Source organism: Adiantum capillus-veneris, chromosome 5 (genome assembly GCF_014529385.1).
Source record: "Adiantum capillus-veneris isolate H3 chromosome 5, ASM1452938v2, whole genome shotgun sequence".
In the NCBI taxonomy this organism is placed as follows: Eukaryota; Viridiplantae; Streptophyta; class Polypodiopsida; order Polypodiales; family Pteridaceae; genus Adiantum; species Adiantum capillus-veneris.
This window is the reverse complement of record NC_140935.1, coordinates 136628226-136700314: the sequence shown is the minus strand read 5'-3', so window position 1 is coordinate 136700314 and position 72089 is coordinate 136628226. Positions and strand designations below refer to the sequence as shown.

The window sequence follows — 72089 nt, the reverse complement described above, 5'->3', positions numbered from 1 at the left end:
ATCCAAAGCTTGTATCTGTGGTGCATGGGAGCATTGACTTGGATGCAAAGGGCAACAGGGAGGAGGATGACAAGGAGCAAGAGGTAAACTGTATCCTAATTTTCATGTTGCTATTTTATCCTTCATTGTCTTTTTTCTCAACCTTCATCGGTTTATGACAGGATGTTATGGAGGTTGATGATTTTGCTGCAAGGACGGGTGGCAAGTGGACGGGCTTTGGACCTCAAGCTTCCCTTGCGCATTACCTAGGACAACTCTCCCCTGGCGATGTGGCCATTATCCATAATGAATTTACTTCCCAAGCCCATTTTATGACTTGGTCGTTAAAAGCTTTGAGCAAGTTTTTGTGTTTGAGCACCATTGCTCAAACTGCGCATCAAGTGTTCCTAGTGCGTAGATCCCTTGTATGCACAGCGTTTGGCACTAGCTTTCGTGGTAAAGTGCTTGCCCAGATAGGGATACATGCTTCCATTGGCTCAACTGACCCAAATGCCATAGCGCAGTCCCTCTTGACTGGGGAGTTGCCTTACGCGCAAAATAGGTGCCAGGAAATGGTCAAAAAAATTATGAACTCCTCAGATACATGATGTAAAATCACCGTGCTGGAAGGAATAAAAAATATTTGAAATTGTCTCTCTATATTGCAAATTCTTTTGAATCTGATTTGTCAATCTTGAAAATTGTTTCAGTTGGTGATGTGAATTGTTTTTTGATTGGTGACTTTGTTATTTCAAGTTCTGTATGTAATTGCAGTCAATTTCAATATATTTGTGCTTTTTAAGTACCCTAGGGGGTAGATTACCCTATAAGGGGCAAAATAATGCCTGGCCACAAGGGCGCGCAAATGGCCCATCCATCAGTTTTGGATCGGCTATTTGCGCGCCCTTGTGGCCAGGCATTTTTTTACCCCTTATAAGCCAATCTACCCCCTAGGGTACTTAAAAAGCACAAATATACTACAATGGATTGGTTTTGCATCATTCATTTAAATGCACCCTTTTTATGGCAATTCCAGCATATGTTCAGACTCAAGGACACTAGAAAAGCTGAAATCAATTATGAAATGAATTTTCCAGCACACTATCACCTGCTTTAGCTCTACCTAGTACACCCCTCCACCAAAAAGTCCAATTACATTGGACATTTGAAAATTCCAAATTAATGTTGCATAGACACTTGGTTTCACAATATGTTATTTGTTTTGATATCCTATAAGGAATTCAAAGCTTGAAATGACCAAAAAAAGGTGTCCACAAGGATCCATGTAAAATATTGATGCAAAACCAATAGGTTTTAGTAAATTTGGTTATTTTAAGTACCCTTGGGGGTAGATAAGCCTACAAGGGGCAGAGAAAGGCCTGGCCACAAGGGCGCGCAAATGGCCCATCCATCAGTTTTGGATGGGCCATTTGCGCGCCCTTGTGGCCAGGCCTTTTGCTGCCCCTTGTAGGCTTATCTACCCCTAAGGTTACTTAAAATGCACAAATTTACTGAAATTGACTACAATTACATACAGAACTTGAAATTACAAAGATAATAGACAGAGTAGACACAACTGTTGATCATATTGTCATTGGAAAGTCAAATCATTACAAAGATAAGGGTGTGCAATACAAAAAGAGGGGTAACTTCGGCTAATACTCGAAGTCTCGTCGCAATCGTCGTGCAAGCTGCATATCTTTTGGCTGTATTGTCACTCGCTTTGCATGAATGGCACATAGGTTGGTATCTTCCAACACTGAAATGATGTGGGCCTCTGAAGCTTCTTGAATAGCCTCTAGCGCTATTGCTTGCATTCTATACTGATTTCATAGCTTTGAAGCACTTCCTTCACAGTGCGAGCAAAGGGGGCGCGTCGAATCAAGAGCTCCGTCGTCTTCTGGTAGTGGTGGATTTCTGCAAATGCCCTTGCTATTTTTCGGCGCCACTACGGTTGTCTTGGGGGCACTTGCACATTTGCTGGCGGGCGGCATTTAGGCTTCTTGAAAAACTTAGACTTGCGCCTATTTACATGCTTAGGGGCTGGTTCTGCAGCCTCTTCTGATTCTTCTTCTTCCCTTGGTTGCCGATCTTGTCGTGTGGGGAGAGCTCCCTGGCCTTGAGGCAATGTCTTCCCCCCAACAGCCACCCGGTGTGTGCGCGGTATTTTTTCTCGCAGCCATGGTGGCTCACTCTCTGATTCGGTGTCTGTATGGACCACCCGAGTCCTGGATGGTCCTGCTTGTGATTGGGGGCGCGACGGCTGCTCCCTATCGGACTCTGATGTTTGATGGCTCTCTGCTTCTCTCCAGCGTTGGGCACATTGCTTCACTCTCTTTCTAGGTGTTATATCTTGAGGAGGTGGAGATTCAATAGTCCTTGATGACTCTCGTGCCCTACCACCATGCCCACTACCAGAAGAGTTCCTGGAACGGCCAGGTGTTCGTGGCCGTTTTCTTGTGCCTTTAAGCCATGACGGCTTCTCACATCCTTGGAGGGTGTTTTTGTTGGCAGGCGGATGCTCTTTCGCGGTTTGTTTGGTGTGCGCCATTTTGTTGGTAAGAGCTAGCTCACCTGTTCTTAAGAAATGAGTGATTTATGAGAGCATGCAATATTTATAAGGGCCCATTTAAAAAGGGCCCTGTTCACACTAATTTTTTTAAAAGAAGTATTATTTTTTAAATAAACATGTCACTAAGAGTTGGACCCTGCGTTCACGTTTAGTGACTCGCGCAGTATCCACTTTGATCCTTGTCGCACTCTGCATCGCCGCCATGCAGCATGCTTGGTGGGACCTTGCGACATTTGCCACTTGTTGCTATGCTCTTGACGACTCCATTTGCGCACTTCAATAGCAATCTTGGATTGTCGCGCACGCTCCATTGTGAGCTTACGAGCAAATGTTGTGCGAAAAAAACAGTTGAACATCTCCTCCAAATAATTGGATTGCACCATTCCACCACCATGTCGAGCATTTTTGAAGTACACTCCCCTTGCTCGATAATGGGACTTCTCCATGCCTTGAGTGCTAAAAATTTCAAGCGATCCATACTTGTGCATTAAAAATGCACCATGCGCAAACAAGATATGCTGTTCACATGAGTAAACGATCTACATTATTAAATAAAAACAATCCCTTGTAATGAATACACCATGAATGACTTACCATGTACTGTGTGATGTTATTTTCACCCAAAGAAAGGGTGAAGACCTTGGTAAAATCCGCCAAAGCTTCTTGAAATGATTGACGTTGTTCTTCTGTTGTGTTGTTAAGGCCCATAAGCTTGACCATTTATCAAAATGAGCCCAAACTTGCTTGCGCTTGTTTGCAAGCTCGCCATTTGAATCATTGTCAGTAGTAGCTTTGCATAACTCCTTCCAAAGCTCCTAAAGGTTACCTGCCTGTTCGTTGGAGCTATTTTGAGCATCATATCGACTTGGCTTTCCTTGGGAAACTCTCTTCAAAAAGTGTCTAGCTTTTTGTCCACTCATTGACACTTGTTGAGCAATTTCATGGGCCTCCCCTGTGTTCTTTGCAGCAACTATAGACACATTTTCACCGTGACAACCAATGGAATTCAAGAGTACCTCCACTCTTTCGATCGCTTCCTGGGACTTTTCCAACGGTTTCATTGTGAAAGCATAGTCAATGTGGAGCTTCAATAGCCTATCAAAAATGCGCATGAATGCGTGTAATGTACAAAAATGTACATTCGATAGAGGAAATCGAAAGATTGGATTCCAAGCGTGGTCCTTTTGATCACGGTCTAGGGCATTGAGCATGGGAATCTCAGAATAGACGCTTCCCACTCTCTACCTTCATCTTCGACATCACGACAATCTAACCCGTGTTCTCCATGCCCTTGCCATGGAAGCATGTAACCGGCCTTTGCAGTGCTCTTATGTGATTTTTGTCCATTAGGTTTGTACCCTCTAGTGCAAAATGGACAAGGCATGAGAGAAGAAGTCCCTTGTTTGCAGCCAAGCAAACACTTTATGGTCTTCAAATCCCCACCTAAGTGCCACTCCACATCATAACTACCAAAGCCCTCAATCTCCAACTTCTGACCTCCAATTTGGGAGTGTATTACTTCTGTGATCCATGGAGTTCTCTCAAAAATCCACGAAAGTACTCCATTGGTCTCTTTGGGCACCTCAATAGCACCCAACCACCAAATGTCTTTCTCTGATTGCATGCTAAAAGATAGGGTGGGATATGGCTCGACTGAATCCCTTCGCTTGGTTTGCAGAAGGGCCTCGTTCATTAGAGTGACACTTAGCCTCTCTAACCTTCGGCCTTTCACTATTTGACACTCATCGAGTTTCAGCACAAAAGCGACTTTTGTGCCAAGCACTACAAAATAAATAGTGCTAAGACCTTAAACTTCAGCTTCTATGAAAAGAATAATACCAAAGAAAAAAGTAAAGCGTGTCACCTTCTTCAGGTAACTCGTAAAATCTAAGCATGGCTTCTTGAAGCCTTCTAAGATCCACGAAAATATTGTTCCACATTGTGTAAGGAAAGCCCTTATTCGAAGGTCTTATGGATTGTTTCTTACCTTTTCCCCTTGTCTTTGTTGCGCACGAAGCATAAAGGGAAGTTGGCATTGTGTCCTCAATGTGTACATATGTCCCAATGCGGGAGAACACATCTTCGTTTGTGGCCTTCTTTGCGAGCTTGACCTTGTGAGGAACGGGAAATAGGTTTTCCACAATGCCATGTTCTTTGAGGGCATCCTTTAGGAGTTGAAAAATAGCCTGATAGGCTTTGGTGCTGATTCCAGCCTCATCACAAGCTTGTTGAACGTCATCATCATTAACCACATTTCTTAATTTACGCATAAGGTCCTTGGTGACTGCATCCTTAATGTGCTTACCTCCAGGTGATTGTAAGATAGAAATAACATCCTCGGTATTGATACAACTAGTGAGAAGGTTGACTCGATTATCTTGGCTTGTTCCACCGCATGCCTCCTGGATGAAGTTTCTAGCAAAAAATAAACATAAATGTTAGAAAATAGTGTGAAGTAAGAATGCAGCATGCAAGTAAAGACCAAATCACCTTGTGGCTATAACTCGTCGTTTGTGTGCTCCTTCGGAATGTGCAAGAGTTTCAATGGATGAATACGGACGTTTGCGTTCCCTTGCACCAAGGGGTGTTTCTTTCAAGTATGTGATGGTGTTGGTAAGCTTCTGGATGTGGGACTCCTTTTCTTGCATTTGTTGTTCAAGACTTTTAACTACCCTCTCCGAAGAGGCAACACTCTCTTGTAATGCTGTCGTCTTGAGGTGAAGAGCTTGACATTCGTGCATCCACATATGCAAAGAAGCACCTGCACCCATACATAGCCGCTTGCAATAGCCTAACAAGCCTGCTTCTCCCCTCCCAAGAAATTGAAGAAATGTGGAAAGGCTATTAAACGGTGGATGGAAGCGGCTTATAGGATCGTAAGGGTACAAATGGCCATCCACCGTAATGTCAACATTGGTCTCACAAGCGGTGCGATGTTCCTGTGATGACCTTTGATCACCCTCACTAGTGGTCTTCGGTGCAAATGCCGTGGGTAAGCAAATATGTATGCTTTTTGGTGTGCGGAGTACGTGGTGGTGGAAGCAAACCATTTGTGATGTCCGTGAGCACCATGGAAGTTGTTGCATGAGGAAGCAAATGATGAAAAGATAGAGGGGGAAGGGTAGAGAGGCCAAGTAGGATGGGAGGAGAGAAGGAGGGAGGGGGGGGAGGGAGAGATTGGGGAGGAGGAGGAAGGTAGGGACAGAGAGGGAGAGGAGAGGGAGAGGGAGGAGGAGGAGAGAAAAAAATGTTTATTACTTTTTGGGGGAAAAGATTTTTGAAAAAATGGACTTTCTAAGCTTCTGGGTTTAAAAATGGGTCAAAAAATGATTTTTGGATATGTATATATGTTAGGAGGGATTTTTAAGTAAAAAACAAATAAAAATGATTTTTTTTTTAAAAGTCAAATTTTGACTCTTTTTGACCTACGGAATTGCTAATGAGAACACACCCCTATACTTCCTTCACTTTAAAAAAAGCTAGAGAGAGAAAGCAACCCTTTAGGTCCACATCCTACATTTGTCTAAAAAAAAGGCTAGAAAAGCCGACTCAAAACTACCTTCTTCAATGCCCTTGCCCCCTAAACCCCACACAACATTAGCCTTAATCCCTAAACATTAGAATTCCTTACAAGGCCCATGCAAGGTTCATATTTCTCCTAATGCAGGGATGAAGAGATTCTCTCTATGGTACGAGTTGCCATATTGGCCCAGACTCATGATCAATCACTTGCTCGATCTAATGCACATATTCAAGAATGTGGGTAATCTGTTGTGGGACCATCTCATCGGCAAGAAAGATACTTTGGGAGCCAGAAGTGACCTTAGAAATGTGGATCGTATGGAGCAATATTGGCCGCAGACAGCATCCGATGGATCAATAAAACTCCCTAAAGCACCATGGATTTTGATAGGAGGCCAGGAACGCAAAGTAAAATAGATCATTCGATCCGTGAGGACGCTCACTGACGTAATGCTCTTGCTCCGAACATGTTTCACTAAAGAAGGGAAGCTTACTGGTTTGAAGTCACAAGACTGGCATAAAACGTGTCAGGTATGTTTGAAATGAAATAGATCATCATGGGAATTGTGTAGCATATTCATGTGTGTACTTTAATACCATGGCAGGACTTGTGTTGCAGTTTATTTTAACTAGCGTTTGTACCACAAGTACAAACTTGCAAAGTTGGTGCAATGGATCTCCCAAAAGAAGATCCGTGTAGATTCCATACCATCTGCCAAACCAAACACTATGGAGGTTGTTTGCATGTTCAAGAAACACTTTCCTACTACCATGCTAACCATTCAAGTGCATCTTCTTGTTCACATAGTTGATGAGGTGGAACTAGCAGCCACAGTGCATTCCAGATGGATGTTCTTTTAAGAACGTTTCATGAAAATGCTCAAAGGGATATGTGCGTCAGAAGGCATGTCCAGAGGACAATATGACGAGGATTGGTTGGTATCAAAGTCCCTAGTTTACATTGGAGAGTGGCTAGATGGATTTGATCGTGTTTGAGATAAGCTTTGGTGCTTTGTGTGCCCATGAGCCGAGCACATGGTTTGCAGAGTCAACGCCGGCTCATTAGTTGGCGAGAGCCCTCGCCATATGATAAGCCCTTAATCTCCAATGTGATGATTTGGTGCAGGCATTTTTTTCGAGTAATTTGTCCTCATTCTCCAATTTAGAGACACACACATATTGAAAGTGAAAGAACCTCGGGTCAACACCACAATTATCTTCAATACATTTGTCCTCTATCACTCTATTAGTTGTTTAATGAGGTGAATGCGAGAAAGCCTCAAGAATGGAACATATTTAAGGGTCTTGTCACCGATACACTTTTCTGGGCATTTTGTGTGGCACTGTGCTTTTACAAGTGATTATTGTGGAGTTTTTAAACAAATTTGCGCCCATTGTGAAGCTCACTTGGCAACAATGGTTGATTTGTGCCGCAATAGGCTTTCTTAGCTGGCCAATTGCCTTGGGGCCTTCATGGGGATCATGCAAGAGGAGGAGGGATCATTCAATCGTAGATATTGGGTCACCATAATAAATTTAACAGGATGATCCATGAGAAAAGCAAACCTAGATATTCTTGCTCTAAGTTATTGTTTTCCTTATTGAAGCAATGCTACACTTACAATCTATACTTCTTATATATTTCTATAAAAGAGGGAGGGATTCTATCATCCCCCTGCCATGTGGCGCTCTCACATGCATCGTTGACAGTCCCCCCCCACACACACACACACACAGAAGGTGGGTTGTGATGGGCTGCGTTGAGGTCAAGACCAACCCAACATGTGGTGGGTCTCTATGACAAAGCTCCTGGAAGCTTCAATCTTATTAAACTATTTAAAAGCGCCATGCTGCCTTTTAGCATGCAGACTTTTTTGAGATCCAAAGCTTAGATATCGGCTTCATTTTTTGGCAAAAACAGAGATAGAGAATTAAAGACTTGGGTTTGTTCTTGCACCCGCATGTGTGCGTGCACACACACACAAAGTGAGAGAGAGAGAGAGAGAGAGAGGGGGGGGGGGGACTTGTTTTTTGTGATGTATTGCAGAGAGTGGTGCCAACATGGTGGAGGTGCAGCTATGATCGAAGCACTATTGGTCAAGATTTTGCACCAGGTATAAATATATTTTTTTGAATCTAAGAAAAAAAGGGTTTAACGAATGTGTGTGTGTGTGTGTGTGTGTGTGAGAGAGAGAGAGAGAGAGAGAGAGAGAGAGAGAGAGAGAGAGAGAGAGAGAGAGAGAGAGAGAGAGAGAGAGAGAGAACAATATTGATGTAGTGAAATAATTAGGTTTTCTTTTGTATCTAATAGCATTTTACTTGAATATAGATTACAATATTACGTAGACTTCTTTCTGGTGGCACTTAGAATATATTCATTTGGTATCCACTTTGTATAAGGCCTTACATCAATTAGCTATGGTCCAAATATCAACAAGCTATACATGATAGATCCAAGCCTTACACTACCTAAATACCATGTTTGTCATGGTAACAGCAAGCGAGACCCGCCCTCCCTGACATGTGGCGGAAGCTCCTTGAAGCGACAATGTAGCCTGCAAGCTCCGGTGACACAGGGGACTGAGCACCACAGAGAGAGAGAGAGAGAGAGAGAGAGAGAGAGAGAGAGAGAGAGAGAGAGAGAGAGAGAGAGAGAGAGAGAGAGAGACGTTGGCCATACTAGTTTGTAGTATGTACCTACTCTACCTTGCTTAGTTCTATAAAAGGGGGAGGGATTTTGGCATCCCCCCTTGCCATGTGGCGCTCTCATATGCATCCGAGAGTCCATCAAGAGAGAGAGAGAGAGAGAGAGAGAGAGAGAGAGAGAGAGTTCAATACAGCCAAGAAGGATGTGACCAACATAATGGTGGCCTTCAAGCTAGTGTGTGTGTGTGTGTGTGTGTGTGTGTGTGTGTGTGTGTGTGTGTGTGTGTGTGTGTGTGTGAGAGAGAGAGAGAGAGAGAGAGAGAGAGTTCAATCCGGCCGAGAAGGAAGTGACCAACCTTAAATTAATAGCAGCCTTCAAGCTGCTGAGAGAGAGAGAGAGAGAGAGAGAGAGAGAGAGAGAGAGAGAGAGAGAGAGAGAGAGAGAGAGAGAGAGAGAGAGAGAGAGAGAGAGAGAGAGTTCAATCTGGCCAAGAAGGAAGTGACCAACCTTATGGTGGCCTTTAGAATTTTAAATTAATGGCAGCGTGCTAGCCACCTGATGGCGGCCTTCAAGCTGCTCCAAACTTCATGTGTGTGTGTGTGTGTGTGTGTGTGTGTGTGTGTGTGTGTGTGTGTGTGTGTGTGTGTGTGTGAGAGAGAGAGAGAGAGAGAGAGAGATAGAGAGATAGATTTTATTATTGTCCTCGGAGGTCAAATATGACCTATGGGACCAAAGTTACATGTGATGTAGTATGTGTATGGCTAATGAGTGACTCTCGATGCCCCAAAATTGTGGTGATGAGAGTCGCAATGGAGAGCCCACACTGTGGCTCAAAGAGGAAAGTGTGTAGGTCTAGGTCATGGCTGAAAATGTGAGAGAAGCAAGTTCGGATGTTACCAAAAGCTGAGCACTCTAGTAGTGTGAGGTACTCAGACTCTCGAACTTGAAGTGAGCATAATGTGCACAGTCAATTTGACTCTTCTCCATTGCCCCAACCCCCTATCTCGCATCGAAGGAAATGGGAGCTAAGCCAAATGACTGCGATAGTGCGTATCGTTGACAAGGGGATAGGCTCAAGCATGTAAGTGTGAGTAGGTTTTCTTTTTCAGCGAAGTATATGGTTTTGTAGTTGGGGGTAATATGGGTGGTGTAATGTATGAAGCGTGACCCAGCAGATTTCTCCCAATCCATAATACACTGGCGTTATAGAAAAGCTTCATTCGCTTGGGGCTCAATTGAAGCATCATGTAGCAAGTGTAATGCATCCCATCTCCCAAACCACTTCTTTATGTCTTGCATCCATCCCGTGCTCAAGATCTTGCTTTTATGCGTCTTTTGAACGTTTTGCTTGCTTTCGATGCAATTCTAGGAAGTTGATATGAGGGGTTTTGATGCATCTTTATCATGTACTCCACAACCCTTTCCATGCCGATAACCTCAATTAGAAGAGATCCCAACTCAAGAAGTAGGAGCATATATGGTGTTTGTGTTTTAACTTGCAGGAGAAAGTTTTGTAAGAAAACGCTTTTGGACATTCTCAAACTCTTTCCAAGTAGACTTTAAGAAGCTGCCGCCCCACACTCCAACTCCATAAAGAAGAACCGGTGTTACCAATGCATCAAAAAGGTACTTCTTGAGAATCCAACACTTGATGTTTCCCGCATTACACATGTTCTCAAATGCATAATATGCTCTCTTTCCCGCTTCCAAACGACGCATAGCACATTCATGCCACTTGTGAATTGACATAACCTCAAGGCCAAGGTACTTAAAGCTCTCAACAACTTCAAGTGTCTCATTGTTGTACACAATGCATGGCTTCTCTTTATGGTTGGTTTTCACAAGCATAACCTTTGTTTTGGATTCAATCACAATCAGCCCACTATGCAAGCAAAATTTCTCAAGGACAACCATAAGCTTTTGTGCATCTTCTAAAGTGTGTGCTAGAAGCACTACATCATCTGCATACAACAAAAGCATGAATACCGCATTGCAAATAGTGACCTCTTCAATGCCTTATTCTTGCATAAAATCAAGTACCATTTGTTCCAATTGATCGATGCATAGACCAAAGAGAGTTGGTGACAACGGACATCCTTGTTTAACCCCAATAGTGCTTACAATTTTTTTTGAAATTTCTCTTCCCATGCGCAATTGACAAATCACCCTCTCATAGATTTGAGAAACCGTAAGCATAAACTCACTTGGAACTTGGACTTCTTCCGTCCTTCTCCACAAATTGTTACGTGGAATCATATCAAAGGTTTTCTTAAAGTCCACAAAACAACAATATAATCGCTTGCTTTTCAACCGGCTTTCCTCCATGAGAACACGAACAGTGACAAGATAATCAACGGTGCTATGGCATCAACGAAAACCCGCTTGTCCTTTTGCACGCTTGTCATTCTCTTCATCCCAATCACTCAATTTCATCTCCATTATTCACCCAAACAACTTCTCCATAAGAGACCCAATCATTATAGTCTGGTAATTGTTTACATTCTTTACATCCCCTCCTTTATGCAAAGGCTTAACCCAATTAGTACTCCAATCATAAGGCATACCGTGTTGGAGTGCAAGGTTGAACATATCACACATCCACTCATGGGTAAAATCTCCCGTCCATTTGATCATCTTCGGCTTGATACCTTGAAGATCTCCTGCTTTGCGAATGGCCAACATTTCAAGCCACCGCATATATCTCCCTCAATAGTAAAAAAAGAGGGCATACATGGGAGTGAACCATAAAATGGCATTTTTTCAGCATTTTCTTGCTCATATAACTGCTTAGAATGTGTGTACATACCCGCTCGTCCCTCAAGTTTCTCCAAAATCTTCCACATGCATGTGCCTTTTCTTGGACTTGAAAAAGTTGTTGCTTTACTTTCCATCTTCTTCTCTTCTTTTGAATCAATGCCTTGTATGTATGCAAATGACTTTGATAGTTGTCTTTATCCATAGTTGCATCAAGCTTTATCAAGGAATTTCGAGCATCTTGACATTCTTTATCAAACCACCTTTTGTGTGACCTATCTTTGTTGATACCATGGAGATGCTTTATGGAAAACCATTCTTCTGCACAAGAACAAATAACTTTCTTGAAATCTTCCCTTTTATTTTTCAATGGTGCCTCATATTGAAGCTTTGTCATCCATAACTTTTGCTCAACCATTTCAATGTACATTGGTGCCCGTTTGAAATCCATACATAGTGATAATTTCGTTTCCCTTTGGCTGAGATTATCATGCTTAGTTGCTTCTCCACATGAAAGGTCAATACATAGGTCCGATGGTCAAATTCCGGGGTCCATATATTGGCCAAACATAAAACTCTTTATGATGTCTTCGAAGAGTAGTGTATAGTCAATCACACTATCCCCATTATGTTTACTACATGAAAATCCATTGGTTCCACTCCACAAAGATACACCATTGGCAATGAGCATACCCATGCTATTACACATGTGTAAAAGTAACTTTCCATAGTGATCCGGCTCTTTCTCATCCATTGAAGTACGATCATAGAAGTGAACTTCCTCCAGCTCCCTTGAAATGTACGACATATCAAATTGTTGAGTATCATGTTACAATGTTTTTGTACGATCATTCATATCCCCAAATACAATAACATCACCTTCGCCTTTGAAATAAGCAATGTCCTCTTTTAAATCAAAAAATGGATGATCTCTATCCATGCAATCATAAAAGGGGAAATCATACTGAGGAATGTAGCAACCGGCTACAAAAATGGGTGCTCTTTTTGGTGTCATAATTTTCAGCCATACATAACGTGTGTACTTGTCATCTTTCACAATTGATGCAAAATCTTCCAATCCTTTCTTAACCATACATGCTCCCTCTCCTTGCCCTCTTCGTTGCTTGAGATTCTTTGACCACATCAATGAATGTACATTGTAATCCTCCAAGCCATGAATCCTTTGTGTATCATGCTCCCAAGTTTCAACAAGAAGTACAACATCGGCTTTGCTTGTTAGTTCATCAATGCCAACCCCCACATTCCATGGGTATCCATTACAATTCCAAAAGCATATTTTCAATTGTAACTCGGTCTAATAGGTTACGCATCCCTATTTGCTCGAGGGACTTGCCTCCTCCTTGGGTACATTTTCTTCGTGAGAGATCTCTTTGTTTTTCTTATTCTTTTTCTCATATGCCTTGCGACACATATTTTGTTGCTTAATAGTGCGATCTTCACATAAAAAACATTTTGTATCCCTCAAATAGATCCAATTATTATCAAGGATAATCTTTTGTTTGGTCTCATCTAGCATGGTGCATATAATTGATCGTTCTCTCGAGCGAAGAGCTCCTTGCTTACCCACTCTATGTGCTCCATAGACCATAACTTCGGACATGCCAAAGTGGGTTTTGAAGAAAACTTCGTTAACAACGGCAAAAGAAGGAGGTGTCTCTACTTCTCTTCGGGAATACCACGAATAACAACGTTCTTGGAACGTCGCTCCCGTTCCTTCAACTCCTCCACATCCACATTCTCAACATTCTTTGTTTGAACCATAGCTTGCATGAGTGAGGAATAAGGAACCACATTGTTACCACATATATAAGCCCAAGACGTTTGTGCATATATTTTTTCATGTCGCATACATCCCGGCTCATGGTGTCAAATTTCTCCTCTTTCAATACATGGTCATGCTCTACTTTGCTCCTGCGCTCCTTCAGAGCATTCAAGTTCACAAGAGAGCGTTTACATTCCTTGACTTCCTCTTCAAGTTGCATCAAACGTGTTGTTTACGTCTCAACTGTCTTCTTGAGATTCTCATTCTCAACCACAAGTACCCTTAGTGTGCCATTCTCCATTGCAAGTGCCCGTAAGTCTTTGCCTTGTTTGTTTACGGGCTCTTGCAACGATACCAATTATGCCATGATCATTGTTTTTGATGTCATTGGTTGGGCGGTTGTATTGCTATCTCCACACTTAGAAGATTTTGGATCATTTTCAACAATGGTTGTGGACCTAGTTGAAGAAGAATAACCCTTGTAAGTGCCGGAAGATATTGTATGTAAAATAAGAGATGAGAGTCAACTTTCTTGAACTTGTTCACTTCACAAATGCTGCTACAAAAACGTCTTCCATAACTCTAAAAATTTCTCGTAGAGGGTGTTGTGCTCTTTGATTGAGGCTATAGATCACCCAAATTGGAGTTTGGATGAAGAAATTAGTCCTGTTCAGCGATCCCTTTAACAAACCTCAACAAGCAAAAGTAAAATTTTTGCTAGCCACATAGAGGTGCTTGAGGAAACCCACTAGCAACCACGCTGTGTCGGATCCCTCGAACACTATGGCATATTCCTCCATGTGTTGCGCCATGTAGTCAAGAAAGTCTTGGAACGCCTCAGCATGCAGGTTGGCAGTGGCCTGCATGTTGATCGTCCCCTCAAACACAGTAACTAGTTCATGTGCTCGATCTACAAGGCTGGCCTTTTCTAGTTGTGCGAGAAGTGAGTCAGAAGACGTTGCCATGTGTTCGTTCATGAAGAAGATGGCAAAAGAGCTTAGAGCTAGACTTTTGTGAATGTGAGAAATGAAGTTAAAAAACCTAGGGAGTGACTTTTATACCCAAGATCACTTTTCCAAAAACACTTAAAACTAACATTAAATCAACTTAAGATAATAGCTTTTAACAAAATCACGGGACAAACCATCAAAAGACATCGAGGTTGAAGGTATTCGCCCTCCAAATCAGTGAAACTGAACATTTCAATTGAAATCATGAACAACTTAAAAATGAACAAATATGCTCAGAGATGAGATTCAAAACACCATATTCATTAATGGGGGCAAAATTTGCATCAGTTACAAGCTTTTACAAAAATACATCACAGAAACGCAATGTTCTCACAAAGATATCTCTTCTCTTTTCTGGACCGAACAACCTTGTCATTGATTACAAAGACATATTGCTTGGGCAATGTATATCTAAGATTGAGATACTCACGAAGAAGACTGAGGAGCCATTCATTATTCACAAAGATGTTGTGCACCGCATTGTCGTGGAGGCATACTTGCAAGTCAACGAATTCTCTAGCATCTAAATCAGAGTATAGTGCCTCCCATTGAAAGATTACCATACCCATTTTGTCTAGGTGTGACATAAGTACGATTATAAAAATATTGTCCCCTGAGGCAAGCTCAGAGGATGGACAACAAGCATAGAGTAATTTGCCAAGGTCAGGGTGGATGGCCTCAAAGGTCCCTGTGAAGGACTCTATTGGCTCCCACTCCACAAAATTGGATGGGAAAACATTTGCAAGCATAAACAAGCAATGGAAATCTTATAGTCATCAAAAGAAACATATAAGGTGAAAATACAAAATAAACAATCTAGAAGCTTGACAAAGGAGTGAAATTATAGTTTGCAGGAAACCTCGACGGAGTCAATGCTGTCTCTAGCTTCAGTTGTGAAACGACATACACATGTTGCACCTTTATCAAGCTGCTTATTGTCTTGGGTTTACTTGAACTCCACGGTTCTTTCCTTCTAGTGGTGTGCTCGAGAAGCTATGTGTCTCCTTGAGACATTGTGTGCACCTCTTGAGCTGGGCTGCATTGTCACCCACATCAATCATTTGTAGACTATCATCACCCAACATCCACTATCGTCTTGTACATTGTTGCAAGAAATGGAGTCAATACCACTCCTAGGTTGTCGAGTACCTGATGATGCCATGGGGAATAGCAGCACAACCTGCACACAGACACTTATGACTAATCTATGCACATCCATGTTCTTAGCTGCATAAAGAGCAAGATTAGAAGGTACACAAAGATGGTCAATGCCACTTACTGCTATGTTGTTCCACCTATAAGCTGGCTAAATAGGAAAGATGATGTAAAGAAGCTATAGAGGGAAATAGATCCACTCTATACAACTGAATGGAGAAGGAGTAGGAAACATGTTGAAGAAAGAAAAAGGGAAGATCTACCAGAGGGATATGCTACAGATCTTTAGCTTTAGGTAGAGGTGTGTAGTGAGTTTCATATAGCAATGGAGAGCTTCAATAGGAGGTAAGCTTGAGGAGAATGCATCAAGCTTGACGAGGGAAAGGAGGTTGAAACTTTTGCTGTAGAGCTTTTTGGGAGGGAAAAGAGACATTGAGGAAAGAGAAGCAACTTGCAAGGTGGTGTGAAGAGGAGAAGGAAGGGGAGAGAGAGAGAGAGAGAGAGAGAGAGAGAGGGAGGGAGGGAATGATGAACACATTTTTTGAGGGACCCCCTTTTAAGAGAGAGGAGGAGGAGAAATTGGCAGCCATTAGAGGGAGAAATGATTGGTTTCTACCCCAACTTTTTAGAGAAAAGTTCAATTTTTTGAATTTATAAAAGATTTTCTCTTTATAGTTTAAAAAGAGTACAAGTCTGACCACTTACTTTTAGGCCCTGCCATACTCATCATTTCAGTCCACATGGCATCCACCCATTTGTCCATTCCACAATCCCATTTTTAATCCCATGGCAAATAAAGAGGCCCACTTAGACCCCATTCCCTACCTAATGAGGGTGCGAAATAGCATATTGCAATGCACAATGGACGGTGGTCTTCTGTCTGTGCACTCTAATCCACATATAACATGCATGCTCATCCTTCCTCATTACCTGTATAATATGGTGCAACTCCTCTCTGTAAAGTGCAACCACCCCTCCTGATCCTCTCGATGTATTTCTACGAGGTTTCTTCCTTGCAATTGACTCCCACATGTACCTTGGGACTACGAGCAAGTCGTTTTTCCCATATTGATGTCAAGATAATATCTGTTCCTTTGTATGTCTCCTCAAAAGCACCTACATCCGAGCAAAGTGATCCATTACAATTCCATACACGTGTTCCGTTTCTCATTGTTGATTACTTTTTACCTGCCTTTCGAGTCTCCATCACACGTGGCATGCATTCCTTTCTATGTGCGATTTGGGCATGAGTGAGATCCTCTTCCAAGAATATTTTCTTCCCCTTCAAGGCACGTCGATGAGAGAGAGAGAGAGAGAGAGAGAGAGAGAGAGGAAAAAACTCCGGATCCTCAACTCTTAAAGGTTGAGCAAAAGAGAATCTTTTTTAGAATATGGTCGTCCAATTCCAAAAAAGCGCTCGTCGAAAAATGCTCGCCAAAAACATACGTCCGATCAATAGCCGCTTGGAAGCAAACATGATGAAGTGAAGGGGAGACGACATTTTGAATGTTACTAAATCTATTATGGTGGATACCAAGCATCCATGAAGCACTCTATGTAAAGCTACAAGGTGTTGGAGCTTAACTTGTCCCAACAAAGAAACTCTCCAAGTTTCTATTGAGTCTTGCAATAGCCCCATGTTGATTTGAGAAAGGATTGCTTTCTCACCATTACAAGAATTTGACCAGTCCTTTGTGCATCAATTGTAGGATATGCCCAATTAGGACATGGCATGAATCTCCGGGCTGTGTTCAAAGGATGCAAAGCAAGGCTTCAAATGCAATCACCTATGCTTGCATCTTAAAGGATGTGGCATTACACATAGAATTGGCATAAGCGAAAATGCTCACAAGAAGGCTGCTACTTTGAGGCTATTTGAAAAAGACATAATGCTTAACAATGCTTTGGTCAACATGAATGCCAAATTTGTTCTATTTGTAGAAGCTAACAATTGTTTTTGACGAGCTTCTTGTCCAAGAGATCATGCTTGGAATGCATTGATAATAGGATATGCACAACAAGGGTAAGGTTGAGAAGCTCTAAGCTACTTGTAGTGAACGTGAAGCAAACCCGTCTCTGTAAATATAGTCTCGTGTGATGCATTTATAGGGGGAGATGCACAACAAGGGATTGCCAAGGAAGTGTAGACTACCTAAAGGATGCTACAAGAGGGCATCTCCCTAGACGGATTCACTTTTGTCAATGTGCTCAATGCATGTAGTCATTTTCTTTTTTCCTTCCCTCTTCTCACCCCCTTGGGAGAGAACTCAAAATCCACTCAATCCACCGCCCAAAGTTAGCGGATGAGGGCCAAATGTATTTTGACAACATGAGTGAAAATATATGGTTTTACACCACAGAAACAACAATAAGCTTGCTGGTTTGATCTTTTGCACATTTTGTGTGAAGGGGAGACATGCCAGTAAGAAGAAAGGTGCCACCAGTAAGAAGAAAGGTGCCTATAAAGGTGGTTTGGTAGAGGTTGAGGTGGCTGATTGCAAGTGTGGTAGCTTGTGCCCAGATTGCTAGCTAAAATAGGTATCGACGCTAGAGGAGAGATGACTTGAAATTCCTCAATACTATCTAGGAGAAGCATTTCATGCCCTCCAACATTGGAGGATAAGCATATCATGACCCTTGACACTGGATGATAAAACAAATATATGCAGGTTGGGTACGCATAATACCATAGGTTTATAAAACTATGTATCTCTCTATCTCTTTTTTAAAGCACAAGCACAAGCATGCGAGTACTTAATGCATTTTTCATTATCTTTTGAAAACCATGTTTGTAAATTTTCATTATTATTGACATCTGCTAACTCCAGAATTTCTAATTTTTAGTGATGTTTGGGTTCACAATAATCAGTTTACAAGCACTTGGGATCAATTTGCAACACAAAACTCAAGTAATACTATTACCCTCCTATTGGAATGTAGCAAATTCAATGACAATTCACAATTGTATCCTTAGAGATTGTTGGTGAGAAGGTGCAAACGAAAAGTATATATACTGCTTCGGCCTATTTAAAGCCACTAAGTTTTTACTTATTGGAGGGGTGCACTATTTGGCGTAGAAAAACTTTGAGACTTGGGCACCGTGCACTAACGATTATGTCCGCCGCCCGCGTGTGACAACGTAGTCGCATAAGCCCGCCATAACAGTGAGCTAGCCCGCCATAGCCATACTCGTGAATGGGCATGCAGGAAGACCTCTGCGGGACCGACTTGCAAGGAAGAAGAGTGAGAAAAGCATTTCCGGGCTATGGATTTTTCGAGGGAAAAATTACCTTTTTTAATCCTGTCGAAGGCTTCTACAAAGTTGAGTACGAAGATGGCGACAGAGAGGATATGGAGCTTCATGAGGTGCAGCAGTTTCTGCTAGAAAATGATCCCGAAAGTAAAGTGGCTCTTCCCGTTCTCAGCTGTGAAGGACCACTAACTTTTTCACCTACAAACAACTATTCTGAAGATGATAACCCGCGGTTACCTTCACATCCTGCACATGCTCCATCTCCAGTCGTGTCCTCCTCTGATCTTTTTGCAGAAAACTCAGAAAGCGAGGAATCTCCTTGTGCAGCTGAGAATGCTAGTCATCTGCATTGGTCAGCTGCCTCGCACTATCTCTTCCAACGTGCTGGCAAGGCAGGTGCTCCCTTGGTCCCTTCTTCCATGGCCTGTTGCACAGAAAGTTTGCAACCCGATATAGGAAGAAGCAAAAGGCAATCTATCAAAGAGTCGATGCCTGCCAAGTATTCAGTGAAAGTAAAACAATTAAAAGTGGATGAGGGGTGTGTTTCTGCTACAGGTATGCTGCAGATATTAGAAGGCAGGAAAGAAGAAGACGAATCAGACGTTTTTGAGCATGTTAGTGACACTAGGCTTATGGAGAATCTAGCAATGAATGCAGAAAATGTTATGAAAAGCTCCCAAGTCGTGTTCCCTGGAACGAAATCTGCTCCTCCAATTCATGGTGCTCCTTTACTTCCTCATCTGCACCATCTACCGCCTTCATCAGGAGATTTTAAAGTTCCACAAGATGCAGTACTGGATTTTCTCGAGACTTACAGTTTTCTAAGGTCTTTCAGTCATGTTCTTTTCTTGAGCCCATTTACTCTTGAGAGTTTTCAGCAAAGCCTTGGTTTAGAGATGCCCACATCTTTGATGGACTCTGTACATCTTTGTCTTTTGCAAGCATTACGAAGACATCTGGAGAAACTTGCGAAAGGGGGCCTAGCTACTGCAGAGTTCTGCTTGAGGTAAAGATCCATCTCGTAGATAAAGTTAACACTTGCTGTTTGAACGTGTGAACTGTGTCAGATGGAAGATATTTTATCATCTCAGCTTTGCCACTGTTGTATACAAAGGGAGAGATTGGATTGGAATTAACAGTAAACAACACACGTTGGGGGAAGTGCATAGAGGAGACATCGGTTTAGATAATTAATTTGCTCTTTAGACCTAGAGTTGTGACACTTAACAGGCCTATTGCTACTAGCAACGTGGAGGTGGTTTGAGATACGTTTCATTATATGCATGGTTTTCCCCTTTTGGAAATGTTAAATACTCGCTTTCCTCTCTCTCTCTCTCTCTCTCTCTCTCTCTCTCTCCATTGTGTGTGCTCGGTGTAGCAACCTCTCTCTCATTTTGCTACACCTTTCGCAAGAGAAAGGCTCTGAGATAGAGAAACCAAGTTGTGAGAACACTTTTTGAGTGTCTTTAAACTCTTTGTAAGAGTTTTCACAAAATTGCCAAAATCATGGAGAAGTCCTTCTCTAGGGACATTGTTGAGATGGGTGTCTTGCTCTTGAGGATATAGGCTAGCATCAGTAAGACCACACACCATACAGCCTAGTCTTATCTGTGACGAAATAGTTTTCACATGGTGGGTTATGTCTAGCCATGTGTAACTTGGGTTTTGGCTCTTTGCCATGGCTGGTTTTCCTCCTGCAGTGTCCATGTACTTTTCCTTTACCTGACAGTTTTTTCCATGCTGCCGTGGAGGCCTATTTTCCTCATTTCCACCATTTCCCAGATTTTGCGCTATTTTCCATGTCGTGAGCTGATAGAGGTGGGCCGGGCAGCCTCGGAGCAGTCTTTATATAGACGCAGGGCAGGGAGGGGTTTCACCTTTTGAATGCTCAGCAAATGCCCCAAAAAATGTAGGGCTGCTGCCAGGGAAAACGCCAGCTTGCCCCCGACTATAGGGCTGCCCTAAGACGCCCTAAAGGACTGCCCTCAGGGTGCATCTGCAGGTAGCAGTTCTGGTGCATGGTGTCATCAGGTATGGACAGCATCTCATGATGGGGTATGGGCAGTTAGGTGATCTCCCTAGGAGTTTCTTCTCAGAACACCTATGCACATCCGATCCATGTAAAGGCAAAGCATCCGCAAGGGGTGCAGGCCTAGGAGAAAGAGATCCTCAGTCCTCTGGAGGGCAGCCGTACCCAGAGGAACGAGTCTCTCTCTAGATCTTTCTTGGTTCCAAGAGGAGGTTCAACAGTGTTGCTCTCAGGGCAGGCTGGGGTTGTTGTCAATGTTGACGCCGAGCCTGCGGTCTTGTGTGTAGGAGCAGATGGCAATAGCCGGAGCATTTGTGTATACTAGGAGTCTATCCATCGAGGGTATGTCACATCTATGCTGGACCTCCCTTAATCACTTGTATATGCAGCTTTGTATCATCATGGAGATCCTTTCCCATCTCTCTCTCTCTCTCTCTCTCTCTCTCTCTCTCACACACACACACACACACACACACACACACACACACACACAGTCATGTCTCTTTCTACCTCAATGATCTCTCTTATCCATAGTTGCCTTGTATATGTATGTGGCACTACAGGCGTTCTTTAGTGTCAAAGAATCCTTTCGGAGTCGAGTCAGATTGGTGTCCACCTGATCCGAGGCCAGTGCATGTCTTCAATGCGTCTTTCGCTGCCTATTCTGGCCTGGTATTAAAGGCTTTGTGTCACGACTGCCTTGGATGCTTGTAGGCTAGTCCGGTGCTGTATTGGAATTCATTGAGTGAAAAGAAGCTTGCTGTTTTTTCATGTGATTTCTCGAGTTTGGGGCTGATTTGGGTATGTGAAGGCTATAAACCCTCATCTATGACTTCCCATTTATTTGCCCTTGTTTACCCTGACCTTTCCTTACCCAAGGGAACCTCGGAGAGGATTACCCTGAGTGAAAAGAAGCTTGCTGTTTTTTCATGTGATTTCTCGAGTTCGGGGCTGATTTGGGTATGTGAAGGCTATAAACCCTCATCTATGACTTCCCATTTATTTGCCCTTGTTTACCCTGACCTTTCCTTACCCAAGGGAACCTCGGAGAGGATTCAGGATGTGGAGCCTTGCTGGATTGCTTCAATTTTCCTCGATGGAGTCATGTTGCCGTGGCATCGTGCAAGGGGAGCAAGCTTGCGTCTTTCGGATCCAAAGTGTGAGAGTGAGCATGTGCAGAAGCGTATGAGAGGAGAGGAGAGAGAGAGACAATAGACACAACATAAAATGCTGTTGTAGGGGAAGAAGGGACGATCAGTCCCTTGACTACCAGAGCATGAAACTTGTCGATACAACGTATGCAGTGGGTATTTTCAGCCATGCTTTATAGCTTGTGACTCGGACTTGTACATCATGAGTTATGTGCGTTCAAAGTGGGTGGTTTCGACTATGCAATGAAGATAAGAATTGGCTCGCAAATCGTGTGGACACCTCGCCTTGGATCTAGAACACCTGCAATGCCACATACATGAACATGGCACCTGTGGAGAAGTGTAACAAACTTGGACAAGTCAAGATTCTACCACGACACAACAGAGATTCACTTCAAAATAGTTCACAAAGACGACACGCCCCGACGTAGTTCTGTGCCAAGAGGTATTGGCCCCAAAGACTGGCGCCCCTTTTGGTATTTCTTTTTATATTAGTTTGTGTGCAAAGCACAAAGAGAGCCTGGGGGTGCTCACTCTCAGACTCTGCGTCTAGATGCTCTGAAGAGTGAGTCCCTGTGGACTTATTTATTCTTACAAGGGATGCCCAAAAGAGAGCCTTAAAATCTTTTTAAACTCAAAAGCAAAGTCTCCAAAAGCAATTGGTCTTAAGTTGCTAAAAACAGCCAGCACAATTTCCGCAAAGCGTATGGACTGTCACGTCATCAACGTTATTTCTGAAAAAACTGTACAGACTGTCGAACGCAAATTCCGACGTGACTTTTGGGCCGTTGCCACGTCAGCATTCAGCTTGTCGTCGACGCATTTCAGGGGCCCCTTGTCCTCTGTCATAAGAAGGGTGCCACGTCACTAGTTTGTGACATACCCCTTTCTTGAAAGAATTGTAATCGCCCTCGATTATGCCTTCAAAACAGACAGAGGCCATAAACTGTCTTAGTAGACACTGACTGTTAGTGTCGACTCACTAGACACAACACATCTAGCACTTGACAAACCGACAGTCACATCACCGGACATCACAGGACATCACTTGACATAGGACATCACATGACAAACCACATTCAAATTCATTCCAAATCTCAGACCATGATTAATTGAACGTATTTAGTAATCGCATCTAGATCCAGTCGAGACCTTGTAGATGCCCGATTAACTAATCCTTATTGCAATCATGTCTATAGAGATTTATGAGTCCGAAATGGTGCAGTCGTTTCTTCTTTCAGTTCTTGCACTCAAACAAGTCAAGTACCAATCAATCAGTTTCATTTTCGGGAATTCCAGTTCATAAAATGATACAGCAGAATATTGTCAGCACATTAGTATCCTTGAAACCCGAAGGGACATCAGTGACTCTATTCAAAATCGGGGTAATCTGTTGACAAAGGAGCGGAGTGACTCCCCTCTTGTGCAAGCCCGTTGCACTAAATTCACCCATGCTGAAATCGGGGTTCTATCGGAGTAGACTATGCTAACCCGAATGCTTCAAGGTAAAGTTCCAAAATCTGAGGAGTATTTGCTAGGTCCTCCTTCTCCATCCACTTCGCATCCTATGCAGGATAGTTTTTGAACATAACCAAGAATCGCCTAATCACTTTACCTTTTATCTATCTGCCCTTGTGTGCCAATATCTGTTCTCGAACGAGTATCTCCTGGCTTTTCTCCACTTCGGGTTGCTCATCTGGCTCCCTGTCATCGGGCACATCGCCTTTAAAAGGCTTCAATAGACTCACATGAAAAGCATTGTGAATCTTCCAAGTATCGGGCAGCTTCAGCCTAAAGGAGACATCATTTATCTTTTCTTTATCTGGAAAGGACCATAGTATCTTATGCTAAGCTCTGGAAAAAGCCGCTCCTTTCCCTTTTTCTTCTTAGGCGTGCCTTCTCAAAACGTAAGAGCACCCAATCGTCTTCCTTTAATTTCAAATCGCGACGTGTCGATCTGCTGCCTTCTTGTGTCTTTCTTGAGATTTCGTTAAAGCCCCCCGGACCTTGGCAAAAGCAGTGTCCAAGTCCTTGTGTATTGGTTGGCTTCAAAAATCTTATCTTTCGTGCTTAGGAAGGGTGGAACCTTCGGAGCACCTTCAATGATCTCAAATGGCGCCTTCCTCGTCGAAGAGTGGATCGTGTTATTGTAGGCAAATTCCACGAAGGACAATTTTTTTTCCAATTGAGTCTTCTGATCAGAAATGTAAGACTGATTGTCTGTGGGTGGAAAGATGACGAGAACCGCAACCGTGTGTCAATGTTCTCCCAAATAGCCTTTCAAAACAAACTCGTGAATCGGGGATGTTTGTCAGAGACTATTGTCTTAGGCATGCTGTGTAGTCTGAAAATGTGTGAAATGAATAGTCTCGCTAAAATGATCCGGCTTGACTGTTTTCTTTACTGGAATGAAGTGAGCTTGCTTGCTAAATCTGTCAATGATAGTCCAAATGCCATCATGCCCACTCTATGTCTTCGGGAGATCAAAAATGAAATCCATAGAAATATTTTTCCAAGGGCGGGTGGGAAGGGGTAAAGGCTGTAACAATCCCTGTGCTTTATGCTTGTCAAACTTGACCTTCTAGCATACCAAGCAACTGCGTACAAAGTCGTCCACATCCTTCTTGAGTCTCGGCCAAAAGAAGTAACGCTCCACACCTTTCAAGGTGGTGTCAATGCCTCGGTGACCCGTAAAAGGTGGACAATGTCATTCAGCTAGAACCTTTTCCCTCAACGGCTGTGTAACGCACAACATCATTTTCTTCATCAAGTAGCCATCCCGTATGGATTATCCCGCTACTACCTCCCCATTCTGTATTCAAGTGAATACATCCAAAAATTTGTATCTGTGCCGTACTGATCAACTATATCCTTAAAGCTTCTATGATGAATTGCGGAAATAGCCAAGACTAACGGCTTCCGAGACAAAGCATCTGCCACCAAGTTCTTCTGTCCCTGTACATGAACAATCTGGAAGTGAAACTATGACAAGATGTTAGCCCACCGCATTTGCATTTCCGAAAGCTGCTTCTGTGACAAGAAGTGGTGTAAACTCTGATGATTAGTGAAGATCGTAAAATCGGCTTGAGTAGGTAATGTTGCCACTGAGTAAGAGCATGGATAACCGCCAAAAGCTCTTTCTCATAAATCCGTGCTGTCAATTCCGGCCTTGAAAACAATTGGCTCTCATAGGCAATGACATGGCCTTCTTGCATTAAGACCGCACCCAGACTACGACCACAAGCATCACAATACACTTCGAAGTACTTTTGCAAATCCGGCAAAGTCAATACTGGTCCAGTAGTCAATTTCTCTTTGCAATGTCTGAAAAGCAATCACCTCTGTGGGTCCCCACGAGAAAGAGACTCCTTTCTGTGTCAGAATGTGCAGAGGGGAAGCGACCTCTGCAAACTTTCGAATGAACCGCCGATAGTAAGAACATAAAGTCCAAGAAGCTTCTAACTTCATGAACATTCTTCAAATCAGACCAATCACGTATAGTCTCAATCTTGGCCGGGTCCATTTGTACTCCTGCTACTGAGAAGATGTGTCCCAAAAAGTGTATCTCGGACAAGAAAAATTCACTCTTTTTGGCATTGATAACTAACTTGTGATCTCGCAATGCCTGAAAGACTTGAAACAAATGGTGTCTATGTTCCGCCTCATCCTTGGAGAAGACTATAATGTCATGAAAAAAAAGTGCCGACAAACAATTTGTACTCTCTAAAAATCCTATCCATCATTCGGTTGAGAGTCGCTAGAGCATTGGTAAGGCCAAAAGGCATCACCAAAAAGTCATATAAACCGAAGCTCGCCCGAAAGGTTGTCTTCTAGACATCTCCTGGTGCGATTTTGATATGATGATATCCGCTTTTCAAATCAATTCTGTTGAAACAAGAGGATCCCTGTAGTCGGTCAAGAATATCATCGATCCTTGGAATCGGGAATCTGTTCTTGATGGTGATTTTATTGAGAGCTGTGTAATCAATGCGCATTCTCCAAGATCCGTCTTTCTTTAAAACCAACAACATTGGAGAGCAGTAGGGGAAGGTACTCGGTTAGATAAGACCCTTTCCAAAAGGTCTTTCACTTGGTTCATAATCTCTTCATTTTGGGCTAGGCTAACACGGTAAGGTGGCCGGTTTGGTGGTGTGCTTCTAGGTATCAAATCAATAGTGTGATCCTCAGGACGAGATGGTGGCAACTCGCCTGGCAGGCCTTCAGAAAAGCAATCGGCATGAGTGTGGAGAAAATCTTGGTGTTCTTTATCAAGTTCAAACATGTTCGTTCTGTGTTCACCATTTAACTCTTTCAAGTAGATCGAGTAAACAAACAGATTGAATTTCATTAATTTGGAAATGGCCGAAGCCGATAACATAGGGACAGACTCGCCCTTCAGTTCTACATCAAGTACAACTTTTTGGCCCTTTTCATTTGTCAAAGTCGCTTTCTTTGCCTGATAATCGACCACAGCGTTGTTCTTATGGTACCAAGGGACTCCTAGGAGGACGTCACAACCTTCCAAGGGCATTTTGTAAAAGTCCTCGTTCCCCAAATACGCCTGACAATGCAATCGAAGTTTGCCAATGACAGGTGTCATGGCTATGTCCCGTCCGTTGATGCTAGAACTGTCTCTGTTGGTGGTCCCATCCTATCGGGTGTAATCTCGAGTCGCGCCGCCAATTCAAGTGAAATGAAGTTGGCCTTGGCTCCTTATCAAAGAAAATCAGGCTCCTTATCAAAGAAAATCAGGGCTTCTTGATCTTTCACTTTGCCCCAAGCTCGGCAAAGTTCTGTACTCTCATCAATCATGCTTGGGTCAATACCCATACAATGTGGTACCAGTCCTGCTTACATCTCGCCTCTTTTGCCATGTTCCTCTACTGCTCTCAAACTCTCTGGCTTGTCTTCATGTTGTTCTTGCGGTGTCTTTTTGGGGCACTTTGCGGAGACGTGCCCATGTTCCCCGCATCCAAAACACTTCCCTTCTTTGATGTAATTGGCCCTCTCTCGGAGAGTGAGCCGGGGTCGTGTATCCTTGTCTTTCTTTTCTTGGAAACTCTTTCTCTTTCGATTTTCATTATGAGGGGTCTGTTGGGTTCTCTGAGTCAAGATCTCATCAGTGGGGTAAGTCAAATTTCCCGAATGTATCGCAAAACCTCGTTTCGCATGACCCATCAATTCTTGAATAGAATTCGACTTGTGTTCCAGGCAATAGTCTCGGATCTCTGTAGGGAGTCCGTAGCAAAACTGCTCAATCTGTTCCTTAAAAGAGACCTTCTTAATTGAAGAGGTTGGTAGAAAAGAGTTCCAAAATCTCTCGCAATAAGCGTCCAAAGAATCTCGCTTGGTTATCCAAAGATGATTCCAAGCGGTTCGTATATCTGGTTCTTACTCCCGAGTCAGCCAAGAAGAAATAAAGAGCCTTTTGAATTTCAACCATTTAACTGGATCTTCCTTCCTCTGAAGAAGAGCGAACCACCATGTTCGAGCATTTCCTTCGAAGAAAGATGTAGCCCTCCTAATCTTGGAGTGCTCTGAGTAATGCCCTTTAGAGAAGGCTATGTCAAATTGGTGAATGAAGGCCAAAGCCCTCGGAGCATCTCGGAACCCAGAAAAGGGTTCAAATTTAATCGACTGTCCATCTTCTTTGAATTCTTTTACTTTCTTGCTTTTGTCTTCGAGAAAGTCATATTGGTTTGTCACGTGACACATCCAACCCTATGTGTCCGTGGACAAGCTACAACATGATCAGGGTTCAGTCAGTCAAGTCTAGATTAGAAGTGATCTGGCACTTTTGTGAGTCTATTCGTAGACCGTGCATGCCCAGTCACTTAGCATAGATGCATATCCTCTGGTTGCACACACCATGATCATCAGTATTCCCTTCAGAATCCATCAGATTCAGTCAGGGGAATTTTCCAGTGTATTTAGCCTATTTTCCCTATTTTTGGTATTTTTCACTTATTATTTTTAAGTGACTTTCCAACAAAAGTAGGTAGGGCAATTTTGCTAAGAAAATATATAAGCAAACCGAAGTTAGCACTTTCTGGCAGAAGAGGTAGCAGGAGCACATGCTCAACAGGCACCTTCTCATCAGAATCCCAACAGTACCCCTTAGCGTTCTTGGTCTCCTCACCATCTCCCCCTAGCCCTTGGCGATTTCAGCCCAGATCCTCGCCAACAGACTCCCTAGCCTGGCGTTTTGCACTAACGCTACCAGCAGTACGAGATTTACCTAGCATTTTTGCTAATGCTACCCTATGCTGCCAACGTTTTCATTTTCAGCCTGATTTGAAGCCTCTGCAGCAGCGTTTTCAGCATTCCCACCAGTAGCAGATTCAGCCCTCGAAGTATTGCAGAAGAACCCCATTTTCAGCCTCGAAAACGCAGCCAAAACAGTCATTTTTAGCCACCGAAACAGCCCCGAAATTCAGCAGTTAGAAGACCACAGATCTCAGCCCTAAAATCGTCGTCGTCATCGGCATAGTCCCAAGTTGCATCAGTCCATTGCATCCGCATTGTACCACTTTGTGCAATCAATAAGTAGACTACTCTCGCCGACGAGTGGGGCCTTCGGAGGAGGGTTTTATGTCTCTAGTGTCATATCTCTCTTCTCTCTCTATCTCTCAGTCTCATACACTTGCACGCACAATGTCCATTCACTTTGTTTGTGATCATAGCACTTTCCATTAAGAACGAAAGGCTCTTCCTTCCATAAGAACTAAAAGGAACCTTGAGCAGAGTTCGGAGCACTCATCTTGAGCAAAGCGCAAACAATCATTTCGCTGCACCTAACATTGGTATCAGAGCTTTGGCAGTGTTCTGTATCACTCAAGGAAAGAACCACAAGAATCACAAGAATTTTTTTTGCTTGTTGCGGTCGCACGAACCCAAGTTCGCTTGGGCGTGTCGATTCCTAATCGTGTTTTTGAAGAGTGACAAGAATCCAAGGAAAGAAGGGCTTGTCCAGCCTCCCCTTGTGCCTCTTTTCACTCATTGAGAGTAGACCGGGCACTTAGCGACCGGCCAATCGACGTGAGTTGGGAAAAAGCAACCTTGGTGTGAGCGCAAGGCCGCCAAGGGGTGCGTCCGCGGAAAAGAGCAGAACTCGGGTGAAGAGAATTTCCTTCTCTAGCATAGATTGCAAGCGAAAGAAGAACCTAAAGAACCTCAAGACCCTCAAGAACCCCAAGAACCAAGAACCAAGACCCCAAGAACCCAAGTTCCTCGTGAACTTAAGAACCCAAGACCACAAGGACCCACGACTTCAGTGGATGGTCATCACTCCAAGCGGAATGGATACTTCGCTTGGAGGTGATGAGCATGAGAGAGGTGAAGAAGAATTTTCCCCACCAGGAGGTTTTTCCGACCCTCCCCCTTTCCCATCTACGCCAAGGATTGCACTAACTCCTATAGAGGAGTTGGAGCAGATGTTTATGGAAAGAAAGTTAGAACGCGAAGCAAGACACGCAGAAAGAAAAGCAGAAATAGAGCGTGAACACGAAGAAAGAGTGGCAGCCATACATTGCGAAGCCAAAGCAAGACAAGAACAGAGCGACCAACACATGAAAGAGTTCTTGCGACTCTTTTCTCAAGTTCAGGCACAGATGCAAGAGAATCAGGAAAAGGAGACTCACTCAGTCTCTTCTTCTCCAAAGCATGACACACATGATTTGCATGATGATTTGAATGACAATGATAAGCATGATGATTTGAATGACAATGACAAGCATGATGATTTGCATGATCAAGATGTGATTTCTCACAAGCATGATGATTTGCATGATCAAGATGTAATTTCTCACACGCATGATGATGAAGAAGATGAGATTGTTCACAAGAAGGATGAGTTAGTGGAAACTTTCTCTAGTGAAGCTAACCTCATTGCAGATTCGATCAGTCACGAAGAACCGATCTTGGCTCTCGAGCCTAGGTCCAAAGAACCCCTTCAGGAAGAACCCATCTTGGCTCTCAAGTCTAGGTCCAAAGAACCCTCACAGGAAGTATTATGTGTTCGCATGATTAGTACACACGCATTGTACGAGTGTTTCATTCGTGATCGTTTCCTGTATTTTAGTCAGAGTCTTTATGTGATCCCTTTTCCTAAGCATGACATATTGTATGTTGAGCACGTTTCCCTCATGAATGAGCACGGATGTATGCGGATTATTCATGAAAAGCTGAAAAGTATGCATTCAAGGAAGTCACGTTTCATGTCCCTTCCTTGGCATAACACATTTGTAGAAAGAGCACATGAAAGTATGAGCACCAAGCATGAGCATTTCCGTTGTGAATTGCCACAGTTGATTGCTTTTAGATCATCAAGGCAAGATTCGATCTCATTGTTTGCGTGTGTGTGGTGAACGGTTTGGCACTCCGTCTCTTTGTTCATCTACATTGCATGCACAGTCTTTGAGGAAGACAAGATTTTTTCCACTCACTTTACATGGAATAGGTATGTTCATGTTTTTGTGTTGGAAGTGGCTTCAAGAATTCTCAGCCATGGAGATTCTTGAAGAAGAAAGAAGCAGGACTCTAAACGAAGTTGAAGCATTGAAGGAGACTCAGAAGACTTTGTCGCTTTCGGCGCGGCCCAAAGAAGCAAGCGGTGCAAACCTTTATGAAGTTCAAGTATCGCACGACCCACACATTAGAGTGGGCCGGCGAAGAGTCCCTTCCAGGATTCCGGATGCTATTGGCGATCTCCCTCGATGCCATACAGTCCGGTACTAGTACCTCACTTTGAAAAGGAGGGAATGTCACGTGACACATCCAACCCTATGTGTCCGTGGGCAAGCTACAATATGATCAGGGTTCAGTCAATCCAGTCAAGTCTAGATTAGAAGTGATCTGGCACTTTTGTGAGTCTATTCGTAGACCGTGCATGCCTAGTCACTTAGCATAGATGCATATCCTCTGGTTGCACACAACATGATCATCAGTATTCCCTTCAGAATCCATCAGATTCAGTTAGGGGAATTTTCCAGTGCATTTAGCTTATTTTTCCTACTTTTGGTATTTTTCACTTATTATTTTTAAGTGACTTTCCAACAAAAGTAGGTAGGGCAATTTTGCTAAGAAAATATATAAGCAAACCCAAGTTAGCACTTTCTGGCAGAAGAGGCAGCAGGAGCACATGCTCAACAGGCACCTTCTCATCAGAATCCCAGTAGTACCCCATAGCGTTCTTGGTCTCCTCACCATCTCCCCCTAGCCCTTGGCGATTTCAGCCCAGATCCTCGCCAACAGACTCCCTAGCCTGGCGTTTTGCACTAACGCTACCAACAGTACCAGATTTACCTAGCATTTTTGCTAATGCTACCCTATGCTACCAGCGTTTTCATTTTCAGCGTGATTTGAAGCCTCTGCAGCAGCGTTTTCAGCATTCCCCACAGTAGCAGATTCAGCCCTCGAAGTATTGCAGAAGAACCCCATTTTCAGCCCTTGAAAACGCAGCCAAAACAGTCATTTTTAGCCACTGAAACAGCCCCGAAATTCAGCAGTTAGAAGACCACAGATTTCAGCGCTAAAGTCGTCGTCGTCATCACCGTCGTCGTCATCGGCATAGTCCCAAGTTGCATCAGTCCATTGCATCCACATTGTACCACTTTGTGCAATCAATAAGTAGACCACTCTCGCCAACGAGAGTGGGGCCTTCGGAGGAGGGTTTTACAATGTCTCTGGTGTCGTATCTCTCTTCTCTTCCTATCTCTCAGTCTCATACACTTGCACGCACAGTGTCCATTCACTTTGTTTGTGATCATAGCACTTTCCATTAAGAACGGAAGGCTCTCCCTTCCATAAGAACTAAAAGGAACCTTGAGCACAGTTTGGAGCACTCATCTTGAGCAAAGCGCAAACAATCATTCCGCTGCACCTAACATGGTTGGCTTTGTAAAAATGCTTCTTCTTTGCATAAAACAGTGGTCGTCGGAGTCCGAACTGTCAGAGGATGACTTCTATGTAGAACTGTCAGGAACTTGGGAAAATGTGGGTTTCTTTGCCTTTTTCTTGCCCTTTCCGAAGCTTTGCTTTTCGCTTCGCTTTTTGTCTTTTCTGTCCTCCTCGCTCGAGTTAGAAGAGCTAGAAGAACTGTCAGAAGAAGAAGAACTGGGTAGTCCTTCAAATGGTACACGCTTCTTCTACTTTCTTGCCGATGCAAAAGAAGATTGACGACCCAAATACCCCGGGAAGTCAGTCCCCTTCTTGTGCTTTTTCTCTTGCTTTTTGGATTTATTGTTTGCGTCCAAAAGCCGATTGGTCTGTGTCTGAACCACCTCTTGTAATTCTTGCTTTGTAAACATCCTCGGAGAAGGAAGTTTCTTGATTGCCGGTTTGATGGGTGGTTCTGTGGCTTTCTGCCACTGGGTGTGTGCACTTCTGTGATGGATTGGGACAAAAAATTTGCAAACTGTGGATCCTTTGCAATTTTAATCATTTGCTTTGTGCACTTGTCAACCTGCTGTCGACGTTCCATCTCTTCAAGTTTTATTGAGTAGGCCGAGGTGGCCTGTACTCTTCCTCTGTTTGTTCATCAAAATCTTCTTTGTGATCTCCTCCCGCATTAGCAGATGCAGAAGAAGTCGACTAAATCTTGCTGGAATCCATAAGTGTCGCGAGATAAGGATCGGATTTCCGTGTAGAAGAGAAATCGGCCGCGCTCTGATATCACTGTAACAAACTTGGACACCCCAAGTCAAGATTCTACCGCGACACAACAGAGATTCACTTCAAAACAGTTCACAAAGATGACATGGCCCGTCGGCGTAGTTCCATGCCAAGAGGTATTGGCCCCAAAGAGTGGCACCCCTTTCGGTATTTCTTTTTATATTAATCTGTGTGCAAAGTACAAAGAGAGCCCGGGGGTGCTCACTCTCAGACCTGCGTCTAGATGCTCTGAAGAGTGAGTCCCTGTGGATTTATTTATTCTTACAAGGGATGCCCAAAAGCAGAGCCCCAAAATATTTTTAAACTCAAAAGCAAAGTTTCCAAAAGCAATTGGTCTTTCAAAAGCTGCTAAAAACAGCCAGCGTAATTTATGCAAAGCGTACGGACTGCCACGTCATCAACATAATTTCCGGAAAAACTGTACGGACAGTCCAACGCAAATTCTGGCGGGATTTCCGGGCTTGTTGCCACGTGAGCATTCAGCCCGCCGGTGCATTTCAGGGGCCCCTCGTTCTTTGGCCATAAGAAGGGTGCCACGTCACCAGTTTGTGACAAGAAGAGAGATCACTGAGGTAGAGAGAGATAGGGCATTTGAGAAAGAGAGAGATCTGGGAAAGGCTCTCCATGCTGATAACAAGCTGCTCATACAAGTGACCAAGGGTGGTCTGGCATAGATATGACATGCCCAATGGATGGACCCGAGGTATACACAATTGCGACTTCTACTGACATTGAAAACCGCCCCTGCAGACGAGACCTCTAGTAACAACTGAGAACCAACCGAGTAAGCACGGGGATAGCAAATCTGGTTCACCTCCCGGTAAAAGAGATATGCCCTGAGGGTCATCGGATCTAAAAGTGCTACTATGGGTGCGTGGAGAAAGACTGTAGCATGGGTGGAAGATCCTCCGTGTATATGACTGGAAGACCTCTTGCTGCTGGCTCTCTGACTACGGTTGCTTTTGGTTGCCCCAAAAATGCAGATCGGGGCTGCCCAAAAATGGTAGGGCTGCTTCCTCTGCATGCTGCCCGCCGGCCTCCTACTGCTGCCTAGAGGGGCACCCAAAGGAGGGCATCCCTCTCAGGGGCTGAGCTGCATGCATTAAAGCAACCCCCTCAGGGGCCTATATACAGGCCCTAGACATCAGCTGCCGACCCACGCCTCTAGTTCCCACGACTAGGGAAAACCCCCTAAATAGGGAGAACTGCAAGAAAAGGGTTGGGAAGCCAGGGGAACAATTGGGAAAAATGCCTAAATGCCTAAAGGCAGTAGGAGCCTACATGGCCATGGAACAAAGCCAAAACCCAAGGCTGAACTTGGATAAACACATCCTAACATGAGAAAACAAACTCACACTAGCCGGGCATAGCCGCAAATTAGCCCTCACTCCCTAACATGGGCACAGAATAGGAGGAACCTTTTTGCCACCTTCAACAATCTCAAATGGTGCCTTCCCCATCGAAGTGCGAATAATGTTGATATTTGCAAACTTCACCAATGGCAAATATTGCTCCCAATAAGACTTATGTTTAGAGATATGACACTTTATAACAGGTCCAAAACCATTGAATTGGTTATCTTTGATTGCCCATCGGTGAAACGATGACGAGAACTTAAGCATAGTGCCCACATTTTCACACTACTCTCCAAAAGAAACTGGGTGAACTAGGGATCTCTATCCGAAACAATGGATGTAGGTATCCCATGCAACCGGAAGATGTGAGGCAAACTACTTTGCCAAGTGATCAGCCTTTAGTGTCTTCTTCATTGGTACAAAATGAGCCTGCTTGTTGAATCTATCCACTGCAGTCTATATGCTATCATGTCCCCTCTTGGGAAGATAACAAAACTCATTACAATACTCTCCCAAGGGCGAACTGCAATCGGTAATGGCTTGAGGAGTCTTGTCACTTTTTGCTGGTCATATTTCAATTTCTGACATACCATGCAAGTATGGACAAATTCGTCCCCATCCTTCTTGAGTTGTGGCCAATAGAAGTATCTCTAAACAACCTTAAGTTTTGCCTCTGTGCCCAACAAAAGGAGGATTGTGACACTCCCTCTGTTAGCATCTTTTGCCTTGGACTACGGGTAACACACAATATAGTCTTTTGCAACAAAAACCCTTCTTTGAGAGAATATTCCAAATGAAGATCTAACCAAATCCGGTTCTGTAGCTCATCAAAGTCACGGTGATGAACTGAAAGTGACGGCGGATATCTGTGGTTTGCAAGACAACGCGTCCGCCACTACATTCTTCTTTCCCTTCAAATATACTATCTGGAAATGGAACTACGACAAAATGTTCGCCCATTTCATATGTTTCTCAGAAAGCTGTTCTGGGACAAAAAGTATCTCAAAAGGGTATGATGTGTGCACACTGTAAAATCTTCCCTTGCCTCCATTGAGTCAAAGCATGGATAACTGCTAAGAGCTTCTTTTCATAGATCTGTGCAACCCTCTCTGGCTTAGTCAACATCCTGCTTTCATACGCTATGTCATGGCCATCTTGCATTAAGGTTATCTATGTCTAACTTGGCCTACTATCCTAGATTGCAGGATTGATAAGAGATAATTGTGGGATGATGCACTTTTCCATCTCTCATTTCACACTGTTTGTCTTTTATAATGTAAGCATGTGATATGATTCACTCTTTATGCTATCATCTGATTATATTATCTACACTTTTCCATCTCTCAAATCACACTGTTTGTCTTTTATAATGTAAGCCATGTGATATGATTCACTCTTTATGCTATCATCTGATTATATTATCTACACTTTTCCATCTCTCAAATCACACTGTTTGTCTTTTATAATGTAAGCCATGTGATATGATTCACTCTTAATGCTATCATCTGATTATATTATCTACACATTAGGCTCTCTTGATAGCTTAATTAGTGCGTTGACCATGCTTAAATCAGTCCTTTGCATCCTTCTGGAGCTATCTATGGATGCCATGCCATCTTTGTACATGAATTACAATGAGGTGACAACATATGATTTTGTCACGTACTTGCTGGTGTTAGATTAGTTTGTGGAGTTGATTTCAAGTTTGCTTGATGAGTTTGCAGAGTTGATTTCAAGTTGGCACTCAAGAGCCATTCTGAGTACCTCAGAATATAGCCATCTATATTGATGTGCTTCAATTTGTAGTCCTACCTACTGAATCTTGTTGTTTTTGTATAGAGAGAGTTCGATGAGATGTCATGTGCTGTATACCCAAGAAAATCCTGTACAATTTTTTTTTAACGTTTTAACTGCTTGACTGAGCTTTGTGCTACGTTCACAGGCAAGTAAATTGGACCTTTCTGGATGCTATCACATGGCCATTACATTTGATGGTGTTTCTAGCCACATACAGTTCTAGAAGAATTAGGCACCTCAATGTTGCTCCCATTGCCAACATCGAGTATTATAAGATATCGATCCAGGACAAGTTAGCTATCCTGAATGAACTTTGCCACCATGTTATGGATACGGATGAAATAAGAACTGAACTTTCCTCCCGAGAAATAGACGACTTGAATGAGGGATCTAGAGGGTTGGAAGAGATGCTAAAGTTGGACATATTTCAACAACCTGAGCATTTGGTGGAAGGAGAATTCAACAAGAAAATTCTTGAGGGTGCGAACGAGGGAGTGGTGAGAAAAAACCTTGATGAGTGCATTTTGTGTGGAATGAACGGGAACTTGCTATGCTGTGACAGCTGCCCAGCTGCTTATCATGCCAGATGTGTTGGAGTCTCAAGGGTCATGTCACTACAAGGTGATTGGCTTTGTCCAGAATGTGTTGTCGATGGGCCACAGAGAAGGCAGCTCAATCTACTAGGATTGAGAGGAGGAAACTTGCTTGGTGCAATTACCTATGGGCTAACTTTTATTATGGCATGGGGCTATCTGTTGGTGTAAGTGACTACCGATTATTTCAAGTTTATGCTCTTTGTATCTGCAAGATTCTGAATTTTTTGCATGAGCTGTTCTCAATGGTGGATCTTACCTTATCCTTGCAGCATTGAGTCATCTGCTGGAGTGAATGTTAATTACTATAACTTGAAGGATCTGCCTGATGTGTTAGTCTGGCTGGAGAAGATAAAACCTTTTAGCGACCCTGTAAAAAACAGGATCCTGCTTCATTGTAGTCGCATAGGGATCTTACCTCGATTTTGTGCACTTGATGCTTCACATCAAGAACACAATTATGAATCATCACAAACACACCAACAGTTTTCCTTTGGAAGGGACAGGACCTCAGAAGGGTTTGCAGCAAATGATTATGGTGGTGCAGAAGGGTTGCTGGCTCTCTCTTCGTCAGGAGCTTTAGTAGGAGGTTTCACTTCTGATGGTGCGGTTGCAAACTGTAACAAGGCTATGGAAGAGATCTTTCAGCATTCTCTAACCAATTGTTTGCTCAATAGTGTTCTGGTTGAAGCTAGGGATGAGGATTGCAGCTTACAAAGATCCAATGAAATATATGGAGCTCATGAACATTGTTTAAATTACTTCAATTGTTATTCTCTGGGTGATGTTGCGGCCACAGCAGCAGCCAATTTAGCACTTAAGATTGCGAGGAGGAGGGCAAGAATTAATCCAGTTAAAGAGCAGCTGGCGGCCTTTTGCAAATCATTCGTTCTGTTTTACTGGCCTAGTTCTAACAATAGGCTCATGGAACTGAGCAAAGAGAAATGTGGATGGTGCTTCTGCTGTAGTCATTCTGGCACGAAAAAGGGCTGCCTTTTGAATCTAGCTTCTAGAAGACGAACAACAGGGACGGCTTGTATTTCTAATGTTGTTGGTCACCTTAGGTTTGAATCGGGACATCTTTCAACAGTGGCTTGCTACCTCCTTCATATAGAAAATAGTCTGAAGGCATTGCTATTGGGTCCCTGGCAGGATGCTGGTTTCAGAATTCAGTGGCGGAGGGTGGTCCAACAGGCAGAAGTTGTCAATGAACTGAAGATTCCTTTCCTTCAAGTAAAAGCTCTTATTTCTATTTTATTCCAAAAGTGAGAGTCAGCTAATTTGTTTTCTGGTTGTCTGCAATATAAACCGTTGCAGCTATTTTCCCTATAATGCCTGCATTGTCTTGCAGTTCGAGTCTTGTCTGAGACCGGCACTTCTTTCAGGAAAATGGTTCAATGGTCAAGACGAATCCTTTACACGTGGGGCTTATTCAGCAGATATAGGGCTGAATACCGGAGCTTGCAGGAAATCAGGACAGAACAAAAGCGTGCTAACAACCGAGTTGGAGAGTGACGAAGCTGCTTCATTTTTGCTTTCATGGAAAAAAAGGAAATCGCCTGGAAAGTTTTTTCAGACATTCACATTGCCATCTCATCTTGCAAGACAGGCTGGTCGCCAAGGTGGAATCGGACTTCTGAAATATCTTGTTGTATTCTCAGTTTGTCTAATAAGGCTACATGGGTCTCTGAGATGAATAGCCACTCTGCTTGCAGGCGGATTGAAAGAGGTACAAGGGCTTATTTACTCTGAAGAACATGACTTGCCACTGAGGAGCATGCGTTGTGCTTGGCAGGCAAAAGTAGAAGCATCATGTACTGTTTCTCAGTTAGCACTTCAGGTGACAAAGGACTCGAGTCATTGCTTCAAAGAACCCAAATTATTATTTTGGCTTTGAATGACAAAGTCAAGCACTACTTTTTCCTTTTCTTTGCCAGAGCTCTTTGATCTAGCCTTTACTTCCAAGTGCTAATTCTTTCTCCATGCTCTACTAAGTTTGAACTCCTCTTGCACAGGTCCGTTGTCTTGATGCCCATCTTCGATGGAATGATTTGTTCTCAGATTCTGTTTCTGCTGATGCATGTAAACCCAGCAATATCTATGCCAAATCATGGAAGAACAACCGCCTCATTTATTTTGTTGATACGAAGGTACTCAAAAAACGTCGGAAGAAGAAGTTCAAGGCTATGTCAACTGATCACCAAGATAGAGTATGGGTGCCTGACACACAGATACCGCTGTCGCTGTTGAGGGACTTTGAAGAAAAGCTCTGGCTAAGGCAGAAGAAAAAAGACTGCAGTGAAACTGTAGGGAGTTCTTTGCTCAGGGATTGCAAGCGTTTAAGAAAAGGTTTGGTTCTGGATCGCAAATCAAGGTCAGCTGTGGTTTGTTTGGAGCAATCAACAGGAATGGGCAATGGACATGCTCACAAAGCAATAAGGTGATTTTTGTTGTTGTTTTCTTTTAAGCTTTGAAGTCATGTAAAAGTTATACAGCCAGCCCATTGCTTCCCCCTTTTGCTCCCCATACCCCTGTATGAAGTATGATTCCAACTCCTGGGTTGAATCATTTGTGACCCTAATTTCTAGCATGTTAAAACGTACGACTGATTTTCTGCAAGAAATTCGAAGTACATGGCATAATGATGGCTCTAAGCTTACCTGCCTTACATGAATGATATTGAAATGCATGTTTTCTTGACGTGCCCCCAAGCTAAACAAAAATCCCCAAGCTGCTTAAGGCTTTTGTTGGGAGACTGAGATTTATGCTGTTTTTTGGCAGATACATGTCTGCATCACCGTTAATCATGGCAAATCGCAGTAATGATGAGGCTCCTTGAGGACAGTCACATGTAAGCCTTCCTTGAGCAAAAAGCAATGCAGCATGAAGTTTTGTCTGTGGAACATGAGAGGAACTAGACGCGTTCCTGGATCTCGGTCAGCTGCACATAATGGACTTGGCAGTTTTATAGAAGAGAAATTGAATGGGTAAGTCTGACAATACTCCTATCTGTTTGCATGCAAGGTCGAAACTATGCTGCAGGTGAAGGCGTCTTCATGTTCTCAGTGAGAAGATACTTTTCAAATAGGAAGAAAAGTGAAAGAGAACTGCTGTAATGAAGAAAATGTACAATTCCCAGGTGGGTTTAGTGTGGTCTGCCTTCAAAAGAATTTGTTAATATCGGATTTCCTCCCTTCACATAACTGAGTTAATTCCAGTGAAGTTCAGGGTTGAAATTAGATTGAGTCTCAATATCTGATTTTTTGGTTACATGAGGACGTATACATCCGGTGAAATCGCCCGTGCATGCTTTCAACGTCATGCTAATGGTGGTATGGCTTGAATCTTGTGCTAAAATGTGTGGATTGGCTCTTAATTTTCGACTCATAAAATCCGATCAGGATTGCCAACAAAGTACCAGAGAAGAAAAAGCAACCTCACAATGCTTTACTTTCCATGATGAAAGGTGGCCTCAAACAAGCGTAGCAACATAACAAGCTTCCCTGACAAAAAACAAAGAGTGGAACATAGCACCTACATGGATACAAGAGAGAGTCTTCTCCCAACTCAGGGTACCCAGTAAACACCACAATGGAGTGCTCCAACATGAATGTACATACATTTTTAAGCTGGTCTTACCTCTGGGGCTCTAATTGTTTGAAGGGGAGTGTCTGAAACCTCATCCAATTGAAGGATGCTGACAAATGAGCATGCCTTGATACAACAAATTCTCCTTGAATTGGTTTGCATGGTGAGCACATATTTTGTAGTATGAGCATATGGAGGATATGGCTATGGACGGTGATTTATGGGATATGGCTAGATATGGTAGTGCCCTTTAGCGTCCTGTGACTCTGTGTATTCACAAGTCCATAATTGCCATCCCACCAACCCTGAAATACATTTCCATTAAACTCGAGCCACCCTCAACCACATGGTAATAAGGACACCCAGATAGTTCTCCCCTTGTATTACAAGAAACAAAAAATAAAGTACATAAAAGTGATTAAAAAACCATATTTGTGTAGTATATGGAATAGATATTAATGTATGGATCTCTTAATGGCTTCAAAAAAATAAAATCAGTACTTACATGACGGGAAGTCTAACGAGAACAAAACGTTAGGGGAAGGTAAAAGAAGAAAGAGTACATCTAAAAAAACATATATAGCAAGGCCACCTTTGTAAATTGTCTTTTTACTTTCCATTGTCATAAGAATTACCATTTCCTACTCGTTTTTTTTTTGGTTTTTTTTGCCGTACTCACAATTGTGTGGAGAAAATTTATAGACTAGAAAATAATACAATCAATGAATGTTGGATTGCCTTGAAGGGAACGTCCCTTGGGTGGGACGAAATTACACCATTTCCTACCCTATTACCCTTCACTTTTGTTTTGAAAAGTTTTCCAATATTATGAAATTGTGGTGCTAACTTTTTTTGAAGATGTTGAGGCCAAACCAAACCAAATCAAATCTCTCTCTCTCTCTCTCTCTCTCTCATATGTTGAAAAGGTGATTTTGGTCTTTTGAAGACGTTTAATATAACATTTCATTTCATTTCTCTCTCTCTCTCTCTCTCTCTCTCTCTCTCTTATGTGCACAAAGCTTGATTACCCTTGGGATCAACACTAGGGTAGAGGAGCCAATTTAGAGACGCTCAAATCGTATGCACCAATTTAAGAAAATTCATATCTTTCCAACTCAATCTCCCATAATATTCTATGATTTTGAATAAGAATGATGTCAAAAGATAGCTTATGTGAAACTCTTTATTTATAAAATCTCTACCTCACCAAGTATTCAAATAAAGAAAAAGATATGGTGGATTTATTCAAAGGCTGTTCTAGTTTTGGGTCCGTACTTTTATTGGCTCCTCTACCCTATTGAGAGGGAAATTGAGAGATCACGGAGGAGAGGAGGGAGTCCATTCCAAGTTTGCCACTAGCCGCTATATTATTAACCACTACTTGAAACTTAGTACAAAACTCCCTTGTGACTAGCCTATGCAAATGTGAGTAGAGCTAGAGGTTCACGATATAGAAAAGGCTAAGCCTATGATTTTCCATAATGAAGCTTATCCGTGATCTTGCAATAGATTAAGGACAACATATGGGATGAATAATGCCACTGAGGTGCCTAGCATAGTGTGTTCATGTACAACATGCCTCTCCCACCCCAAGACCTAGAGGTCCTTCCTTAATTAAAAACATTTTGAGGCTTAATATAATGTAGTTATTGTATATACAAGGACAATTCACTTACTATTCTAGGAGTGCAAGTAAATAGAAAATCTCTTTTTTTCCTTGGGATGCCCAAAATTGAATCATTGTCCGTTTGCCTCTCTTGGATGTTTTCATGTTCCAAATACTTAATCTTTTGCTTTACTTATCCACCCAAATTTTTTCTCTTAATGTAAAACTTCATTAATTTTCATTAATTGGTTCAATAGAGACATGAAAGCAACATACTCTTAATCCATTGATTGATGGGGATTGTTATACACAATATGCTTGTGATGTATCATTCTTGATCATTAACTTGTTGATTGTTTGTGTTTTGTCATTCAAAATTTTTATGAAAGTGTTGGGAAAGAGTGAGGAGGCTAGCATATGTGGCATAGCCTTAGAAACTCCTAGAATGGTATCTAAGAATAAGGGCGCTTTCCTTGATGCTCCATCAAGTAAGACTTTCACAACATCATTTTTGGGAAGCTTTACTTTTACTGATGATTAAAGAGCCAAAAATCTCATTCTTATAACTTTCAACCACAAGTACTTTGGTGCACTCAAAGTATGTCAAAAATAGGGAAGGCCAAAAGCAAATGTATGTATGCAAGATATATGTGGGTGTTGTGCTTCGACAAGAGCTGGATACAGATTTGAACAGGAGGCTCGTTGATGTGCATGCCAAATCAAGCAAAAAGGGTGGATTTAATGCTTGCTGGTGAGTGAAAAAGTTTTGGTTTTAAAATGCATTTGGTGGTCCTCCATGTGGTCTCCTAGCTCACCTTTACAACTTTTAGTTTGGAGGCCGTTTTTGTGTAAGTTATGGGCAATTGGAGATTTGATATGGGCCGGTTTTGCTGCCTCTCGATTAGCATTTAGTCTCTTTGAATGCACTCTCTAGGCTTGGCTTTATAACTTCGTCAATTGGAGCTCGTGGCGAGAAGATATGCTGAGTTGAAGGTGCATGGCTTATTTGTCGGGATTTGTAGTTTTGGTGCTCTATGAAACAGGTGTTTTGGCAATGCCAAAGATGGTCAAGGTCAGGGATTTTGATGATGTATACATGGTCATAACATGTACTTTGCAGATCTTCAATTGGGTAAGCTTGGATAGCGGGTGAGAGTAGGAAAAGGAAGGGCTGATGATAGCATTAAAGACAGAAACCGCCAAGGCTTGACAGAAGCTCTCATAGTGCAAGGAACAAGGAAGGCATGAGGCAACCACTTGGGGTGTGCAAGGAGATCTATGAGGCCTCAATATGTAGAGGAAAGGGAGCGCTTCAAGGGGGTTTTCATTATAGTGAAAAGAAGGAAAATAAGGGCACTTCGAGGGCTCTATGGAAGAAGATTATCAACACCATCATTGCACCCAAGTTTTTGGCCAAGAAGGCCATAGGGGAGTGGTAGAGAAAATGTGCAATTCCTCTTTGCACCTCTCGCCATCCAATGGTCAACATCACATTAACTTTGATTGTTGACATTTTAATTCATTTCAAACAAAACTCACACCATATAACTTTGATAATTGGTTGTTCACATCACGGCTTGCTCAATAAACTATGAAGTATATTTATTTGAATTGTTGATATGCAATGTTAAATGCTATTTGAACAATTATTTTAACACATTTGACATGTTAATGGAGAGAGATTATATAGAGAGAGAGCGAGATGCACGTATACACACACACACACACACACACACACACACACACACACACACACACACACACTCACTCACTTTCATATTGAAAATGTACAAATGAGATAGTAAGGCTTCAATATAAAGAAAACTTAAAGGATCATGATTTCCAGTAGATTTCTAAGGTTCTTTCTCATATATTAATGGAGGGAGATTATATATATAGAGAGAGATGCACGTGCGCGCGCACGCGCACACACACACACACACACACACACACACACACACACACACACACACACACACACACACACACACACACACACACACACACACACACTCACTCACTCACTTTCATAATGAAAATGTTCAAATGAGTATAATAAGGCTTCATTATAAAGAAAACTTAAAGGGTCATGATTGCCAGCACATTTGTAAGGTTCTTTCTCATATAGACAAAGAACCAGGGTGGGAAGATTGGGAAGCCACGGTGCTGCTTGTTAACAAGCTGCAAGGCAGCTTGCCTAATTCTGAGTTCGAAACAAGGAGAGATTTATATACTATTGCTAGTTGTCACAAAAACTACAACAATCTTATTCAGAACACAGGTAAAACTCCCTCTAAAGTCCCATCAGGAGTATCATTTGAAACAATTGATTATGCTTGGGAAGAAGACTCACATGAACTTAGATGGAATATAACCAATGCAGAATGCAGATTAGGTATTAAATACTATGAAGCTGTACTTCATGAAGACTTGAATCAATTTGATTATTTCTATGAAGAAACAATTTACAATGGCCTCCAAGAAGAATATATCCCAACTCAACTTCCATCTCCTCCTTATGACTATAATTTTGGCATGGAAGACAACCCCAGTGAAAGTGAAATTGATGATTCACAGGCATTAATTCCTTTAATACCACATAAATTAAAGGTGTATATCTTTGAAGTGCCTCTACATATCAAAAAGGATGAGCCCATGGGAGAAGCCTCTACTAGTGCTCCACCCATTCCACCAACTTCCCAATTTGTGCAAGGCATTAGAAAAGTAGGAGATATCACATTCTACAACATTGACAATTTGGAACAGATTGATATCATTCTTGTTTTAGAATATATGCATAATTGGACTATCAACAAATATTGTTTGGAAGAATGAGGCAACAAACTATTGTGGAAGCGGCAATTAACGAATTCACTGGCATTCTAAAGTCATGGTGGGAAATGCTTCCTCAAGAATTTAAAAATGCCTTCTTACGACCTCCTAACAATAGATCTCCAATGCTTGTATTAATCGAAGGAATCTACAAGGAGTTCATCGGACATCAGGAAGATCAATCAAACCTAGTGCTTCAAGCTTTTCATGAAGCACAAATATGTAACTTCTCTTCAATTTGGGATTTTTGTATTCGTTGCACAAATTTACTTTTTATAAAGCAGAAAAATATCATGCTGGAGAAATAAAAGCAGAATTCGTCCACAAATTGCCAAAAGCAATAACAAAATTACTTTTGGAAAATTAAAAAATCAAAATCTTGATCTTCAGTCAGCAACACTAGGTGACATCAGTCAAGCTCTCCAAATAGTAATACATGAACTCTACATCCAGAAGCAAGCACATAAGGACTTGAAAAACTCTAAACCTTTAAAGAAGTTCTGCAAGCAGAACTACTATAGCAAAGACTTTGGCTGTGTTGATTCAAAAAAGAAATGTGCTTGCAAGGACAAAAAGAAAGAACCCAAGGAGAAGAAGTTTAGAAGAAAACCTAAATATCGCCTTTTTAGGAAACATAAGTCCACTTCTTCTAGAATTGATAACAAATGCTTCATCCATGGCAAAACAGGTCATTGGGTTTTTGAATGCCCTAAAAAGAAAAAATCAGTGGCATTCAAGAATATCATCCTTGAAGATGGATATAGCTGTTCAAAACTTTCCTCCAATGACATCTTAGACTTCGAATTCAGTATTACCCACTTCAAAGGCGAAGCCTCTTCTACAAGAAAAGATTCTTCAAGTTTGATTCATGATTCACAGATTGTCTTATAGCGCTCAATATAATGACTTTAGAAAATTTCATGCCAATACCCTTCAATCTTCACAGATGGGAAAAGTCTTCTAAAGACAAACATTCTTCACGAAGATAGAGGATTGAAGAATTTGAAGCAAGTGATTCCAGTATTACTTCAATATCTGCCAAATCAGGTAAGAAAGACCGATATGAAATATCAATCTTTCACAAGCAACTAAAAGCAGCTCTTAAAGAAGTAGAACAAGCCAATGTAGCAGTATATATATAAAAAAAGAAATACCAGCCTTGGCTAATAAAATGAAGATAAAGAAAGTCAAAGAGAGTGAACCTTTCTTTGATGATAGTTTTATCAATAGTCAAAGCTAAATTTGTCTATGATCTACCACTAGGAAGAGGATCCTCTTCTTCATTAGGTCCAGATTACAAAGAATCTTAGCCATGGCATTAACATCCAAGAAACCCATTCCTTTCTCTTATGATGCATTCCTCCAAAAAGAAAAAGAGCTTAAACAAAGGGAATAACTTCTTGCAAAACAAGAAGCACTACTCAAATGGAAAGCTGACCTTCAAATTAAAGAGCATACTCTTTCCTCTTTACGACGGGGTGAAGTAAGGGAAATATTGTCTACAACAAGAAACCAACTCTCAACCTCAATAGCTTCACCTACAATCGGCATAACTGCAACATCTACAACAAGTACAATTGCACCAATAGAAAAGCAATCATCAAAAGGTAACCCCTTTACCTCTGAAGAAATTTAGAGACTTAAGGAACTACTAGCTTTGCCTAAGAAGACAAAAGAATAATCAATTAAGGATATGCAAAGCCCAAAAGAACTAACTCTATCCAAGCAACAAAAGGATCAATCACATAATGAAGAATCCACATAGCTACAAAGGGCCAACTCCTCAGAGTTACAAGTGGCCAATGATAATGTCTCCATTGAAATACAATAAATTAGTGAAGCAGAGAGACAAGATATCTTAGAATCTTAAACAATTAGTATTGATGGTATTCTTGCAGAAGATCTACCATTTCTTAATTTTGAAGAAAAGGTAAACTCATAATGCCAAATGGATTAATACCAATGTGGAAATACAGAGAGAATCAAAGCACAATGATTGGAGAAGATTCTACATCAACTATGCAGACTCCGATTTAGATTCAAACTTGCTGAAGAAGTTAATCCCCCTAAGCAATTGGATGCTGATCAGATCAAGCCAATTAATCTTGAAGTCATAAAGAAAGCATGGATCAATCCAATCGACAAACATATTCAACAATGGATTGATGATCCTACAAAGGTTCAAGTCTTTGCTCAAGTTGATAAGCAATCCTAGGATCAAATCCTAGAAGGATCATCTAGATAGAGCAATAGAAAAGGTAAGCAACTACAAAGAGAAAGATTCTACCCAATGATCACCCAATCAGGAACATTTGGTCCTCACCAAACTTGACATGCTTTTAGAAAATGTTGAAATACAAGGAGTCTATCTCCATGAACCATGGTATCATACATTGGAGGATAACTAGTTCCTTGTTTTCCTACCTACTAGCTCTAGTTGTCGATATCACCATCTAGGCTCTACCTTGAGAGCACATGGGTGCATGATGCCATCACTTTGTAATAGTGCTAATCTAAAATTTAATTTTCCACCTTGCAAAACCAATCCCTTATTATTTGGGAATCTTCAAATGTTGTTGTTGGTACTACTCTAATACATATTCTTCCACCAACCTTCACGGAAGGCAAGCATGATAGCACCAACTACACTCTGTGGAAATTTAACTTTTTTGCAATTCTAGATTTGTATGAATTATTGAATGCAGTGTTTGGGAAAACTGGTGCTGACCTAGATCTTGTTGCAACAACTAATTCAAAAAATCCAAGTCTTGTAATTCATCTAGATGCTACTCTTCTACATGCTTGGAAGAGAAGAAATGTAGATGCATTGTTCACCATTTTCATGTGTATAAGTGATTCTATTCTCACTTTGATTCAAGTATACCACTAAAGCACATGAAGCTTAAAGCATATTGGCTTGTCAAAATGAGGTGCACAATCATACCAAAATTCAAAATTTGGAAAATCTACTTACGGCAAACTTACTAATGACGAAGAGAAGGTGGAGGCTTTATCAAGAGAATTAGGGATCTTGAAGATCATTAGGTATTGTTGGTGTGGCTATTTCTCCAAAAGATTTATCTTGACGCTGCATTTTCATACTTCCAACTAGATATGATGGTCTTATTATGGCACTAAACACTCAGGTTTGTCCAACCCCTCTTACATTTGTAGAGTTGAGTGCAATGTTGCTTGAAGAGGAGCTACAACTCAGGACTACGGATGGTGGGGGTGATGCTGCTTTCACAACGAGCACAAAAGGCAAGGGGACGACATCAAATACCTCTAAGAGGAATCCCAAGAAGAAGAAATTTACATGTAGCTATTTTCATTGTGACAAGAAAGGTCATGTTGTTAAAGGTTATAGAAACAAAAAAGCAAATGAGAAGAATGGCACCATGAAAGCTTCTTGGAAGGAAAGAGAATCTGCAACAATGCAGAGGTGGATCTTGAACTACGGATTTCCATAGAAGAGGTATGCTCATGAGCACAAACCTCATTTGTTGATGGTTCTTGGATTCTAGATATTGGAGCATCACAATATATGACTAGTAGAAAAGATTAGTATAGTTCCCTCTATATGAATCCATTAGTATAATTGATGGGAATAATGTAAAATGTCCAGTAGAAGGGTCTAAATTTCATTTTAGAAGTTATAGGTGAAGCTAGGAAATCTCTGATGTATTGTATGTGCCATAAATCAAGAAGAACTTGCTCTTGATTTTTGCAATCATTGATCATGGTCTTGAAGTTTGTTTCAAGAAAAGTAGTGTAGAAATATCATATTTTGAAGGCAATATAGTGGAAAAAAGGGAGGAAGGTGGAACAATCTTTACGAGATTTTTGCACTTACGACGACTACATAAAAAGGTACAACTCAATTATATCATGAGATATTTGGCCACTTAAGTATTTATGTGCTCAAAGAGATGTAGAGATCTGGGATGGTTGCAACATGCATCAAATCTCAGATATGAATGAAGTATGTGAGGCTTGCAGGTTGGGCAAGCAACAAAGGCATTTCCATGAGAGACTAATAATTGATCATAATCTCCTCTAAAGTTGGTACATGTGGATCTTTGTGGTAAAATGTCTACTTTTGCCTTAAGTGGATCTTTAAAAAAATAAAATTCTATGACTTTAGTAGAAATATGTGCATGTATTTCATTCAGGAGAAGTCTAAAGATTTTGAAAAATTTAAAGTGGGGCACAAGCTTGTAGAAAATGAAACAAGAAAGAATGTCAAGAAACTTTGCACAGATGGAGGCTCGGGGGGTGCACTTTAAGAAACTATCTATATAACGTGCGTTCAAAGGGTATTAAAATAACCCCTTTACTTACATGCTGAAGATAATAAAAGAACCGCATTTTCTTCAAAAACTTACAATTTTTTTCTCTAAAATCAATTAAAAACCCCTTTTGTTAATATAATCCCGCTAAAATTTTAAACTTTTGGCAATTAAAAAACCCATTCATTTGAACTCATGTGGTAACTTACATATCTAAGAAGTGAACCTCTCGAGGATAATAGTTAAGATGACACAATGCATGCTCAAAGACAAAGATGTCCCATACTCTTTTGGATTGAAGCAATAAGTACAACAATTTATGTCCTCAATTGAAGCTACACAAAGGCTTTCAAAGGAAAAACACCTCAAGAAGACTATTTTGGTAACAAAAGCTTGATCTTTCATTTCAAAACTTTTGGTGTTTCTGTTATGCACATGTTCTTGATTCCAAAAGAACAAAATCAGAAGACAAAAGCAAGAAGTGTGTCTTTCTACGATATAGTGAAGAGTCTAAGGCATACATACTCTATTATCTAGAGGCAAGGAAGATACTCACTAGTGATGTGGTATCTAAAGAAGGGCTACATTTGGTGCAGAAAGCAGGTTAGTCCACTTTCTCATCAACCAAAGAATTAACCCAACTTGTGTCATATCAAAGTTAGGTAATAATTAAGGAGGAGTATGATGATAATAGCTCAAACAAAACTAATGAACATGTTGTGGCATCATAGGAGAAGACACTACCAAAGTGGTCTCAACAGCTCTTTGATGATCAAAATCCTCATGTTCATGATCCTCTTGAAGAAGAGGATGATTTGAAAAGGTCAAAGAGAATAAGGAGCAAAAATGAGCCTTCTAACACATCTTCAACATGGCTCTAATGACTGAAATTGTGGGCTCTATAAAGGAGACAACCTCCATCAAAGAGGCCATAGCTGATCCAAAGTGAAAAGAAGCAATGCAATCAAAGTATGGGACCATAACAAAGAACAACACATGGTAAATAGTGGATTGACCACAAAAGAAGAAGTTAATTGGCACCAATTGGGTTTACAAAGTCAAAGACAAGGCTGATGGCTCATTGAAAAAGTACAAAGAAAGGTTAGTAGCACAAGGTGTTCAAAATTGAAGGGTTTGATGTGACTAAAACCTTTGCCTTCACAACTCAAATGATCACTATTCACCTTATACTTTCTCTTGTTGTTATCATTTGTTGGGTTGTTTTTCAAATGGATGTAGTATTCACCTTTTTGAATGGGCTTCTCAAGGAGAAGGTTTACGTAGAGCAACCACCAAAGTTGTTTTTCAAATGGATGTAGTATCCGCCTTTTTGAATGGACTTCTCAAGGAGGAGGTTTATGTAGAGCAACCACCAGGATTTGAGTCGCTCCATTCAAAAGGAAAGGTTTATAGGTTGAAAAAGGCTTTATATGACCTAAAGAAATAATAAAGAACATAAATGTCAGAATAGATAGGTTTTTCAACTAGATTCACTTTAAAAGGAGTACTTATGATGCAAATTTGTATGTATTAAGAGAGAATAGAAAGAAAATCATTGTTATCTTGTATGGAGATGACTTAATTATTAGAGGCGATCATGAAGATCCCATGTCACAAACTCGAAAAAGTTTGAACTCCGAGTTTGAAATAAAAAACTTGGGACTTTGACATTATTGTTTGGGGATTGAGGTTTGGAAATCCACAAAGGGCATTTTCATCTCTCAACAAAAGTATGAAATAAAATTCTAAAAGCATTGGGGATGATGGATTGTAGACATGTGAGCACTCCCATAGAGATGAATGTGAAACTCTCCATGGAGGATTCATCTCCCTTAGTCAACATCAAGAAGTACATGAAGCTTTTGGGAAGTGTCATTTTGTGTAATACTAGACCAGCAGACACTTGTTTTGCAGTTGGTGTTTTGAATAGATTTTCAAACAACCTAGGGAATCTCATTGGAAGGCCAATATGCGTGCTCTAAAGTATATTAAAGGTACTTTGGGCCATGGAATTTTCTAATTGGCACAAATACCCTAAGTGGATATTATGACTTCGATTAGACAAGAGATTGTGATTCTAGAAAGTCAATTTTTGGATATTGTTTCTCACTTGATTCTGCACTATTTTCTTGAATTAACAAGAAGCAACCAACCGTCGCTCTTCTTTCACTAGAAGTGGAGTATAAAGCTGCTTATTTTGCATCTCATGAAGCAGTTTGGCTCAGGAGAGTTCTCATGGACTTAGGTGTTCCTGTTGATTCAACAACATCACTTCAATGTGATAACAAGAGTTGCATGGTGATTGCCAAGAACCCTGTCTTCCATGCACGCACAAAGAATCATTATAAGAGAAAATTTACAAAACCGCTAGCATTTCTGCGGGCTAACAAAGGAAAATAGAAAGAGAAAAGATTGTGTATGAGGCAATAATAACAGCAAGTGATGTGATAGTGGTTTAACAACAATATGCGCGATAATAAGTACGTGAATATACCTACGATTATTACCGCGTCTATAGCCGATATGCCGCTCTTAAAACTTGACCATCTCTCTGGTTTGTCGACTAAGAGTGATATTTTCCTAAGTTAGCAATAACAACAACAAATCATTAACTAAAATCTTTATAATCGATTTAGGTTGTAATTTAACCAATCTTACATATTCGTCTTTCCATACTGCTTTGCCTCCCGAGCCATAGTGCGTGGGAGTTTGTCTGGCCCGAACTTCGCTTGTTGTCTATAGGATGAGCCCATTGCAGCATGATCTCTATTTTTTTACATTGCCCACTCCCACTCCGCATCTACCATGTTGCCACCATGATAGCTCATGTCTGGATCTCTAACTTGGTTGGCCACTGCGTGTCGTTTATTGGACTGCTTTTTTTTCAGAAATATTTTTATGTAGCCCTCCAACCACTGTTGTGAAAAACACTGATTGAGGGCATTTAGAAATCCAACATGCAACACGTCCTCACTGTAGCATGCATGATCGGACAGTTGGTCTCTAAACTTTACAAAACAATTCTTATACGTCGAATGTATAAGAATCTGAAGATGGCGTCGAAACACCTTGTCCTATGCTGTACAAAAGTCCACTTCCCCGCCATACTTTACCCTATAGTAGCATCCATGCGTGTCTGGCATGGATGCATGAGTATCCTTGTCCTCTGCGTCTAGGGTGGCACGCTCTGAAATAGGGGACTTTGTCTCCCCCCCCACTACCAAAACAAGCGAAGCCACAAGATCCTCCGCCGCTCTGTCTCTCTCGGGCGCTCACTACCATGAGACGAGCATCGACATGTGCCACTAGAAGAAGTGCATCGATGGTGCTTGGGTGAAGCAAGAGTGGAATGGAGTGGCATGGGACCCTGCAATGCCATGGGAGTGGGACCCTGTGATGGAAGGGGAGTAGGAAGGTAAGAAGGGGCTGTAGACTGAGGTGCCGTCAATGCGAGGCTCTGGATGTAAGGAGTCCCTCCCTGACTCCCCCATGGTGTGGATTGTGGAGAAAGATCGTAGTTTGCAAGCTGATGCAGAGTGTAGCGGCCAAGAAATCCCTCCATTGATGAATGAAGGTACTGGTCCCTTAAAGAGAGCACCTGTTATAGGTTTGGATCTGCCACCAGTGAAGGAACCTGAGTAGAGTAGGTGTAGGATGGCCATGTCTGCAAATATAACAAAGAGAAACCTATAACACTCATGGTAACAAAAACTAGCCACAAATAATCTGAATTTATTTGCTTGGTCTCACTGCCTCAAGAATGGGGTCCACTAGAGGCGATTTCCACCTTGGGTGGGAGCCCACCTAGATGTGAACTAACCAAAAGAAAAATCAGATGGCTGCTCCCCACTAGATTGTCTCTCGTCTGACATCTACATCACAGAGATCAATATGAGATTTAGCTTTCTCCCTCTACTCACTCATCTATATATATGTACAAAAGTATTTATGCACACAAGCACGTAGATACATGTATATACTAGTAGACCTCAGCATGGCTAGTAGTGCCAAAGGTCAAGTGGCACCTCTTTAGATATCATCATAGTCTCAACCGTGGTAAAACCAAAGGTATCTTGCGGTAATCCATGCATGAGTGGATCAATGACTACAACACCATGATTAAAAAAAGGAATATACCCTAGAGAAAGCGTGTAACCTTTGGGTGTTATGCTCTCGTACTTAGTGCCTACATACATGTATAAACAAATATATATGTACACCTCCCCCCCCCCCCCCCCCCCCCCCCCATAATTGAAGTATATATAAGCATATAAATGTAGCCATCATTTTGAGTAGAGATAAAGAAATATGAATGTAAATGTAGCCATCATTTTGTGTTGTGCACAGTGCGAGAGTGCTCCCGCTTCTGTACAGTGCTTTGAAGAAGAGCTTCTTTCCAGTGCTTCTTGTGCCGCATCTCTTCCAACTAGTTCCTTGTTCGAGGGATTATTGTGCACATTGCATGCCTGCCTCCATTCTGAGGTACGATACTGTTGAAAGCTTTCCAACCTTATGCCACGTCCATGGGGAGAAAGAGAGGGAGAAAGCGAGAGGGATATAGGAAGAGAGAGTGAAAGATAGAGAAGGTAAGGAGAAGAGAGTAGAAAGTCATTTATGAATTCTGTCATTCTCACGTAAAGAAGATCTTTTTCAAAGCAATATACAAAAGCAAAAGCATACCCACATTGCGCACACCACAAAACGGTTGCTTTGCCTACAACCATTGCTCTTTATCTCCTTGTAAGCTCACATGCACATACCTCTGTCTCTCTCTCTCTCTTTGTCTTTCTCTCTTTCCATCTCTCTCCCTCTCTCTCTCTCTCTCTCTCTCTCTCTATATATATATATATATATATCCCTCTTTCACTATATATCTCTCTCTCCCTCTCTCCCTCTCTTTCCCTATCTCTTTATATCTTTATCTCTCTCTCTCTCTCTCTCTCTCTCTCTCTCTCTCTCCCTCCCTCCCCGTTCCCTCTATCTCTCTATCCCTCGTTCACTATCTCTCTCTCTCTCTCTCTCTCTCTCTCTCTCTCTCTCTCTCTCTTCGTTCCCTCTATCTCTCTATCCCTCGTTCACTATCTCTCTCTATCTCTCTCTCCACCTCTCTTTCTCTATCTCTCTCCCCCTCTATCTCTATCTCTATCTCTCTCCGTCCCTCTCTTTCTCTATCTCTCCCTCCCTCTCTCTTTCCCTCTCCCGCTCTCTCTCTCTCCCCCCCGGTCCCTCTCTTTCTCTATCTCTCCCTCCCTCCCTCTTTCCCTCTCCCTCTATCTCTCTCTTTTCGTCTTTCTCTATATCTATCTCTCTCTCCCTCCCTCTCTCTTTTCCTCTACCTCTATCTCTCTCTTTCCATCTTTCTCTTTCTCTATCTCTCTCTCCTCTCTTTCTCTATCTCTCCCTTCCTCTCTCTTTCCCTCTCCCTCCCTCCCTATATCCCTCTCCCTCTCTATCTCTATCTCTCTCCCTTTTTAGATCTCCCAACTTTTTATTTATTTCTCTCTTTATCCCTTTTTCCCTCTTTCCTATATCTATATAAACCAAAGATGATTTATTTTTCATAACTCTTCTATCTCTCTTTAATCTCTTTCTCCCTCTTCTATTTCTCTTTAATATCTCTCTCTCTCTCTCTCTCTCTCTCTCTCTCCCTCTACTTTTTCTCTCCTATTTCTCTTTAGTCTCTCTCTCTCTTTCACTACCTCTCTCTCACTCTCTCCCTCTCCCTCTCTCTTCATCTCTTTGTTTCCCTCTCTCCCTCTATTTTTATCTATTTTTTAATAACTTTTTCCTTTTTTTACTCTCCCTATTTCATTTCTCAAAATTTTTTCTATTTTATTTACTTTAACCTATTTATTTTTCTATTCTAATCACAATCCATTTGCAAAAAAATCTACTCTTACATCCATTTGCAAACAAAGCTACTCGAGTATCCATTTGCAAACAAAGCAAACAAATTTACAATGACAAGGGAGAAGATTTATCTACTTCACTAAGCAACCTACATCACAAAATCATTAACGATAATCCCTATTGAATCAATCGGTCAAATGAATGAGGTATGTGCACTTTTTAATCTCTTATTGTTTCTATATTTATGTGTGTAAGCGTGTGTGCACGTGTGTGTGTATGTGTGTGTGTGTGGAGTAGAATACAATTGGGAAAGAGGGGGAGAGTTTTGTGATTACCTTAAGTTGTAGAGATGGTTCACCGTTACTAATAAAAGATGGATTGAGGCCGCATAATCTCTTCAAAAAGTTAGGCAGATCAGCCCTAGAAGAAGAGAATAGGGCAAGCTCTTGTTGGTATTGTAAAGAGAGTATGGGAAGTTGGGCTATGTACTAGGAAATCAAATTCACACCCTCCTTGAAATCCTTGTCTAAGGTAGCCAAAACTTTGACCCAATCATCAAAAGATAACATGTGTAAGATAGAGATCTTTTTGTCTGAGGTAAGAGCCGAGTCATATATTAGTTGAGATGCATCCAAGCTGCTAATACATTTGAGGAAAAGAGAAGTAGCCATAGAGAGAGGTTCAAAGGTCAATTCCAATCCTTGCAAGAGAGCAAGGGTCTGCAATATATCAAAAAAGCTAGTGAGGTTATGACTACTTTTTGTAGTAAGTAATACAATCCTTGGCCTTCCTAGCTAAGAAAGGTCAGGTTCTAACTGTCAGGGAATTTTTTGGTTTATGGTCTTTAAGGTATAACTTAATCTGCTCAAGAATCTTTGTATGATTCTCAGGGTTGTGTTTTACACTCATGCGGGCTGTCATTCTAAAATGTTTGTGGTCCTGAAAGGAAATATATAAACATAAATAGGATTAATTACTGTAGATTGGGCCTGCAAAACTTAAACCGACAAAGTCAAAGACTATAATAGCCGTGAGCAGGAGACCAGAAAAATAGTCTATGAAGGACCACCTAACACCAGTCAACCAAAGAAGGGATTACAGACTGTGGGTCTATCTTAAAATAAGTTTTAGAATTAGTTTCCAAAGCCAACGTCCCGGTTTCTCCATAAAAATTAAAAAACCTTATGTTTAGGACGTGTGTGTAGCTGTTTTGTCATAATTAATAAGACATAATTGAACTTTTACATTCAAAAGACAGCTAGCTCCAGAGTAAGAAAAATGATAAGTACAAAAACACTTAGTCTTAGAATTATCTTTGTACAATGCTTGTATGAATGAAATCTCATTCCAGTATAGAGATATCAGAAGTACTTCCCTTGAAGTAGGTGTATGTGTAATCCTGTATTGGACAACTGCTAAAAGAAAAAAAAACCTTCCAAGATAAGATAGAGTCCTTACCTGCATCCATCCAAACAAGACAACAGATATGTTAGCCTTGGATGTGTTTTACAGGTATTAATGGACTATACCAGTTGTTATCTATGTCCATCTTACAAACTTAAAAAAAAAAAAACTTATAAGCTTAGTCCAAAAGTAATTTATGTGTTCTAAAATGCTTCTCCTTTAATAAAAATCCTGTGAGACAAGGGAAGCTAGAGCCTGAGATTCCACCACCCAACCACCCATTATATAGAAAAGCCCCTGGCCCTTTGCCCTAGTTGGACTCCCTTTCCACACCGCCTAGCCTGGCCCTACCCTTGTCTAGTCCGGCCTTGCCGGTGTCCTGACATTACTCCCCCCTTAAGAAGAGTTTTTGTGCTCGAAAACAAAAGTGGGAAACTTCTTCTTAAGAACACTAATGTTTTCCCAAGTGGCACCTTCTTCAGGTCGGTCTTTCCACTTGATTAAGGCTTGTTGACGTACATGATGACGTGTACGCAACTCATGATAATCCAGAACACGTTCAGGTTCATGCGGTAAGGTAGGAGGTTCAATGAAATCAACCAAAACCTGTTGGTCAATGACATTGTCGTCCCCATGTAACCGCTTACGTAAACGGCTTACATGAAACACCGGATGAATGTGAGAATGTGAAGGTAGTAATAATTTGTAGGCACAATCACCTACTCGCTTGAGTATTTTGAAAGGCCCACAATATTGGGGAGATAATTTAGGTGTTGGCCCAGTTTTCAGACTTTTTGAATGTTTTGGTACACGTAAAAATACTTCCTCCCCTTCTTCGAAGGTAACTTGCCGACGTTTCTCATCAACGTACCTCTTATACCGATCTTGTGCTTGCCGGACGTTCTGACGAGAAAGTTTCAGCATATCCATGTGGTCTTGGAGAAAATCCTTAACTTGTTGGAGTTTTTCGGTTGCCAAACCCACCGTAATTGGTGACCTAGGTTGAAACCCGTACATGAGCATGAAAGGACTAAAACTTGTTGTGACATGCTTAGCACTATTGTAGGCAAACTCGAGAATAGGTAAGTATTCTTCCTAGTTTGACTGTTTTTTGCGGACGTATGCTCTTAGCATATCCTCTAGCACGTGGTTAACCCGTTTTGTCTGACCATCCGTTTCTAGATGATCAGCTGTACTGAGGTTTAGTTGTGTACCCAATCGTTTAAATACAGCTCTCCAAAAGTGGCTGTTAAACTTGGGATCACGGTCACTAACAATGTTACCTGGAAAACCATACAATTTGTATAGATTGTCCACAAATAACTTGACTAGTTCTGGTGTCTTAACCATTGATTTGGTCGGAATAAACTTACATAGTTTAGTCAACCTGTCTACGACCACCCATACCGAGTCATGACCTCGTACAGTGGTTGATAAACCTACAATAAAATCCATAGAGATGCTTTCTTATTTTCCATTGGGAATCTCCAAATGATGTAAGAGTCCTCCTGCTTTCAGGCGCTTTGCTTTGTTAACTTGACATTTTTGGCAATGCAAGACATAAGCTTGAACAAAGCCATGTATACCTAGGCCAGTAAAATTGTCGTCGTACGAGAGCATAAGTTTTTCTAATCCCCGCGTGTCCTGCACTTGGACTACCATGACATTCATAAAGAATTTGGCACCGAATGTCTGTGTCCGTCGGTACACAAACTCTCCCCTTATGGAGTAGGTACCCATTGTCGATGGTGAAATGCTTCCATCGCTGTAGTTCATCACTTGATAAAGGAGAACTAGGTGTGGAGGTTAATTGTACACTACTGTCATTGGAGTGAGAAGGATCCCTCTTTTGAACATGGCTCCACACTTTGGAATATGCTTCATCATGCTCATATTTGCCTTTGAGAGAATCTAAAAATTCACTACGAAGTTCCGTGAATAAGAGCAAATTGATCTCTGGCATTCAACTTAGAGCGTCTGCCACGACATTGTACCGGCCTTTGTGATACCTTAGTTTGGCATCATATTCCTGAAGAATCTCGGCCCACCTGACTTTTTGACCCTTCAAATCCGTTTGTTGTGTAAACCATTTGATGCTTTCATGGTCAAACACAATCTCAAACTGAGCACCACACAGATAATTCCACCATGTTTTTAAGGCAGACACTATTGCATAGAGTTTGTGTTCGTAAGCAGAATAGTTCTGCTAAGCTGCATCAAGCTTCTTACTTTCAAATGCAATCGGCCGTCGGTCTTGGAACAGGACTACTCCAATAGCACGGTCACTGGCATCCATTTCCATAACGAATGGTTTCAAAGGATCTACAATAGCCAGTATAGGAGCTGTAGCTAATGCATCCTTGAGCGTATCAAAACTGTGCTGTTGAGTGGATCCCCACTGAAAAGCTTTACCTTTTCCTTTTAGTTGAGCCGTCATAGGAACAACAATTTGAGCATAGTTTTTAACGAACCTTTGGTAAAAACCTGCAAATTCTTAAAATATCTGTAATTCTTCCAGATCTTTAGGAGGAGGCCATTTCCAGATGGTATCCACTTTGGATTGATCCATGTATAGCCCGTTAGCTGAAATAACATGCCCTAAATAATGAATTTCATCTTTTAGAAAATCATATTTATATTCCTTGGCATATAATTTGTTTGTGCGTAACAACTCAAACACTTGCCTGAGATGTTGTAAGTGTTCTTCTTCAAAAGCACTATAGACTAGGATGTCATCTAGGAAAACAATGACAAATTTGCCCAAATATGGCTTCAAGACACTATCCATAAGTCATGAATGTTGCGGGCGCATTGGTTAACCCAAAGGGCATCACCAAGAACTCGTAGTGTCCAAACCGTGTTCGGAATGCAGTTTTGGGTATATTGGCAAGTTGAAAACGGACTTGGTGATATCCTGACGGCAAGTCTATTTTTGTAAAAATACGAGCATGAGTGAGCTTATCAAACAACTCATCTACTCTGGGCAATGGGTATTTTTTCTTAACTGTACCCGCATTTAAGCCACGGTAGTCTACGCACATGTGCATACTGCCATCCTTTTTATTCACTAAGAGGATAGGCGAAGCCCATGGTGAAGAACTGGGTTGTATAAACCCTCTACTAAAGTAGTCAGCAAGCTGACGTTCCACCTCAGCTGCTTTTGAATAACTCATACGGTAAGGTGGTTTACTGACAGGTTTACAGCTTGCACCCACGTCAATGCTATGTTGTACTGATCGTGTCGGCGGTAATCCTGATGGTAAATAATTAGGAAATACATCTTGAAATTCCTTTAATAATTTTTGTAATTGACTAGCAACGTTTGCTTGTTTAGAATTAGCAATTGGTGGAATAGAGGAGAGAGAAGCATGCGGCGTTGAGGAATGTTCAACAAACTCAATGTTAGAAAGAAAATGAGACAATGAGTAACACAAGAAAACCTGATCTATTTCATTATCAAAAACGAGCTGCATAAGCTCAGTGGTACAAATCAGTGGTGATGAAGGTATATCTTTTTCTACTAACAACAACACATGTGAGCCATGGAATTCAAACATCAAGCTGTTCTGTTCATAGCTACACTTTAGTGATGGTCCTAGGCTATGCAACCACTCCCTACCAAGAACCACATCAGCCCTTTCCATGTTCATAACCTGAAAATCCAAACATGTGGAGTACCCTTGTACTTCCAATGGAACAGCTCGGCATTGAGTATCCCATATTTCAGTATCATGTCCATTCATCTTTGCTACCTTGTAGGGGTGGGTACTCGGTGTTAGGAATGGGGTCGTGCTAGCTATGGTGGATGAAAGAGAAACATAGCATCAATGTGGGAGAGTGTGTAAGCAAGGTTATCACTCAAGTGAATTAGGTTCCAAGATAGAATTAGCGTGGACTCATAAACACAATCTTGAGTATTGACTTAGCTTAGCACAAGTTCACCATAGACAAGCATGTAGTGAAAAATAGAGTTGTGTTTATTCATTCATGAAACGAGCTTAAGTAGCTCTATAGCCTTGCTCCACAACATGTGGGATAAATCCACTCTCCTCTCCTTGACTCACACTTTAGGACAAAGCTCACACTTTACAATCTTCCACTTTACAATCCTCCCCTTGGACTATGACAAGATACTGAAGATGCAGAATCCACATAGGATGATAAGTTGCTATCCACACAGGATGGCAATATCCACATAGGTTAACAAAATCCACAAAGTATGGTGATGTCCACACAGGATGATAAAATCCACATAGGAAAAATCCACAAAGTATGGTGATATCCACATAGGATGATAAAATCCACACAGAAAAAAGTCCTCCCCTTCAAGTAGAGAGGCTGCATCTTCAAAATGGGTCTTCATAAAAGACAAGGTTCGTATCTTCTTTGTCTTCTTCGTCTTCTACTATGTGAGCTGATCCTTTGTTAGGTCTCTTCCCTTTGTGACTTCTACTACTGCTTTCAACTGCTTCATGGTCTTTGTCTTCGTATCCTCCCCTCAAACGAGTGCTTCTGTCCCCCTTTTTGTTGTGCAATCAATCTTTGTTCCATGCGTCATAATGACATGCAACAATATGCTAAAATATCCTATAAAAGGGTTTATGCAAAAAGTTAATGCTCTCTTTTCCATCTTGGTCATACTCCGAGAGCCCAAGCATGCGGTGTTTCTTATACACTTTGTCACAAAATATTCACACATGGAGAGGTTTAGCAATTTGGAGACTCTCCAATGACAATGTCTATCCCCTTACTAAAGCACATAATGTCATCCATGTAGACAAATATAATTACATACATTGCAAGAAATTGTTGTGCTTGGGTGCAAGATCAATGTGTATTTTGGAACTTCCCTTCAATGTGAAGCTCCTCTTCACCGTCGGTGAAGCCCCTCTTCACAATAGTCACCTTTAGTTGATTTTTTGGATGCCAGTTCATGGATGCTAGTGCAATGTGTGCAATTGGGGGTCTTTCCAGTTGAAGAGACTCTCTTCAAGGCAGTGTCTACCCAATGTTTATTATAATATGAAAAATATTTGATGCAAGAAGTGCAAAATGGCAATTACAATGGGCTAAGTGTGCTTGTAGTCTTTGGGATGCTTGGCAGCCTCTGCGAGAATGATCTCTTGTAAAGAAGTATGGGACTTTGAAGTCTTGAGGAAGTAGCCTATCGAGACTGCCCCCTTGAGGGAGTTGGAAGTTGGCCGCGGGAATCGGTGCTAGTGCCAACGGGCACGGCGAGGTAGTTTCGGGCAAGCGGGGGCACACCGGGCAGCTGGTAGGACTCTTGAACAGGCGCGGGCAGTCGAGGAGTGCGCGGTTGTGGGACTCTACCCCAGCGGACCCGCCAGGCTAAAAAAATTGTTTTGGATGCGACTTTCGGGTCCGCCCGCTCTCCTCCAAATTAGCCAAGGGCATTGACCCCGAGACCTCAAGAGCCAATAATAGCGTGTCTAAGTTGGGCTAGCCAACAAGTGCACAAGCCTTGCGTGTGAGGAAGCTCCAAAAATTGAGATGTTAACCTCGAGCTCAACAGGTTTCCATACACACACACACACACCTAAAATTAGAAATTTTTGGGATTGGATATGAAGGGACTCCCGAGCTCGGATTGTAGAGCTATAAGGCTCTACGAAGAGCTTGCATCGAGCACTTCAAGATGAGGTCAATATTTTTAGGTGATTGCAAAGGTGGAGAGATTAATTGAAGGTGAAAACTAGGACACAAAAATGACTAAAGCATGCAAAAAATTGGATACTAATCTTCTCCCTAATCAAGCCTATCTAGCCATGGAGGGTAGTGGCCTCTTGGGTGTGCCAAGGACATGCCCACACATAACTAGATTAGTGCTTAATTAGTGAGATGCAACTAGTTATGAAAATGTCAATGGGCCGTAGCAATGAAATGCTAATCGATCTAATGGAGATGCTAATGATTAACACACACTAATGCATAATGACAAATCTAGCTAGCATAACCTAAAGCTCTAATACCAAATGTTAGGAATGGGATCGTGCTAGCTATGGTGGATGAAAGAGAAACATAGCGTCAATGTGTGAGTGTGTGTGTAAGCAAGGTTATCACTCAAGTGAATTAGGTTCCAAGATAGAATTAGCATGGACTCATAAACACAATCTTGAGTATTGACTTATCTTAGCAGTGCAAAATAGAGTTGTGTTTATTCATTCATGAAATGAGCTTTAAGTAGATCTATAGCCTTGCTCCACAACATGTGGGATAAATCCACTCTCCTCTCCTTGACTCACACTTTAGGACAAAGCTCACACTCCACCATCGGCGTTTGAGGCAGTTTGAGTTTTTTCACCAATCCGTAATTGATGAAATTGTGAGTAGCACCGTCATCTACCAAGATGCGCACCTTGTGCCCTTGCAGATATCCGTGCATACATACTAACTCATGTGGTCCAAAGGTTGGTTGCCACATGGAAGCTGTGAGACAACATTCATGTACCACCTTAGTGTGTGTTACTTCCATTGTAGAGAATCGTGAGGAAGACTCAAGAGGCAGTAGTTGGACCATGTGCACTGCTCTCTCCTTGCCCTGAGCAACAGATTTTCCCTTGGGACAATCCTCTTTTCCATGAACTCTTCCTAAACATTGAAAACATAATTTTTCTTTTTTGGCTTTATCAAAGTTCTCAGGAGAGAGAGGACCCCTGGACCCCTTGGGGTTTTTAGATGCATCTGAACTGGTGAGTGGCATAAAATGGTAACCATCTTTTTGCAACATTTGTCAGCCTACTCAACGTCCTCTTCCTCATATGTGTATATATTTTTCTACGCTATTAAGTTATCTAGAGTAAATTCCCCCTCTTCGTTTAACCTTTGTGGCGACACATACATTATACTCTTCCCAAAAATGTCACCTTAGTCATATATTTATATTAGCACCCTTTTCTTTTTTTCTTTGTAAATAGAATAAGCATACAATAACCAACTATATACCCCCAAACTTTCTTACCTCTTGTGAATTAGTAGTAGAAAAATAATATATCCATCTTCCACCCCATATAGATAAATTCCCATGGAAATCAACTCTCCAGTTGTCTTTACCAAAGATTATGGTCCCTCTCTACAAGTCTTCTATGCCCCCTACATAGGTGGCCCAATATCTCTTAAGAATATACATATAGTTTCTCTCCTTTCAAAAAGACTCCAATTGTATATTCTTTTCACAAGCAAATAATATTGGGCCCTCCTCTATTTGTTTAAGCATCATAGCCTTTTGAAAAAGCATGATTCCCCTTGGATACACACAAGCAAAGGGCCCACACAAGAAAACTTGGAAGCAAAAGGTTCCCCAGCCTCGTGTGGACCTTCCAAACCGAATTCCTTGGTGCATGGGTGTGAAGAATAGTCCAAATTCATATCAAACATGTTGAGAAGGTCAATTTTTCCTTTTGAAGCATGTCATTCCGAGCTACAGGTAAAAAGTTATGGTCAAAATAGTGCAAATCTGTCAGATTCGCAGCAAAAGGGAACTGTAAATCAAGTAAATCAAGAGGGTGAGATCTTATTTTTACCCTACTCATCTTCTAGAAGAGCAATGAGTTTTCAAGGTCACTTGCATGTGATGGGACCAACCTAAAGATGCTTTCTAAATGCCAAAACAGACAAGTTGAGATACCCCGCAAGAGCCACCCGTAGGGCCTCATGGTGGGGCCCACCTACATTATGCACCCCTATGGAGCCTTCATGGTTTAAAATGATATTTTTGGTGAATAAATAGTCCCTTTTATGTCCAATATTCAATGAGTGGTCAAAGGACACTTAATTAGGTCTAATCACTTACTCTAATTAAGTGTAGCATAATCCCACTCCTACAAAACTATAAATAGCCCCCCTTGGAGCGACTCAGGGACACACACCTATATTTTCAACTTCATGTTGTTTCTTGATCAATAGTAGAGAAAACCCCAACTCTCCCTCTTTCACATCCTCCCTCCTAACCCTCCTCTTTGGAGGAAGTGCAACTCTATTCTCCACTCTTTCCATTCTACAATCTCATACTCCATCAACCCAATAAATCATTTGTAGCACCTCAATAACTTGTAAATACATCATGATCTCTCTCATGGTTATGTTAATGATCATGAAATCATCTTCAAAACTTTCAAGTGTCGCAATTCGTGATGGTTAGCCAGCGTCTGTCCTCCCCTTAAAAGGTGTGCGAGAAATCAAGTAAGTGTTCTATTCTCAATTTACCATTGGTTTGTTTCTCCACACTTATTCAATTGGTCTAAAGAAATTTCTCACTCCAACTCTCTTTTGCTTCATTACATATGCATGTGGCTACCTCTCATGGTGATTTTATTTGTGTCACGGCATTGCATAGATGGAGATGAGCTCTCTATGCAAAGTGTGTTAGTTTGATGTAAGTGATTCTCTTGTGTGTTTGAGAGGCAAGTCTTGTGCGCATGATTTTTTTGATGAGTGCTTGAGAGAGGAAGAGTTTGGATGTATTATGGATATTCTTATGGGGAGAAGGTGAATGCTATTCCACAAATTGCATATTTCATTTTGATGCACGGCATTGGGTTGCATAATCGTTGATGGTGTTCAAGTGTCCAAAGTATATATAGAGTAAGGTGGTTTTCAAAGTGTGTTGCTTGAGTGGGTGAGTGCAAGTGTTACTTTGATTGGTTTCCTTCTCCACTCCCAAAAGAAGGTGGTGCCCCAAGTAGTGTGCGTATCTCTTTACGAACATTTTGTGAGGGTAGGCCCATTGGTTTGGGTTTAGAGGCCCCATTTCAAAAAGCTCGCCCTCATAAAGTGGTGCCCACACGGAGGAACATATTTCCAAGTTAACTTCAAATTTTTTAGTGATGAACAATGGAGTTCCCATCTATCCATTTCATTTTTCACAACACATTAGAGTAAATGTTCACATAGATAGAAAAGTCTTTTTCCAGCAACGCATTGTTTTTATGTTTGGTGCAGAAAGACTTAGAGAAATACTGGCATCACCCAATCCAATTATACTTCCAATCATCAATTATGAAACTTCTTTTGATGTTCACGTTTTCATTTTGTTTTAAAGGCAGGAACAAGGAGTGGTGAAGGGGTGCTCAAGGGCCATATGAAGGAACGAGGTCTTCAAACCAACAACGAGGAGTAGCACATGAATCACGATCAAAACAATGAACCTTTTAGGCCTATTGCTCGGCAATCCATTCATATAATCATTGCAACTAAGTTTAGGTTTCAATCTATCATAAGGAGGATATTTGGATCCACTCGGCTCAATGAAATCAATGCTTTAATTAATCCATTTATTCTACCTATGATAAAGTACGAATTAACAATGGATGTGTACATCTTCATTTTAATGTAATCAGATTTATAGTGTCAATAATCTTGTGTGGCCCGTAAGAGAAAAGTTTCTTTAAAAAAAAGAGATTTCAAAAAGTCTAAACAAAATGTCAAGTTCTTTTCCCACGTTCTATGCAAGAAGTGGGGAAGATGCGCAAGAGTTTCTTGACAACTTGGAGATGGCACATCTCATATCCGGGAGAGATGAAGAGGAAGTAAAGCTACGAGCCTTCTCGTTGGTTCTAAAAGCAGAAGCTTAAGCATGGTATGAGACCTTGCAACCCCAAATAAAGTCCAATTGGGAGAGACTACGAGCAAGCTTCCTCTCCAAGTTCGGGCAAGGTGATACTTCTGAAGGACTATGGAAATGTCTTATTGGACATAAGCAGGTATCACTTGAAGACTATCCCTCTTATGAAGCAACCTTTGTCAATCTATGGGGTAGGTGGGAGGCTACATTAGAAAATCATGGTGGTGCACCTAACTTTCTAAAAAAAGAGAGATTCATGGTTGGCTTGTATCCACTTTTAAAGGATAAAGTAGATCTAAAATTCCCATCCACCTTCGAAGATGCACGTGAGGTAGCCATCATCAAGTTTAGAAAACTACACTTCCAAGCACATAGAGCAAGGGGTTTGAATGAAGTGAGTGCGAGGGAGTCTTCACAAACCATGGAAGCACCAATTAGGGCCCCTCTTGCACAATCTTCACAAATAGGAGATAACTCTCAACAAGAGGTTTTACAAAGGCTAACTCAACAGCTTGAGAACCTCACTCTGAATCTAGTACAAGGCCTACCTCAACAACGACAACCAAGAGAAGGGAATCGCAATCAACGAAGACAAGCTCAAGAGTTGCGATGTTGGAATTGCAATGAAATGGGCCATGGCATGTACAATTGTCCACATCCAAGGCGACTTCCGGGAGACATATATCCCCCCAGACCGCCCCCTCTCACTGTGCAGCAAGAACTAGCTCAAGGCCCACAAATCCTTCGTCGACCACCACCACCAACAAATATACCTCCCGTCCCACATGAGGAGGAAGAAAGAGGAGTCAACATCATCAAGCTAGAAGAGGTAATAGATGAGCATACTCTAAACTTTGATGTTATGCCGGCAGAAAAACGCACAAGAGCACATGATAAGGATGAAGACATGAGAAGTGAAGGAAAAAATTCAGCCAGAAGGGACAAGAAGAAGAAGTCAAAGATGGAAGAAGCTGAAAGTAGCAGGAAGAAAAGATCAAGGTGAAGGGAAATTGGTATCAACGACTTCCCATTGGGAAAGGAGCTAGAGCCCTACAACATCCTGGAGGATTTACAAACCCAAAAGCCAAACACTTCATGGCCTTAACTTCTACACCTATCAGCCAAAGTAAGAAGGCAATGGCCAAAGTTGGTAAGTACAAGAATTCCAAAAAAGAAAGCAAATCTTTCCATTAAGGTTGTGGCCTCAAAGCTACAAAAAGATGTGGAACCCATTGTGGATGCTTACATAAGGGGTAAAAAGGTGTCTAATGTATATGTTGATGGTGGAGCTCAAATGTGTGTGATCACGGAAAAATCAATGAACAGGTTAGGGCTTGAAATTACAAAGTCCTCTAATTGTCAAGCTAGGCTAGCCAACAACTCAAGTGTGAAGTGTTTGGGGATCATTGAAAATGTAAAGTTATCTGTATGTAACATAGATGCACGCGTGGATATGTATGTCATGCCAGCTAAGGGGGAGGGCTATCCCATCATCCTAGGGAGGCCTTGGCTCATTGCTGTGAATGCATATAAAAAATGGGGAAGTGGTCGTTTGATTCTTAAGAAGGGTCAACCGGTGGTGTATGATTGGCGAGAAGGAAAGCAACTAGATATCAACTATGAAACCACGGAAGATGCAGAGAGCGAGGAGGAGAGTCCTTACTCAAGTGATGAGGAAGCATCAACCAGTGCATCAACCAGTGAAGAGGAGTCTTCTTTGGAGGTAATGGGAATTGTATTCAACACCAACACTCAAGATGTTCCAGTAGAAGAAAAGCCAACAGACAATCACACATGAGGGGATGAAAGATGCCACCACCTTGAAGAAGGATTTGAGAAGATTCTTGCAAAAGATCTTACTTGTGAGGAGAAGAGGTCCTACATCAATATGTTAAGGAGGTATCCCAATTTGTTTATCACTTACTACTCACAAATAAGATGTGTAGATGTAATAGAGCATCGAATTGAATTGAAACCAGGGACCAAACCCGTGGCTCAAAAGTTAAGGCGACTAGGATCTGTGCAACAAAAGGCTCTCCTACAAGAAGTGAATCGACTCTTGAAGGCTAGCTTCATCTATCCACTATCCAACTCCGAATGGGTATCACCTATTGTAGTCACTCCCAAGAAGAATGGTAAGTGGAGGGTCTGCGTGGATTACAAACCCCTCAACGCTGCGACAAAGAGGGACCACTTCCCTCTCCCTTTCCAAGATGAAATTTTGAATGAAGTAGCAGGTCACGAATGCTACACTGTGTGTGATGGGTATTCAGGATATTTTCAAATTAGAATAGTAGAAGAGGACCAACCAAAAACCACCTTCATCACACCTTGGGGATGTTTTGCATTCACAGTAATGCCTTTTGGGCTCACCAATGCTCCTAGCACCTTCATGAGATTCACAATATTTGTATTTCAGCCATTCTTTGGAAAATCTATAAGAGTCTTTATGGATGATTTCTGTATTTATAGTTGTAGATCACTTCACTGCCAAAAGGTTGAAGAGGGGCTTAAGAGGCTCCATCAATTTGGGGGACAACTCAACCCAGAGAAGTGTCATATCGGTGAATCTCAAGTGGTTTTGCTAGGCCATGTGGTTTCTTCACAAGGAATTCAAGTGGATCCCTCTAAAGTAGAGGCCCTTTTGTCATTATCTCCACCAACAACAACTAAGGAGCTAATGACCTTCAACCACAAAGTGAGGTACATGTCTCGCTTCATCCATCTCCTAGCAGAATCCATTGCCCCTTTGCATAGGTTGGCAAGCCAATCTACATTTGAATGGGGGAGGGAACATGCAAAATGTTTTGAGGAAGTGAAGGGCATTCTTAGCTCTCTCCCAATCCTAATGCCACCAGATCCAAAGGAGACCTACTATGTCACTCCAAGTGTAGGTTTCGAAGCAATTGGTGTTGTTTTGATGCAAAAAGATCCTAAAACATCATACATGAGGCCGATCTATTTTGCAAGCAAGGTGATGACTCCGGCCGAGAAGGGATACACTGAAATGGAGAAAGTGGTCTTTGCAATCTTGTTTGCGGTAAGGAAGTTTCGATCGTATCTTCTCCCTGTGCCATTTTTTTTTCTCACCTTAGAGCACAATCTACCATATGTAGTACAACATATGAGCCTCTCATCTAGAATAGCAAAGTGGGTGCTTGAACTCCAAGAATTTGAATACACTTTCCTTGTAGAAGATAGCACAAGAGCAGGACTTTCAGACATTCTCACCTACAAAGTGAGAGAAAGGGAAGGATCACGACTACAAAGAGAGGAAGGCTCAAAACAGTTCAAAGTGAAGGAGATTGATAATGCCCATACTTTATGCTTTGACGGAGCTTATCAATGCCAACAAGACAAAGAAGCAGGGGGAATGATCATTTTGAACCCACAAAAGGAGGTAATGGTTAGAAAAGGTATCACTCTACCCAGTGTTCACTCTAACAATGAGGCTGAGTATGCTGCTCTAACCCTTGGGTTAGAAGAATGCAAAGAATTAGGCATACAAAGACTTATTATAAAAGGTGATTCTTTGCTAGTGGTCAGGCAAATCCAAGGGACTTGGAGGTGCAAGAATCGTACATTGTTTGAGTGGCTTAGTAGTGTAAGAGCTTTGATGAAGGGTTTTAAAGCAACACAGGTACAACACATTGTGAGAACTCATAACAAGGAAGCAGACTTACTCGCAAATGAAAATCTTCAAATGGCGGTAGGAGGTGTGAAACTATATGAACCCAAATATCAAGGTCAAGAGGAGCTAAAAGACATTATCTTCTTTCTACAAGCAGGTGAGTGTCCCAAACACTTAGACAAGGTGCAAAGACATAGACTAGTTAAGAAGGCCACACCTTACCAGTTGATCGGGGATGATTTATATCACAAAGGGAAAGATTTGGTCTTGAGGAGAGTACCAGGTGTGCAAGAGATAGAGAAAATTCTTCTTTCATGTCATGATGATGTCTGTGGTGGTCACTTTTCTCAAGATATTACAAGTAGGAAGATTTTACAAGCAGGGTTTATTTGGCCGAGCTTACATCGTGATGTCCAATATTGGTGTAAGGCATGTAAGCCATGCCAAATTGTTGGGGATAGACGACTAACATATGAGCCTCCAGTCCCAATAATATCTTATGGCCCTTTTGAAAAGTGGGGTGTGGATGCAATAGGTCCCCTACCTCGTACTTCTACAAGGAAGGTTTTCATCATCATGGGTGTTGACTACATGACACGATGGGCGGAAGCAACAAGCACAACCCGAATCACAGCTGAAGTGGTATCAAAGTTTATTTTTGATCATATTTGTAGTAGGTTTGGAACACCCCTAGAAATCTTATCAGATCGAGGCTCGGGTTTTAGGGCTGACCTTCTGAATGATCTCTTGCATTCCACACCCTACTATCCTCAATGCAATGGATTGGTGGAAAAAGTGAATGGAATGATATGTAAGATCATTTCTAAGCAGGTTGTGGACCGGCCTAATGATTGGGATCGCCATTTGACGGCTGCTCTTTGGGCGTATAGGACATCTTTTAAGGTATCTACCCAATTCACCCCTTTTCATCTAGTTTATGGACAGGAGGCAGTTCTCCCCATTGAGGTAGAGCTCTCAAGATTGCGCGTTCTTTCAAGAGTGGAAAAAAAACCAAAAGAGGTTCTACATGAAAGGATCTTAGATCTCCAACGACTTGAGCTAGATAGAGAAGAGTCCATTGATCACTACATCACCAAAGCGACAAGCCAAAGGGATAAAATCAACAAGAAGCTCAAGGGGAAAGGATTGAAGGAAGGTATGTTGGTTCTTCGCTATGATAACCGACTTGATACTCGACTTGACAAAAAGTTTTTGCAAAGATGGGAGGGACCTTTCATGATAAAAACAAAGTTTGGGAATGGTAGTTACAGATCAGCAGATTTATCAGGAAAACTCCACAAGACCAGAGTCAATGGATGGAGATTAAAGCCCTACTTTCAAAGTATCAATCCGTTGATAGGCAGTCATCTGCCTACATCGTCTAAGCTCCAAATTGACATGGCTCCCTTCGGCTTGGCAAATGCTCCACCTATTTTTAAAGCTTTGATGTGCAAAGAAGACCCAGCCTTGGAATCTGAACATACCCAAGGCAACCCTCCCATCTCCGATTTATGGGATTGAGGTAATGAAAAGCAGGTCTAATGGAGTAAAAGAGTGCATGACACTCCTCCTATTGAAAAAAAAAAAGTGAAAAAGGAAAAATGACAAAAAAAAGAGAAAAAAGAAGAAGAAAAAGAAGCAACACCGTCCTCCTAAAGATATGAATATCTCTAGGCTTAGGGGAGGGCTAATATGAGTGGCATAAAATGGTAACCATCTTTTTGCAACATTTGTCAGCCTACTCAACGTCCTCTTCCTCATATGTGTATATATTTTTCTACGCTATTAAGTTATCTAGAGTAAATTCCCCCTCTTCGTTTAACCTTTGTGGCGACACATACATTATACTCTTCCCAAAAATGTCACCTTAGTCATATATTTATATTAGCACCCTTTTCTTTTTTTCTTTGTAAATAGAATAAGCATACAATAACCAACTATATACCCCCAAACTTTCTTACCTCTTGTGAATTAGTAGTAGAAAAATAATATATCCATCTTCCACCCCATATAGATAAATTCCCATGGAAATCAACTCTCCAGTTGTCTTTACCAAAGATTATGGTCCCTCTCTACAAGTCTTCTATGCCCCCTACATAGGTGGCCCAATATCTCTTAAGAATATACATATAGTTTCTCTCCTTTCAAAAAGACTCCAATTGTATATTCTTTTCACAAGCAAATAATATTGGGCCCTCCTCTATTTGTTTAAGCATCATAGCCTTTTGAAAAATCATGATTCCCCTTGGATGCATACAAGCAAAGGGCCCATACAAGAAGACTTGGAAGCAAAAGATTCCCTAGCCTAGTGTGGACCTTCCAAACCAAATTCCTTGGTGCATGGGCGTGAAGAATAGTCCAAATTCATATCAAACATGTTGAGAAGGTCAATTTTGCCTTTTGAAGCATGTCATTCCAAGCTACAGGTAAAAAGTTATGGTCAAAATAGTGCAAATCTGTCAGATTCGCAGCAAAAGGGAACTGTAAATCAAGTAAATCAAGAGGGTGAGATCTTATTTTTACCCTACTCATCTTCTAGAAGAGCAATGAGTTTTCAAGGTCACTTGCATGTGATGGGACCAACCTAAAGATGCTTTCTAAATGCCAAGACAGACAAGTTGAGATACCCCGCAGGAGCCACCCGTAGGGCCTCATGGTGGGGCCCACCTACATTATGCACCCCTATGGAGCCTTCACGGTTTAAAATGATATTTTTGGTGAATAAATAGTCCCTTTTATGTCCAATATTCAATGAGTGGTCAAAGAACACTTAATTAGGTCTAATCACTTACTCTAATTAAGTGTAGCATAATCCCACTCCTACAAAACTATAAATAGCCCCCCTTGGAGAGACTCAGGGACACACACCTATATTTTCAACTTCACGTTGTTTCTTGATCAATAGTAGAGAAAACCCCAACTCTCCCTCTTTCACATCCTCCCTCCTAACCCTCCTCTTTGGAGGAAGTGCAACTCTATTCTCCACTCCTTCCATTCTACAATCTCTTACTCCATCAACCCAATAAATCATTTGTAGC

At 41.6% G+C, this 72089-nt stretch overlaps 1 protein-coding gene across 3 annotated transcripts; it reads left to right on the top strand.

Annotated features, from left to right (window-relative positions):
* The first annotated feature begins 18564 nt into the window (after window positions 1-18564).
* Window positions 18565-39541, top strand: LOC147458158 (DDT domain-containing protein PTM-like). 3 transcript variants are annotated; one of them, XM_086512891.1, is made up of 7 exons: window positions 18567-19681; window positions 35824-36438; window positions 36544-37504; window positions 37623-37893; window positions 37987-38111; window positions 38422-38711; window positions 39053-39541. In XM_086512891.1, the coding sequence occupies exons 1-7, from the start codon at window positions 18618-18620 to the stop codon at window positions 39108-39110; spliced, it is 3384 nt and encodes a 1127-aa protein (XP_086369017.1). In that variant the 5' UTR covers window positions 18567-18617; the 3' UTR covers window positions 39111-39541. The 3 variants fall into 3 exon arrangements, 2 of the variants coding, with proteins under 2 accessions (XP_086369017.1, XP_086369016.1); XM_086512890.1 differs by having other exon boundaries at window positions 18568-19681; window positions 38287-38711; XR_015188202.1 differs by lacking the exon at window positions 39053-39541 and having other exon boundaries at window positions 18565-19681; window positions 37987-38286; window positions 38422-38556.
* Window positions 39542-72089: the final 32548 nt, after the last annotated feature.

Coding starts and splice junctions, on each gene's coding strand:
- LOC147458158 (XM_086512890.1), top strand. CDS start 18,618: ATGGGCATGCAGGAAGACCTCTGCGGGACCGACTTGCAAGGAAGAAGA. Junction 19,682..35,823: donor ACTGCAGAGTTCTGCTTGAG/GTAAAGATCCAT, acceptor CTACGTTCACAG/GCAAGTAAATTGGACCTTTC. Junction 37,505..37,622: donor TGAAGATTCCTTTCCTTCAA/GTAAAAGCTCTT, acceptor ATTGTCTTGCAG/TTCGAGTCTTGTCTGAGACC.